Genomic DNA, 72,089 nt, shown 5'->3' with positions numbered 1-72,089 from the left:
GGTTTTTCTGCATTTGCGGTTTATTCGTTAAAAAAACTTCCGGGGTCTGTGTTATTTCTTTTCCGCATTATATTTTGTTATATAATTGAAAATCACAGGTTGTGCGTTTGAACCAATCAATTAGAATATCCAACCTTTGGTTGTTTATTTACATTGATCGATACTTGAAAATTGGTCTTTGGTACTGTTCAAGTGATTTCTCTTGTATTCAATTAGATTCACAGATTTCTATTTGCTTGAGTAATTATTGAATCGAGAAAGATAGAGATGTAACTATTTGATATACTTTATTAAGATTGAGTCTCGTTGATTCTCTTGAAAGTATATTAGAGTTAGTCCATACAGGTTGGTAAGCGAAATATTGGGTGAGGTTGTTGTACCCCCACTTTTTCAATATCAACAACTTGATCTTCAGACTTGCAAAACTTCACTTTAATTTCTCCATTTTTCACCAAGTCACAAATAAAATGTACCTTAATGTCGATGTGCTTGGCCCTCCCATAAAATACATGATTCTTAGTTAAAGCGATGGCTGACTTTTTATAAAAAAAAAATAGTTATTGGAGACTCTTGCATCTGATCTAACTCTTCAAGTAACCGTCGTAACCAAGTAGCTTGACAAGCATTAGAAGCAGCTGCAATATACTCTGCTTCGGCAGTAGAAAGAGCAACAACTTGTTGTTTATTTGACGACCAAGAAAACACACCTGAACCCATATGAAAAACGAATCCAGAAGTACTCTTCCTATCACTGGCATCACATGCCCAGTCACTATCTTTATAACCGACTAAACCATAATTATTAAAAGGTGAATAGAAAATTCCATGATTTTGTGTACCTTTGACATACCGCAAAATCCTTTTTGCTGCCTGCAAATGAACTTGACTAAGAATTCCCATGAACCTACTTATAATTCCAGTTCCATAAACAATATCAGGTCTTATAGAAGCCAAATAACGAAGATTACCTACTAAGATTCGATAATAAGAAGGATTAACAAGTTCACTAAATAGCAGACAAACAAAACCTTGTTTCAACTGGAGTCTTGATTGGGTTTAATGTCATATTTCCTTGGACTCAAATGTTAGAAATCAGAGTACTATTTCTAAGGATCAAAAAGTGAATCAAAGTAGTGAACTAATTATATTACAACTTGTATAATTTTCACATTAACAGTTTAACAAACATTTAAAGCACAAAGAAACTTGAAAAAGCGGGGGTCTAACAACCACACCCAATATTTCGTTCGGCAATCTGTATGGAATAACTCCAATATAATTCCAAGAGAATTAACTAGAAAGTCAGACTCAATCAAGAAAATTACCCAAGAGTTATATCTCAATTTCTCAATACAATCTGCAGTCGAACAGATAGAAATCTGTGAGTCTGATTGATATGAGAAATAACTTGAAAGGTACCAAAGACCAATGTTCAAGTGTCAATCAATTTCAATCAACAACCAAAAGTCGGATTTACCAATTGATTGAACTACACACAACCTATGATATTTCAATTATATAAACGAATATAATGCGGAAAAGAACATAGATACCAGAAGTTTTGTTAACGAGGAAACCGCAAATACATAAATACCCCGGGTAGTCCAGATTTGAACACCACACTGTATTAAGCCGCTACAGACACTATCCTACTACAAGTTAACTTCAGACTGGAATGTAGTTGAGCCCTAACCAAGTCTCACACCGATTAAGGTACAGTCGTGTTCCTTACACCTCTGAATCCCAGCAGGACTCTACGCACTTGATTCCCTTAGTTGATCTCACCCACAACTAAGAGTTGATACGACCCAAAGTTGAAGACTTTATAAACAAATCTTTCTGCCACAGAAGAGTCTATTCTGATAGATAAATCCGTCTCTCGCATAAATACCTACGAAGTTTTTTTTCTGTCTTTTGATAAATCAAGGTGAACAGGAACCAATTGATAATCTGGTCTTATATTCCCGAAGAACAGCCTAGAAATATCAATCACCTCACAATACCTTAACTATATGGTAGTAGAAAAAGTTATTGTGGAATCACAAAGCATGAGACGAAGAGATTTGTGATTACTTTTTATATCTTACCTATCAGAGATAAATCTCGAGCCAATCTTAGAGAGGATAATACTCAATACGATAGAACAAGTAAGATCAAAACACGCAACTACAGAGAAAATAGTTGGGTCTGGCATAAGAATCCCAATGAAGTCTTTAAGTCGTTAACCTATAACGGTTTTAGGAAAAACCTAGGTTAAAGGAGAATCGACTCTAATACGATTAGGTTTCCCAGTTGCTAGAGTTCTCCCTTATATAGTCTTCAAATCAGGGTTTGATAGCTTTGAAACAAAACAATCAATATTCACCGTTAGAATAAAACCTGATTTAAGATTCAAACCAAGTTTGCTTAAAACCAAAGCAATATCTCTCCACCGTTGGATGGTCTTAGCTTGTTACACACAAATGAAATATACCTTCATTTAGATATAGGTAATCGTACCTAAACGTGTATATTGAGTTGGCTCAACAATAGTTACTCGGAGTTAGCCATATGAACACTTTTGTATTAACCACATTCATCTAACACTTCTAGATCAAATGATAATCAAATGAATCTAATTGTGTTACTCATAGAGTTTTTTAATTGTTTATGTTCTCATAGAAGTATACAAGACACAATTGAAACAAAATCGGATTGATTCAAGAGAATCAATTCATGAACATTAAGCTATGGTTTGCAAAGATTGCATTCCTTAATTTATATAAGTATTTGTTCATGAGTATGCAATCGTACTTAACCGATTTTAGAACTTAAACCAACTTAGTTTGCAAACGGTTACGCAAACTTAAGTTCTGAACTTTGGTCTTGTCCAACAGTTCGCAAACCAGTATGCATACTGTCGTCCCGGACCTAACTCAGGTAGAACCGTTCACATACTGGTATCCAAACTTGGTTTCCGGACCTGAGTCATACCACAACAGTTTGCATACTGGTATACATATTGTGTTATATCCAGACAATGGTTAATTGTTCTAAACTCCCATTTTAATCATTGAAACATCTTTAGAAGACGACAATAACTGTCTCACACAAACTATTAGCTTATAAGTAATTTTCAAGTGATCGAATGATCAATACGAAACATTCCGAGTCTGCATCATATGACTGTCTCACACAAATCATGTAAGATGTTTCAAGGCAATTTTCACATGATCATCTTTTGACTTATTATTTAGTTTCCAACAAATAAATTATTTCCAACTAAACTCGTCAAGAATAATTATGAATGTAGCTAAAGCAAAAATCTTCCAACACATATTTCGAGAAAGATATAAGCGAGTTAAACTCGACTCGAAATATCAAATGTGTATAATGTAAAAGTCTATATAGCTATACGACTTAGTCTCAATAGGAGATAAAATATAATAGACTTCTGAGTGATATATAAGTTTTAGTCTCCACATACCTTTTGTTGATGAAGTTCTTCAAAGCTCTCCTCAGTAGATCTTCGTCTTCAATCGATGAATGTCGTGAATTCTAAAGCTCAACTACACATTATATCCTAATCCGAGACATAGCTATAAGTAGACTAGAAATCAAGACTTATAGTTTTGATCCCCTAAACTTGACAAATAAGCTTGAGATAGCAACTCTTGCAAGTTCGACCGAGCAGTGCTGTAACAAAACTGGTGACAAGAGATTTGTTTCAACTACAACTTGTAGAATCACTGAATTCAATTGATTAATAAGAAAAACATATCACCATTATATAGGTGAGCATATGCACATGTTTACAATCCACTAATAACATGAACAATCAAATAAACACGATTAAAACAAACTAACTTACTGACCCATTACTCATTCCCACAGACACAGTTTAGTGGTTTGACCCCCTAACAGATATAAACAACTTTCTACGATTAAGGAACTAATATAATACGTGAAAAGGAATAATTCAATTACTATTAACCTGGAAGTCCTGTTTGAGTTTAAGCTTCTTCGATTAATAGTTTCCTATATAAGGTGATCCCTTATGCATATATTACCAATCGCTTCCACAAGCAATTGTGCAACACATTTATATTTTGGTGATGTCCTTATTGAATATATTATATTGCTTGTGGTTAGTTCTAACAATGTAATGAATTAACAAACTACCTAAAATTAACTAGTTAATTTTTTATCCAATGATCAGTTGGGATCCCCTTTTATAATGAAACTTCGCACAGAGAAAGAAACCTTGGACAAAAATATACTTCTTCGTTAATAATCAGTATAAAACTATGGAATTCTTCCAGGAAAAAAACAACAATTCATCTTCTACCGATGTTGATGTATTGTTACCATTTGGAAGTTTAATGAATGTTATTGTTTGTTTTCCTGGAAATTTTTCCACGACAATTTAGGGTTAATATTTTAATTTTTTTCATGTTTTTTTCCAAATGGTTTATAGAATAACACCAAGATAATCAAATAATGGTTAAAGAGAAAACGACAATCATAAAGGATACATTTCACGAGGTGTTTTTTCCATTTAAAATTTGAAATTATTCGTTTTTTGTAATCTTAGACTTTTCAATATTCATTCACAACAAAAACAAAACCATCAACAATATCCAGATTTATATCATAATTGATCCATACGATATTGCTAATTTTCCTTCTCTTTTCTATTTCCATGGAGTATTTTGTTAATGAACCAGTACTTAATAGGATTCAGGTTATTGACAACATTTGAGTTTGGTTTGCTAACATATAAAGAAGTAATTATCGTAATGCTCGTATTGGTGTTTCATTATCAGTAAGTGGTTATTATTTTGCTACAAGGCCTCAAGATTTAAGAGGGAGTTACGTGAACAATGAATATGGGATGTACTAAGAAGATCCTTTAAATTCCTTTTTTCAGTTCTATTATATATATGAATTATGATAATGATTCTCATCAGTCTAAAATGTGTTATAATATTATTGTACCTACTCAAAAATTTTACCCTGAAGACAGTATAAAGTCTTAGATGAGACAATTTTCGAATGATGTAAATGATTTTGGGAGGAATCACCAGTTGAATAGTTACTGGTAGTAATAATGGTTTTTATAAAAATATTATACCGAAAATTGATGTTAATGTACAATTAGTTAACGTTTCTCTAAATGCTTTTAAGTATAAGAGAAACAAGAGAATTTACACAAGTCAAAGTCGCCTCTACTAAGAAACACAATCTTCCTTATTCCTTATGGACTTACAAACTCTGACAATAGTTTTTCAAATGAAGACCAATGGCGATTCATCCACTTTTTATTTGTATAGGGCCTTACAATCATAACAAACCTCCTTGGATAGTGGAATGTAAGAAAACAACGTTGAAAAACTTCCTAAAACGATCCAAGCGAACCTACAATGATTTAAAAGTTCCATTGTTACAATGGGTGGAAAAAATCAGGTCATTCTACACCGAGCTTGATGAAAAACAGTAAATATGGAAAACATGATATTACCTTCGTTTTAAAAATCTCAAACAAGGCATTACCTTTGTATTATCTCATGTTAAAAGAAAAGTTTTTTATAATGTTGAAAGTTAACATGGAAAAAAAGGTATTACCTTTGTTTTATTCTTGTTGATTTTCATTTCTTTTTATTTTCTTCGGATTCGCCTTTCGCGGAGGTTTTGTGGGATTAAAATGTTTTGAAACTTCAAATTGTCGCTTAATTAGACATTTTTGATTGAAATTTTTTAAGGAGAAGATGGAGAAAGGAATTCCGAAGTGGGGTTAAATGTTTGACGAGTTTCAAGTATTATAGATTTATACCTATTTTCTTTATGTACCATTTAAAATGATACCAACAAAGAAAAGTGTTATAAAAATGTTACTATGATTACTATACCAACAATCTAGAAGTTCATAACTCCTTTTTGAATGCTTCAAGTTTTTATTTTAGTAGGAGAATTTATAAACGAAAATAAAACATAGATCAATTTGGTTAAACCGTTAAACTTCGCGGTCATGAGATGGTTATTTTGTTATTAGTTTTTTACACTCGGATTGGTGATGAATCATATTATCATCATTTACACGAGATATTAATTTTATAATAAACATTATGTTGTATCAGAAATGCATGTATAGGAACACATGTACGTTATAGATGATAGATCTATATATAACTATTCCAATAATTTAATTGATAATATCCATAATTTGTTGGAGTATTTATAACTTCGATAAATGCTTTTAAAGACTTATAACTATTTTGGTACCAAAACAAAAAAAGTGTTCCAATAAAGTTATGATGAAAAAGGAGAATTTACCATTAAAGTAAAACCTCAGTTTGATTTAATCAAAAAATAAAATGTTTTATGAAGGAGCTACAAATATATTAACGAAAATGAACTATACGTGCCCATATAAAACATACATATTTTTTTCTTCAAAATAGTTAACAACAAAATCTGGAAAAATCGAATAATGGTGGGCCTCTAAAAGGGTATAGAAATTATGCGATGAAACGGGGGCCTACAGTAATACCGCAAGTGCACGGTCGTCGGTTGTAGCTCGTGCAAGTACGGGTCGATCCACGGAGATCGGGTGTGTTTTGGAAGTGTTTTAGCTATTTGGGTTCCTAAATTGCTATTGGGCTTTGAAGCCTTTTGGCTTAAATTGGGCTTTGAGTACTAATGGGTTTGTTCACAATAAAATGAACTGAGCTTGGGCTCAATTTAACCCTAACAGTGAAATGGTCTTTCACAGTAATTGGGCTTTGGGCTTCTGGAATGAAATGTATTGGGCTTGGCTATTGAACTAGGCCTTTGGGTTAAACAACTGGGCTTTGGTTAAGCCTGAATTGGATTGGGCTCAGCTTTTGAAATGAGCTGAGCTTTGGGCTCAGTTAGATGGGCCTTTGCTTGGCTGCAGGAAGCAGCAGCAACAACAGCAGCAGCAGCACAAGTGCTGCATAGCAGCAGCAGCAGCTTGGCAGAGGAAGAGAGCAATGCAGCAAGGGTTGCAGCAGCAGCTGCAGCAGCAGCAAGAGTAAGGAAAAGGAAGGCAGCAGCACAAGTGCTGCACAGCAGGTAGTAGCAGCAGGAGCAAGAGCTGCAAGGGAAGTGAAGGCAGCAGGAACTGCAGAAAGGCAGCAGCAGCAGCTGCAAGGGAAGGAAAGGCAATGCAGCAAGGGTTGCAAAGATAATGCAATAAAGAAGATGGCTAACAAAATAAACAAAAGGAAACACAAACAGGGCAACACATGGCAAAAGCAAAGAACAAAACAAGATGAACCAAGGCCTAAGGCCAAGGGCAGGGATGTGGTGAAGCTAACAAAGCAAGGCTAAGCTAAGGCAAGATTACAGGAGGTATACTAAAAGAATGGGAAGAGAATTAGCTTGCTCATTGTCACTAGTGAGCACTAATTTCTCCCAATGCTCAATCAACAGTGCAACCTAAGCATACACAAGGAATGGCAAGAAAATCAGCTTGCTATGAGCACTGATTTCTTCCATTGCACAATTAGTTCATTGCTTCAAATGTATCTAGCCTAGCATTCCATCAATTGTGACAGCAAATTAAACACAACATTACACAAACATTACATGGCAGTGAATTAATCATTAACAGTGAGCATTTAAACTAACATGACAAATTAACAGTGAACTAACATGACAACAACAGTGAACAACATGGTGAACTAACAGTGAGCATTTACAGGAATATCACACATTGAACTAGTCCAAGAACAAGAACAAGTGCAATTTAAAATTAACAGTGCAATTAACAGGAACAATTAACATTAACAGGAACAATTAACAGTGCAATTAACATTGGAATTAACCTAACCCAAATTGGGTGGAAACTTGGCTAGTCCAAGAACAAGTTTTAACATCCTACATCACTTCCCTTTTATACCCAAATTATCAAATTAGGGTTTTGTAAATTAATAAAAATTAACCTACACACTGACCAAAATAGCTTCAACCCATACTTGTACGATGCTTTCTCTGCTTTCCATGTCGCTCCAAGTGAAACCCTAGCTCGAGATTTCTTATCAACTCCATACCTAGGATGCAAAGATATGAGTTTGATAAGAACTCTAGGCTAGGGGGAAAGGACTGATGGGTATGGGTTTCTGTGGTGTTGGGAAGGAGCTCGAGACGAACTGGGATGGTCGGGGAAGATGGTGGCAGGGTAGAGCAGGTGGTGGTGGTTCTGGAAATGGTCGGGTGGAGAAGATGAGATCGATGTTTTGGGAAGAAGGGAGTGTTTGGGTGGTAGTATAGGGTTTGGTCACTATGGTGTGTAGCGGGATCATCTGGTTCGATGTTTGGCGAGCTGATCCGTGGGATGTGACGATGGTAGGTGGATCCAACGATGAGATGGGAGGCTGTGGGTAGCGACCGTCGGATGGAGGAATGCAACGAAAAGGACGGCCCAAGATGGAGATGGGCGTTGCGATGTAAAGCGGAAGCTTCGGAGTTTGATGTGCGATGATGGAGCGACCGTAGGATGCTGAAATGCTTCGATCTGACGGCTGAAATCCGATACGGGCTTGGATAGTGGAAATGGGTTTGAGAAAGGGCTTTGAGCCTTGGGTATGCCAAGCCCATATCTTTTTTAAGGATAATTCTTCTTCTTCAAGCCCATTCCTAGCCTCTTGGTCTTATGCACAACGTTCTTCGCGGCTTCCTTGCGTAACTCCTCCCGGCTTTTCACTACTTTTCTGCTCTATTCCGCTCCGCAATTCATCCAGACTTTATTTATTACCTAAAAATGCAAAATTAAGTAAGAAAAAATATTTATTCTTGAAAACAATGAAAATACAGAATATGGGATAAAATGTAGAATTAATGCACAAAAGATGAGTTAAATGCCAACAAAAAGGGATAAATATATACACTATTTGGCACTCATCAAATACCCCCAAACCTGAATTTTACTTGTCCTCAAGTAAAAACAAACTAAGGAAATCCTACCTATACCACTGTCGCTGGTCTCTCGAATGCATTTAGCGTATGCACTAAGCCTTTTAAACCACTAAGTGTCCCTAGTGGACGAGTTGAAGTCTCGTGAAGGTTTACCATAGGTGTGCCTACAAAACCTAAGGACAAAATATAAGCTCATATTCCATCAAATGTGACATGTGCAAAACAGTTTAAGCTCACAGCAAAATGGAGATGTCAATCTAGCTATCGAAGGCACAATCCTAGCACTGATAACAAAAAAAGACATGTGATAAGAGTGTAAAGTGTATCTACACATGTGTAAAGAAAGATCTAAAGTTATGACTACTAATCACCAAGAGATAGTTTCTCAGGCTAAGAACCAAGGTCGAAATCTAGCTAGTTGTCCGGGCTTTACGAGAATTGTGAATGAGTTGGAGGTATTTCACAATTGCTCGCGTTGTACATCAATGGCATACACCCTCCTTGCTTATTACAATGAAACAACAAAAGATGACTATTTACATGACTCTTATTTACATTGACTATTCTCTTTTTATTTTTGGAACAAAGATGATGGAATTGATAAATACTTGATTTTTTTTTTTTTTTTTTTTTTTTTCTGAATATATACATCTTTTTTTTTTTTTTTTTTTTTTTTTTGCGCAAATGATACTGATTTTTACATAAGGTAGCACTTTTGATACATAACAAAAAGAAACAAAAAATTACATGACACTTTGCAAGAGGTAGCCCTTTTTGATGCACCCAGTTAAATTCGATGGTTGTTTTTCTTAATGTAACCTCCACCTTCTATCCCAACCAACCAAAGAACAAGCTAGTCAAGTTTCGTTCAGTATTCTAAAGTGATTGGCAATCGTAACTTCCTATCAAACACCTTGAAGATCGAGGCCATACATGTATTGGTAGATCGTGCGCGTGCAAATTTCTTATCACTATGTGAATTGTGCTAGAATCAGGGTGCCTAAATATCTAGACTAAGACTCCTAATAAAAATACATATTTGCACAAGAGTCAACATTTCAAGGTAAATGAGCTCCATTTTTATGTTTTTTCATTTTTTTAATTTTTTTGAATTTTGATTTTTCAATTTTTTTGGAATTTTTCAATTTTTTCAAAAAGAAGAAGGAGTTCGTTTTCAATTATAGCATATTATCGTGGCATCTACTCTATACCCCCAAACCTAAACTAAACATTGTCCTCAATGTTTCAAAATATTAAAATGCATCATATGGAAAGGGACATGCTGAGTAGAGTAAAAGGAGAGAGAATACCCGATTTCGGCGAAAGCAGAATTAAAACTCCGTTATTCAAGGCAAAAATCCAACATATTTCAGCCGAGATCATATTGGATTAGCAAAATATATACAAAAGGAACAAAAGGTTTTTTTAAGAAATTTTATCTACTGGATTATATACAAAAAAATTCACCATACACCAAAAGTCTAAAGAGTTGAGGATCAACCCAAAAGACAAAGTGTAGACATTTCAACAGCTTCACACATATATAACAGGAAAGAAACGCAAGTGAAACTGTGAAACAAAATGAGCTACCCCCAAACCTGGATTTTACAGAAGATATAGTTTTGAAAACAAAATCGCGCAGTTTCGGGGGTTCATCATGCAAAAGGTCTAGCTCGAAATGAACTGTGCTAGGGACGGGCAAACATGCAATTTCCAACTGTGGTTCTTCAAATGTATTATATTTGGAAGCAAAATAGTCCAAAAGGACTTGGGAAGCACACAGTTCCAAACCTAGGTTGGGCATTCTCAGAAAAATTGGTTTTACAATGTTGGTACAGACCAAATCTAGGTTGGGTGGAAGGCCAACAGATTGTGATTCATGTAGGAGGATACGCACATCATTATTAATCAAATCAACATCTCCTAAGTCTTCTACAAGTGTCACAACATGCTCACAATCATCAAACAAATTGGCAAGATCACAATCAGAGTCATCAACATCATTAACAGATTCATTCTCATGCATTGGCAAATCAGGAGAAATATCACAATGTGATCTAGGTAGAGAATCAGACACATCAAATATATTTTCATGCATATTAGTGTCTACAGAAGATTCAACTATTCCTATGTCATGTTCATCTTCACAGAATAATTATACGAATCCCATGTCAATATCAAAGTCATATGAATTACAATGAGTATTAGAAAAAACAACATTCATGAAGGTCGAGGGCGAGAAGCCATATGTTATTGAACCAACAGGTTCCACAATATTTTCATGTTCTTCTAACACATCATCATAATCATCATAATCATCATCATGGTAGCATGCATATTGGTCCTCATTAAAAGTGGTGGTGTCATTAGTCGATTCATGTTCCTCTAAATTAGGTTCATATTCAACATCATTTACATGGATGGGACTAGACACTTCATTAGGGACAACATACATTTCCTCATGAATTTCCTCCTTTTGTAGGTGAAGCAAAATCTGATCTAAATATGCCTGAATTCGTGATGTAGATCTATCGAAGTTTTGCTCACTAAGTCTGAAAGCTTCTGTGGTGGAGTCTAAATTCATGGGAGTACAAAATTCTTCATGTTCAAATTGTGGTGATTGGTACATGTGTGCATGGTCATTAGGGTTTATAAAAGATTGATCGCAACCCTCAAAGGATTGATTATGTTCCCAATGACTACCATTCTCACAATTTATGGGCATTTCATACCTTGGATTTTCTCTAGATTGCCTAAAATTATGCAAAATATGACAATTCTCAACAGGGTGGTCTAAACTACCACATGCGGGACATGCATAGATTTTAGGTTGCCTGAGAAAATTAGATGTGACAGATTCCTCATGTGATTGCATTTCTAAAGCTGTGATTCGAGCTTCTATTTGATCCATAAGTGATGATTGTGTGAGTGAGGCACTAGCAAAATGTTCATTTTCACGTTGCGATGAATGATGCATGTATGAATAGGCATTAGGGTTCATGTATTGCGGCTCGGGACTTTGAAAATGTCCATAATAATTCCTATGACTATTGACATCATGGTCCGTGGAAGGTTCATAACGTGGAATATGCCCATAAGCAAGTTCTCTAAGAGTTTTATTTCCATCCCCAGAAGCAGACCAATATCCAGACATGATTGGCTCAAAAGCTAAGTAACTATGTTACAAAGCTCAGAATTTGGTTTTTAAAGGGTTTGGATTTTTGGGAAAAATTTGGTTTTGGTGGGAGACAATTTTTTTGGCAAGTTTGGTTTTAATGGGATAATTTAGAAAAAATTTGGTTGTTAAAATGGGAGCAAGTAAAATTTGGTTTTTGAATGGGAGAAAAGAAAAATTTTGGTGCTTTTTTTTTTTTTTTTTTTTTTAAAAAAAAAAATAAAATTTGGTTTTTTTGAAATGGGAGCAAGCCCACTGTGCAAACCTCTAATGAAATGGAAGGAAGGCTGCGGCCCACAATCGGTTATCAGCTGGGTTTAAACCCAGAATCCAAATACAAGTCCAATGGAAAAATTTAAACAAGCCCACACAAAATAATACAAGCCCACCCACAATTAACAACAAGCCCAAAATAAATTATTACAAACCCAAAAAGAAAAATAAAAAGCCCAAAAAATTGGGTTAATTATTACAAGCCCACAATTAAAAAATTTGGAAGCCCACAGGTTGGGTTCTCTCAATGAATGGGTTTAGGCTTACCTTTTTAGCACAGCCCAGCTGCTCTGATATTGTTGCAAAAACCCAGTTGGGTTTTGGTTCTTTTCCTTGGTGGCGTCCCAGCAGAGGAAAAACAGGTTCAGAACAGCAGGTCCAACAGCAAATGAAGTGAAGCAGATGCAGATGCAAATGCTATGCAATGAAATGCAAAAATAGCTAAGAAAAACACAGATAAAACACAGCACCAATCCCCGGCAGCGGCGCCAAAAACTTGGTGGGCCTCTAAAAGGGTATAGAAATTATGCGATGAAACGGGGGCCTACAGTAATACCGCAAGTGCACGGTCGTCGGTTGTAGCTCGTGCAAGTACGGGTCGATCCACGGAGATCGGGTGTGTTTTGGAAGTGTTTTAGCTATTTGGGTTCCTAAATTGCTATTGGGCTTTGAAGCCTTTTGGCTTAAATTGGGCTTTGAGTACTAATGGGTTTGTTCACAATAAAATGAACTGAGCTTGGGCTCAATTTCACCCTAACAGTGAAATGGTCTTTCACAGTAATTGGGCTTTGGGCTTCTGGAATGAAATGTATTGGGCTTGGCTATTGAACTAGGCCTTTGGGTTAAACAACTGGGCTTTGGTTAAGCCTGAATTGGATTGGGCTCAGCTTTTGAAATGAGCTGAGCTTTGGGCTCAGTTAGATGGGCCTTTGCTTGGCTGCAGGAAGCAGCACAACAGCAGCAGCAGCACAAGTGCTGCAAGCAGCAGCAGCAGCTTGGCAGAGGAAGAGAGCAATGCAGCAAGGGTTGCAGCAGCAGCTGCAGCAGCAGCAAGAGTAAGGAAAAGGAAGGCGCAGCACAAGTGCTGCACAGCAGGTAGTAGCAGCAGGAGCAAGAGCTGCAAGGGAAGTGAAGGCAGCAGGAACTGCAGAAAGGCAGCAGCAGCATCTGCAAGGGAAGGAAAGGCAATGCAGCAAGGGTTGCAAAGATAATGCAATAAAGAAGATGGCTAACAAAATAAACAAAGGAAACACAAACAGGGCAACACATGGAAAAAGCAAAGAACAAAACAAGATGAACCAAGGCCTAAGGCCAAGGGCAGGGATGTGGTGAAGCTAACAAAGCAAGGCTAAGCTAAGGCAAGATTACAGGAGGTATACTAAAAGAATGGGAAGAGAATTAGCTTGCTCATTGTCACTAGTGAGCACTAATTTCTCCCAATGCTCAATCAACAGTGCAACCTAAGCATACACAAGGAATGGCAAGAAATCAGCTTGCTATGAGCACTGATTTCTTCCATTGCACAATTAGTTCATTGCTTCAAATGTATCTAGCCTAGCATTCCATCAATTGTGACAGCAAATTAAACACAACATTACACAAACATTACATGGCAGTGAATTAATCATTAACAGTGAGCATTTAAACTAACATGACAAATTAACAGTGAACTAACATGACAACAACAGTGAACAACATGGTGAACTAACAGTGAGCATTTACAGGAATATCACACATTGAACTAGTCCAAGAACAAGAACAAGTGCATTTAAAATTAACAGTGCAATTAACAGGAACAATTAACATTAACAGGAACAATTAACAGTGCAATTAACATTGGAATTAACCTAACCCAATTGGGTGGAAACTTGGCTAGTCCAAGAACAAGTTTTAACATCCTACATCACTTCCCTTTATACCCAAATTATCAAATTAGGGTTTTGTAAATTAATAAAAAATTAACCTACACACTGACCAAAATAGCTCAACCCATACTTGTACGATGCTTTCGCTGCTTTCCATGTCGCTCCAAGTGAAACCCTAGCTCGAGATTTCTTATCAACTCCATACCTAGGATGCAAAGATATGAGTTTGATAAGAACTCTAGGCTAGGGGAAAGGACTGATGGTATGGGTTTCTGTGGTGTTGGGAAGGAGCTCGAGACGAACTGGGATGGTCGGGGAAGATGGTGGCAGGGTAGAGCAGGTGGTGGTGGTTCTGGAAATGGTCGGGTGGAGAAGATGAGATCGATGTTTTGGGAAGAAGGGAGTGTTTGGGTGGTAGTATAGGGTTTGGTCACTATGGTGTGTAGCGGGAGCATCTGGTTCGATGTTTGGCGAGCTGATCCGTGGGATGTGACGATGGTAGGTGGATCCAACGATGAGATGGGAGGCTGTGGGTAGCGACCGTCGGATGGAGGAATGCAACGAAAAGGACGGCCCAAGATGGAGATGGGCGTTGCGATGTAAAGCGGGAGCTTCGGAGTTTGATGTGCGATGATGGAGCGACCGTAGGATGCTGAAATGCTTCGATCTGACGGCTGAAATCCGATACGGGCTTGGATAGTGGAAATGGGTTTGAGAAAGGGCTTTGAGCCTTGGGTATGCCAAGCCCATATCTTTTTTAAGGATAATTCTTCTTCTTCAAGCCCATTCCTAGCCTCTTGGTCTTATGCACAACGTTCTTCGCGGCTTCCTTGCGTAACTCCTCCCGGCTTTTCACTACTTTTCTGCTCTATTCCGCTCCGCAATTCATCCAGATTTTATTTATTACCTAAAAATGCAAAATTAAGTAAGAAAAAATATTTATTCTTGAAAACAATGAAAATACAGAATATGGGATAAAATGTAGAATTAATGCACAAAAGATGAGTTAAATGCCAACAAAAAGGGATAAATATATACACTATTTGGCACTCATCAAATAATAAAAAATAGTACTAACTTGTCTCAAAAACGGAGAGTATGATGGACTCGTAGACGTAGATAATAAGATGTCAGCAACACCATCGGCGGGACGACCTTGTTAGTTAATTCTCATCATCTCAGGAACTAATAGTATCTCGTGATCTGGGTTATATGCCTACCCAGAGATTAGCTACCAAAGTAAAATTTATCCAAACTTTTTTCGTTTTCCTTTCTTTGGACGAAAGTTATTTCCAATATCTTAGTATGTTTTATTACACAGATCAAGGAATTTTTTTTTTTAAAATAAGATGCATAGAACAAAAGAAATAGATCCTAACATATCAGGGGGTAGGCTCTCCCCAAAAGATCCTCTTTTAAGATGTTACATATATACTATCCAGAATGTTATACCAATCGATTTGTTAGTTAAAATATCGTTTCCTACCTACTTGACCAAAAACTCAGTTACATAGTTAGCTTCCCTATAGTTATGGATAATTATAAAAGATTTAAAGAAAATTTGTTGTTCCTATACGTCAAGAATTAAATACTTCATGTGCCAAATGGCAGTGTCCATACCTTGGCAACATTATAGAGTAAGTTGATAATCACACTCTACTTTAAAATGTTGTATTCTTATTTTTCTAGCCCATAGAAGAACTTGTCGGATTGCATAAACTTTTGCAACGTTATTGAAGTTTTATGAACATGCTCATCATATGTAACCACAAATCGCCCATCTTAATCTTTAAGAGCCCTTTCCATACCCTTAATGTTTCAAATAACGAAAAGTAGTATCAATATTAAGCTTGAAATGAAAACATTGCGGTGACTCCTAATGTAATATGTTGTTTGTTGACGTTTCACCATGATAAGTGTATTTTAGTGTTCATTCCATACTTGATTAGATATAAATCTTGCATGTTATCTTGCTATTACTCTTGTTTTTCTTTATTTCTATTAGGTGAATCATATCAAGAAGAGTGAAAATGGATACACAAGAGGTCGGAAATAGAGTACTCCAAGTATCTAATTGTCCAAGTCAAAGAGAAATGGAAGAAGTGCGATGAAATTGATGCTCAAAAAACATGAGAAAAGTCAATCACCAAGATCAACTCACTAAAATCCAGCAGTTCTTAATACCATTTTTAAGAGAAATAAAATACGAAGTGAACGGCAAAAGAATGAGGTCACGGCAAGAAGTTAAATGGCATCTGGTTCAATGTACACTATCTTGTCTAGTTCAATCAATGGTAGGATTAAAAAGCACTTGATCGACCAATCCCCCTCTTGGCGTCAACCGGAGTTCCCTTCCATGACGAGTCCCCGAGTTTGGACGAAGAAGTTACGGGAAAAACAATCGAGACAAAAAAATGGCGATCTACAACACAAGAATCGGCGACTGGACCACTATTTCGGGCGGAAAATGTGTATTTTTGACCCTTAAGTAAGCACACTTTATAGTAATTCGATTGTGCCGACCAGAGCAAGTTTTGGGGAAAAGAGTTGAGTTATTTTTATCCCTAGATCCGGCATTGCTCGTTGAGAATTATCTATGCCGATCGAGACAAAGTTATCGGGTCTCTTTTGACATATTTTGACTTCCAAATCAAATAAACTTGGTCCCAGATGGATTATAAGACCTAGATCTCATGAATACTACATAAGAGGACTTCCACAATAATTATAATACATCTTTTACATTACTTTGCAAGCTTGGAGAGGATAAAAAACACAACCGAGCAAAAGCTAGGGTTTCAGACCGGCTCTCATCAATCGTAACGATATCTCTTCACTTTTCTTATATGTATAACATGGATTTTACTACCTCCAGGAGTATCTAAAAACCCAAGTGTTGATGGTGGTTTTTAGTTCATGGCTAAAATTGTAAAACCAGTATTTAATGCGCCGTCATTCTGCAAAGAAGATTGAGCCATTTAAAAGTGATGAGTGCCCAAGCCTCTTTACTTACATATGTATTGAGCAATTCAACATATTTATATAAAATTTATTCAGAATGGTGCATGTATCAACAACCCCAAATATTCTGTAAATTTATGAGTATTTATTCTATGCCATGTTCCCCAGTTGAACTCTTAATACTGACATGACATGACGATTAATGCTCGCTCCCAGCCGAGTAGCATGAATCTCCCGAAGTTTCAGGATTAAGATGCGTGTGGAAGTACTCAATCAGAGGCATGCAAAGTTATGATGCCCTTTGATATTAAATTGGGGATTTTTTGTACAAGTATGCAAAATTCACCCAAAATTGATTGATTTTGCGGCAACCCGCAAAATTCAGTTATTTAACCTAATTTATCAATTTGCAAAAAATTAGGTTTTTGCGCCCTGTGCAATATCTCGAACCCTATTGGTCGAGACCAAACAAAGGTAGGCTAGGAAATTAATCCGCCATGGACTAGTAGGAGGAAAATCCTACCAAAAATCAGAAAGCAAGAAATAAAAGAGGAGCTGCGGCAAATAGGAGCAACAACAAGAGGAGGCGTGGCCGCAACACATGGCTAGCCAGTTCGCCCTAGCAAGCACCACCTATAACCGGATGGCCATGCTCCATGTTTCCCTTGCCGTCCCCCTTTTCTTGTTGACCAATCAGGTCGCCCTAAATGCGCCACATGCGTTCAGAATGAGGCCGACCCCATGATGCTTGCCGGGCACCTTTCCATCGACCAATCAGGTCGTTCTAAATGTGCCACATGCATTTAGAATGAGGCCGTCCCCATGCTGCTTGACGGCCCCCATTTCCATCGACAAATTAGGTCGCTCTAAATGCGCCACATGCATTTATAATGAGGCCGACCCCATGCTTCTTGTCGGCCCTCTTTCCATCGACCAATCAGGTCGCTCTAAATGCGCCGCACACACTTAGAATGAGGTCGGCCCCATGCTGCTTGCCGACCCCCTTTCCATCGACCAATCAGGTCGCTCTAAATGCGCCACATGCATTTAGAATGAGGCTGGCCCCATGATGCTTGTCGGACCCCTTTTCCATCGACCAATCAGGTCACTCTAAATGCGCCACATACATTTAGAATGAGGCTTTCCCCATGCTGCTTGTCGGCCCCCTTTTCCATCGACCAATCAGGTCGCTCTAAATGTGCCACATGCATTTATAATGAGGTCGCCCTCTTTCCATCGACCAGTCAGGTCGCTCTAAATGCGCCACGCACACTTAAAATGAGGCCGGCCCCATGCTGCTTGCCGTCCCCCTTTTATCGACCAATCAGGTCGCTCTTGTTAGAGCATTGGTCGGTCGAACTCGCATGCGTTTCTATCTCAAGCATGTGTTGTCAATGTTAGTGATCAAAACTATAAGCCTTGATTTCTAGTCTATTATAGCTAAGTCTCGGACTAGGATAGAAAGTGTAGTTGAGCTCAAGGACTTCATGGTAATTCATCATACAAGTAGAAGAACTACTCAAGGAACCGGTGGAACTTCTCGACAAAAAGGTATGTGAAGACTTGAACTTATCCATCACTCAAAAGTCTATCTACTCTATCTCCTAGTCTTTGAGACAACAAGTCATATGCTATAATATAGACTTAGATTATACACATTTGGTATTTCGAGCCGAGTATACCTCGCCTATCTATATCTCGAAATGTGTGTTGGTAAGCTTTTCGCTTCGATCAAGTTTATCTTTACCATGCGACGAAAGTCATGATATGTTTCAATCATCTTGAAAATTTCTTTAACGAGAAATGGTGTAACAACTATATAACGTCCTCTAAGAATGTTTCAACGATTGAAATGAGAGTTTAGATTACATAAACAATGGTGGACATAAGCATTGTTGTGGAAACACATTTATGTATAAGTCCTATTCCTTGAACCAAAGTTTGCGAACTTTGTTGATCAAGAGAACCGGAAGAATGGCGTGAGCCCAGTCCGCGAACTGCCGAAGTTCTCAAACCCGAGAATTTCTGCTGGAGTTGACAAACTACTTGCGTGAAGCTAAGTCCGCAAACCGGCGAAGTTCTCATACCCGAAAATTTCTGCTGGAGTTTGTAAACTCTGCCCAGTAACTTAAGTCCGCGAACCTAGTCTGCGAACTTGAGAAGGTTATATATCTGAAGATGATTTCTGAACTTAAACTTAAAAAGACTAAGGAATGCAGTTTGCGAACGGTGGCTATTAAAGTTCATGACCGATTCAAATGAATCAAATCATCTTTGCTTCAATTGTGTCTTGTGTAGTACATAAGATTTCATTGCAATTGAACAACTCTCTAACTAGTTCATTTGAAGTCATTTGAACTAGTTATAGTGAAGAAGAATATGGTTGATATGAAATTCTCATATGGCGAACCTTTTGGTTAAATATTATTGAACCAACAAGTGCATATGCTTGAGTACGGTTAATAAACCTAGAAGCGTGCATTGTCAAGTATGTGTAACAAGCTAAGTTTTCGAACTAACGGTTGAGAAATATTAGCTTGAATCTAAATCAGGTTTTCATCTAACGGTGAATATTGAATGCTTCGTTACTAAGCTAACATTGATTGTAAACCCTGATTTGAAAGACTATATAAAGGAGACATCTAGTATTGTGCAAAACTAATCCCCACACCTTAAGTGTGATACTAGTTTGCATACTAGAGTCGATTATCCTTTAACCTTTGGTTTTCTTCTTCTAAAACCAGGTTAACGACTTAAATACTTCATTGGGATTGTGAAGCCATACCGATACTACTTATATCGTAGTTGTGTGATATGATCTTGCATCTTCTATCGTACGAGTACAATCAAATTGAGATTGATATCTCCGATAGGCAAGATATAAAAAGTAATCACAAACATCTTCGTCTCATTGTTTGTGATTCCGCAACATCTTGTTTCACTACCATATGATTAAGATTGTTGTGAGGTAATTGATAAATCTAGGCCGTTCCTCGGGAATATAAAACTGGATTATCAATTGGTTCCTGTTCACCTTGATTATTATCAAAAGATGGAACAAAACCTTTAGGGTTTATCTGTGGGAGACAGATTGATCTTTTGATAAAATTGTCTGTGTGAGACAGATTTGTTTATTGTCAAAGCCTGCGCTTTTGGGTCGTAGCAACTCTTAGTTGCGGGTGAGATCATCTAAGAGAATCAAGTGCGCAGTATCCTGCTGGGATCAGAGGCGTAGGAGCATAACTGTACCTTGGATCAGTGAGAGATTGATTGGGGTTCAACTACAGTCCAGTCCGAAGTTAGCTTCGAGTAGTCTAGTGTCTGTAGCGGCTTAATACAATGTGTGTTCAATCTGGACTAGGTCCCGGGGTTTTCTGCATTTGCGGTTTCCTCGTTAACAAAATTTCTGGTGTCTATGTTATTTCATTTTCCGCATTAAAATGTTTTTATCTTTATAATTGAAATAATACAGGTTGTGCGTTTGAATCAATCAATTGGAAATCCGACCTTTGGTTGTTGATTGATATTGATTGATCCTTGGATATTGGTCTTTGGTACCATCCAAGTTATTCCTTGTATTTGATTAGAAATCGCAGTTCTTGCTTGAGTAAATCAAATCAAGAAGAGAGATATAAACTCATTAATATACTTCTAATTGATTGAGTCTTGTTGATTCTCTTAAAAGTATATTCGAGTTTGTCCATACAAATTTCTAAGCGAAATATTGGGTCGTGTTGTTAGACCCCCGCTTTTTCAATTGGTATCAGAGCATGCAAACATATTTAAGACCTTACAAGTATGTGTTTGTAGCGATTTGACTCTCTGGACAATTCTGTTATCTCAGTAAATGTACCACCAGTCTTTGATGGCTCGAACTACCTATGGTGGAAAATTGCTATGCGCACTTTTCTTCAATCGCGTGATTTCCAATCATGGGTTTATGTTGTCAATGGATATGAAGTTCCCGTCGTTATAGTTGAAAATGCTACCATGCCTAAAAACATCGGTACATATACTGTTGCTGAGTCACTTGCTGCAAAGCAGAACTCCGACGGTTTGAATGCCATCATGCATGCCATTACCCCAGATATTCGACACCATGTGGCTTCATGATCCACGTCTAAAGATGCTTGAGATACTTTAGAAACTGTATTTGAAGGTAACTCCAGCGAAAAGGAAGCTAGGTTTCAAAACCTTAATTCCGAATGGGAAAACCTTCATATGGCAGAAGAAGATTCATTTGATAAATTTTATCACAAAATGTCTGAAATTGTTAATGCATCTTGTGCATTGGGTAAGACTATTCCTGAAAGCGAAATTGTGATGATTCTCAGATCGCTTCCATCTAAATACGAATCTAAAAAACACGCCATCATTGAGGGAAATAACCTTGATACTCTTTCGCAAAATACGCTTGTCGGGAAGCTTAAAATTTTCGATCGCGAACTTAAATCAAGGGATAAACATCACTTGTCTAGTAATCGTGTTACTATTCCTGATGGAAAATCTCACCGTTCTAAATTGATTGATAAGAAAAATGAGAATTGTTTTATTTCTACGTTGTCTCGGTTTGTACAACAGCTTAAGAAAATTCTTAGACAAAGTAAAAGAAAGTCTCAAAAAGAAGTTTGATCAATCAAAAAGGAAGATAAAAAAAACTGTACTAGCGAAACTGGTCTCGTGTGCTGTAAAAGGATTCATACTTCCAAAGGTCCAGATAATGTGGTGAATAAGATAACTAAAGCATGGATGAATACTCTTGATTATTGTCCTGAGGATGAAATCTTTGATTGTTCTCTTAATCTTTTTGCTTAAAATCACAATCGTGATTCTTATACGACATGTCGAATAACTCCGACTGTGTCTCATAAGTGGTGTCAGCAAATGTCACCTGGTAATGTGTCATTCTCCAGTCATCTTTACAACAAGAGTGATACAAGATGCTACCAAAACCCTCGGTTTCCATGTGTAAAAATCAGGATCATCTTAGCACGAATGATCAAAAGCAGTCCTGCTCTACTAAACGCTGTGTGCATAAGAAGGAGAAGAAATATTTTGAGAAATCCTCTTTCCCTCAAAAAGTGATTTCTAGAACGATGCAGGATTTGTGCAAATCAACAATTAAGTTCTTCAAAACTGTTATTAAAAGGGAAAAGAATGATGTGCATAACTCTTCTTTCCTAAAGAATAAACAAAAACTTGGATTAACAAGTTCTTCCTCCCCGAAATATATCCCAGTTCTATATTGGATTGGAATGATTATGATCTTTAATCTTGTTGTTCATGATTCTTTCGCATATCTGGTGTGATGATAAAGATGCACACAATACACTTGCAAGTATACAAGGTCAATATTTGTAGTAAAAGAGTGAATAGGGGTTTGTCCACAGGGAGAGGAGCATATGAGAAGTTTTCCTAACTAAGATGTGTAATAAGCTAAGGGCAGGCAAGGTTTCAGGCAGAGAAATAAGAACACAAGGTAAGGCAATAGAGAAGCAGGCTAAGAACCAAAGCAGGGAAAGATAAGCAAAGAACCAAAAATGCAGGGAAAGGCAATAAAGAAGCAGTTAAGAAAAGCAACAAACAACCAAGGCTTGGCAGCCAAGGGCAAGAGGCAGGATTGTGTTCAGTGCACTGACTTCAGTGCACAATAGTTATAAAATGCAAGAAAATGAAAGGCAAGAAAAGTAACAGGTGATACAAGCATACAAGACTGAAATTAAAAGTGACTGAAATTAAGATTGATTAAAAGAGAAGTGGTGGGCAAGCCAAAGCATATGATCCACCTTGTATCCTAATCAAGTGACATGGTCTAGGTTAAGTTCAATCCTAAGCATACAACTAGAAATGAAAGAACACCAACTTGCTCACTAGTCTACCCCTAGCATTGGCTGTCTTTTGACAGTACAGCCAATCACAGGCTCTATGAGCATTGGCCTCTCTCAATTGCACAATCAAAGCATAGCAACAGGAAGTAACTATCCTAGCTCATTCACACTTGACAGTGCACAAGGCTTCACTGAGCCTTGGCCTGAGGCTGATTAGCTCATGCTAACCATGAAGTGGCAACATACATACACTAACATAGATAATTCATACATAACTAGCAACATATCAGATAACTCAACACATAAGCAACTTGCAACTGTTAACTGAGAAAAACACTGAAATTTGAAGTTCATAAAATTTTAGCAAATTCTCTACTGGCTAGTCCAGAGAGGTAAATAGTGTCTCTCTAATGCTTCCCCCAACACCAATTTATACCCATTACACAAAATTAGGTTTTCCCCCAATTTTCCCCAAAGTCAGTAAAATTAGGTTTTGCCAATTACCTACTGTTGATGAAATTCTCGCTCCATCTCGTCGACCCATCCTTCTATTTCTCTTCCTGAGTCATCTCCCGCTCCAATTGCTGCTCTAACATCAACTTATATCTTCAATTTCTCACCTAGGGTTTCAGTCGGCAGAGATGAGAAATTGAGGAGATTAGTTGATGTAAAACGTGATAGTGATGATGGGTATAGGTAGAGTGATTTGGGGAGAAAATAGTGGAGTGATTTGGGGTGAGGTGGTGGTGATGGAGACGGACATGGTGGTGGTACAGAGTATGGTGGTTCTGCAGAGGGGGTTGATGGAGGAGATGGTTCGATGGAGAAAGGGAAGGGTGCGTTTGTTTGAGGTGTAGGTGCTCGGTCGCTAGGGTGTGAGGCGAGTGTATCGAGTTTGATGATCTGCGACGCTGAGCCGTGGGATAGGGAGATGAAAGATCAATCGGACGGTGAGATGAAGTGAAGCTTGTAGCGACCGCTGAATTATATAATACAACAAAATCAACGACGCCAGATGGAGTTAAGTGTTGTAGTGTAACGCGGAGATATCAAACGTTGATGAACAGCAAGGGAGCGACCGTTGGATTCAACTACCATCTAATCTGAAGGCTTGGAATTTCAGCGCTGTGGTGCTTGGCAGAGACTTCAGATTTTGATGCTCTATGAAGGAGCGACCATCGGATGCTTCTGGTAACTGATCTGACGGCTGAGAACGGAGGCGCTTTTGTGTGTAGAAAATGAGGTTGTGCGCACCATTCTTCGCGGCTTCCTTGCGTAATTTCTCCCGGCTTTTCACTACTTTTCTGCTCTTTTCGCTCCGCGACTCATCCGAACTTTATTTATTACCTAAAAATGCAGAATTAATTAATAAAAATATTTATTCTTGAAAACAATGAAAATACAGAATATGGGATAAAATGTAGAATTAATGATCAAAAGATGAGTTAAAATGCCAACAAAAAGGGAAATATATAAATATTTGGCACTCATCAAATACCCCCAAACCTGAATTTTACTTGTCCTCAAGTAAAACAAAACTAAGGAAATCCTAACTATACCACTGTCGCTGGTCTCTCGAATGCATTTAGCGTATGCACTAAGCCTTTTAAACCACTAAGTGTCCCTAGTGGACGAGTTGAAGTCTCGTGAAGGTTTGCTTAGAACGTACCTACAAAGTTCTAGGTCAAAATATAAGCTCAGATCCATCAAATGTGACATGTGCAAAACAGTTTAAGCTCACAGCAAAATGGAGATGTCAATCTAGCTATCGAAGGCACAATCCTAGCACTGATAACAAAAAGACATGTGATAAGAGTGTAAAGTGTATCTACACATGTGTAAAGAAAGATCTGAAGTTATGACTACTAATCACCAAGAGATAGTTTCTCAGGCTAAGAACTGAGGTCGAAATCTAGCTAGCTGTCCGGACTTTACGAGAATTGTGAATGAGTTGGAGGTATTTCACAATTACTCGCGTTGTACATCAATGGCATACACCCTCCTTGCTTAACAAAAACAACAAAATGACTTTACATGACTCTTATTTACATTGACTACTCTTTTTATTTTTGGAACAAGAGATGATGGAATTGATAAATACTTGATTTTTTTGTATTTTTTTTTTTTTTTTTTGATTTTTTTTTTTTTTCTGAATATATACATCTTTTTTTTTTTTTTTTTTTTTTTTTTTTTTTAAGGAAACACTTTTGATACATATACAAAAGGAAACAAAAGATACATGACACATTGCAAGAGGTAGCCCTTTTTGATGCACCCAGTTAAATTCGATGGTTGTCTTTCTTAATGTAACCTCCACCTTCTATCCCAACCAACCAAAGAACAAGCTAGTCAAGTTTCGTTCAGTATTCTAAAGTGATTGGCAATCGTAACTTCCTATCAAACACCTTGAAGATCGAGGCCATACATGTATTGGTAGATCGTGCGCGTGCAAATTTCTTATCACTATGTGAATTGTGCTAGAATCAGGGTGCCTAAATATCTAGACTAAGACTCCTAATAATACATATTTGCACAAGAGTCAACATTTCAAGGTAAATGAGCTCCATTTTTATGATTTTTCATTTTTTAATTTTTTTTGAATTTTTAATTTTTTTTTTTTTTTTTTTTTTTTTCAAAAGAAGAAGGAGTTTGTTTTCAATTATGGCATATTATCGTGGTATCTACTCTATACCCCCAAACCTAAACTAAACATTGTCCTCAATGTTTCAAAATATGGAAAGAATAAAACAATATATGAAGAGGAACATGCTGAGTAGAGTAAAAGGAGAGAGAATACCCGATTGTACGGCGGCGCTCGATTAAAACTCCGTTATTCAAGGCAAAAATCCATCATATTAGGAGTCACAATGGATGAGCACAAAATAATACAAAAGGAAATTTAACTAACACATTATCTACAAGAAAATTTGGTTTTTATGGGAACGAAAAATTTGGTTTTTGGGAAACATTTGGAAAACTTTTTGGTTATTTAGGGAAAGAGTGGACCAGTTTAGTCCACATAGACTGGGTCCTCCAGGTTGGTTGTTTCAATGTCGGGTGGAAATGGCTCAAGGAATGGCTTTAATCTCTGCCCGTTGACTTTGAAAACGTTCTTGTTGGAGACATCCTCCAGCTCTACAGCTCCATGAGGAAAAACTGTGCGTACTAGGTACGGACCCTTCCATCTGGAACGCAGTTTTCCTGGAAAAAGATGTAATCGGGAGTCATACAGCAAGACTTTCTGACCAGGAGTGAAGGATTTGCGGAATACGCTTGTCATGAAACATCTTCATCTTCTGCTTGTACAGCTTGGCACTGTCATAAGCCTCATTTCTCAATTCTTCCAACTCGTTGAGTTGAAGTTTCCGTTGAATTCCAGCTTCGTCCAGAGAAAAGTTCAGCTCTTTGATTGCCCAGTAGGCACGATGTTCTAATTCCACAGGTAGATGGCACGGCTTTCCATACACTAGACGATAGGGGGACATGCCAATTGGTGTCTTATAAGCTGTTCTATAGGCCCACAAAGCATCATTCAATCTCAATGACCAATCTTTCCTGGACGGGTTGACCGTCTTCTCCAGAATGTGCTTAATTTCCCTATTAGACACTTCCACTTGTCCACTAGTCTGAGGGTGGTACGGAGTAAACCTTGTGAGTTATGCCATACTTGCGTACTAAAGACTCAAAGTACTTGTTACGAAAATGTGAACCGCCGTCACTGATGATAGCTCTAGGGGTACCAAAACGTGAAAATATGTTTTCCTTTAGAAATGAAAGTACCACCTTGTGGTCATTTGTTCTGGTTGCTATGGCTTCTACCCACTTAGAAACGTAATCAACTGCGACTAGGATGTACAACTTGCTGTCAGACATGGGAAATGGACCCATGAAGTCTATCCCCCAAACATCAAAAATCTCCACAATCAAAATGGGGTTCAATGGCATCATGTTTCTCCTCGAAATGCTTCCTAGCTTTTGACAGCGTTCACAAGCAACACAATAATCATGGCAATCCTTGAACAATGATGGCCAATAGAATCCACACTGCAAGATCTTTGCAGCGGTTTTCTTGGCACTGAAATGGCCTCCACATGCTTGGTCATGACAGAAAGATATCACATCTTTCTGTTCAGTGTTGGGGACACATCTCCTAATGATTTGGTCTGGGCAGTACTTAAACAAATATGGGTCATCCCAAAGGAAATGTTTGACTTCAGCCAGGAATTTAGAGCGGTCTTGTCTCGACCAACGTGAGGGCATCCTACCTGTAGCGAGGTAGTTAACAATATCAGCAAACCAAGGAAGGTCTGAGATAGACATCAGCTGTTCATCTGGGAATGATTCTCTAATCAGCTCAATTCATCAATAGACTCTAAAGTTAATCTAGACAAATGATCAGCAACCACATTCTCACAACCTTTCTTATCACGGATTTCGAGATCGAATTCCTGTAATAAGAGTATCCATCGAATAAGGCGAGCTTTAGCATCCTTCTTGGAAAGAAGATACTTCAAAGCCGCATGGTCTGTGTATATGATGATCTTAGACCCTATCAGATAAGATCTAAACTTGTCTAATGCGAAAACGACGGCAAGCAATTCCTTCTCGGTAGTTGAATAATTGAGTTGGGCATCATTAAGGGTTTTGCTAGCATAGTATATCACATATGGTAGTCTATCAACTCGCTGTCCTAAAACAGCACCAACAGCATAATCAGAGGCATCACACATAAGTTCGAACGGAAGCTTCCAATCGGGTGGTCGGACTATAGGAGCGGTGGTGAGAAGGGTTTTTAATTCCTCCCATGCCTTCACACAAGCAGCATCGAAATTGAAGGCAACATCTTTGGAGAGAAGACTGCACAGAGGTCTGGAGATTTTGCTGAAATCTTTGATGAATCGCCGGTAAAAACCAGCATGACCTAGAAATGATCTGATCTCCTTCACAGAGCAAGGTTGTGGTAGATGTTGAATGAGGTCAACTTTAGCTTTATCCACTTCAATTCCTTTCTGAGATGATGTGTCCTAGAACTATTCCTGAATTCACCATAAAATGGCATTTTTCCCAATTTAGAACAAGGTTCTTTTCTTTACATCTGGATATCACGAGGGCAAGATGCTTCAAACATTCGTCAAACGAGGAACCAAAAACAGAGAAATCATCCATAAAGATCTCGAGAAAACTATCTATCATGTCAGAAAAAATGCTCATCATGCAACGCTGAAAAGTAGCAGGTGCATTACACAACCCGAAGGGCATACGTCTATAAGCAAACGTCCCAAATGGACACGTGAATGTAGTTTTTTCCTGATCTTCCGGAGCAATGTGAATTTGGTTATAACCGGAAAAGCCATCTAGAAAACAGTAGTGACTGTGTCCAGACACACGTTCTAGCATTTGGTCAATGAAAGGGAGCGGGAAGTGATCCTTCCTTGTTACTGTGTTCAACTTCCTGTAGTCGATGCATACTCGCCATCCTGTGGTTGTACGAGTAGGGACTAATTCATTCTTGTCGTTCTGAACTACAGTAATGCCTGACTTCTTAGGCACAACTTGAATGGGACTAACCCATTTGCTATCGGGAATTGGGTATATGATACCCGCATCAAGTAGTTTCAGGATCTCTCCTTTGACTACATCTCTCATGTTAGGATTAAGTCTCCTTTGCATTTCCCTCGATGGTTTGGCATTCTCTTCAAGGTTAATGTGGTGCATGCAAATGGTGGGACTAATTCCTTTGAGATCTGAGATGGTCCATCCTAAGGCCTCTTTGTGTTCCTTAAGTACTTCTAAAAGCTTACTTTCCTGTTCCGTGTCTAAACATGATGAAATAATGACAGGTAAAGTATCAGAAGAACCTAGGAATGCGTACTTCAACGTACTAGGCAATGTTTTCAATTCAAGCTTGGGTGGCTCAACAATGGATGGAATAAGCTTGGAATCAGAGAATAGGGTGTTCCACTTCATATTTCCTTTCAGTGACGTCCATTTGAGGTACAGATTCGAGCAGAGATAGGACGTCACTACAGTATGCATCATCATAGGAATCAGGGTTAAAGTTCTCCATACATGCTTGAAAGGGGTACGGATAGAATGTTAGTCAACGAATCTTGCATTAATCCTTCAATCATATTAACTTCATGCACATCATCACATCAAGATTCACAGGTTGTTGACTAATATCGAACACATTCAATTCTACCGTCATGTTACCAAAAGACAGTTTCAACACTCCATTACGACAATTATGATCGCGTTGGACGTAGCCAAGAAAGGACGTCCTAAGATGACAGGAATGTGACAGTCTGGGTTTTGTACAGGTTGAGTGTCTAAGACAATGAAGTCTACGGGAAAATAGAATTTGTCAACCTTGATCAAAACGTCTTCGACCACTCCACGAGGAATCTTGACAGATCGGTCTGCCAGTTGTAGAGTGATAGATGTTGGTTTCAACTCCCCAAGACCTAACTGCTCATAAACAGAATATGGCAGTAGGTTAACACTTGCACCTAGGTCTAATAACGCTTTATTGACCGTGTGTTCTCCTATAGTGCAAGAAATTGTTGGACATCCTGGATCCCTAAACTTGGGTGGAGTTTTGTTCAGAATGATGGAACTCACCTGCTCAGCTAAGAAAGCACGTTTTGCACATTGAGCTTGCGCTTTTGAGTACACAAGTCTTTGAGGAATTTGGCATAAGCAGGGATTTGCTTGATTGCTTCAAGAAAAGGAATGTTGATGTTGACTCTCTTGAACAGATCTAACATCTCATTGTAATGGGTACTTTTCTGTTGATAGATCAATCTTTGAGGAAATGGAGCAACAGGAAGATGAGTTGGCAAAGGGACATTCACAGCAGTAGAATTGTCAGATTTTCCAACTTGCTCAGATTCTTTGGTTTTCTGGGGTTGTGGAGACAGTGGAATTTGTATCAGATTCATTAGGTTCGCCCACGTTGTTCTCGATGACTTTACCACTTCGGAGGGTGGTAATGGCATGGATTTGATCAGGTGAGGTTTCAGTGCAGGATGTTGTGCCTGTTTGAAATATCCTCTTTGGATTTTGTTGGGGTTGGCTCGGAAGTTTACCCTTTTCTCTCTCATATTTGATCCATCTTTTGATCTAGATTTTTCTGACTTTGCATCAAACTCTGGAACATTTCCTCTAGGTGGACAATCTCTTGTCGGTATTTTTGAGGATAATTGTTGTTGAGAGTTTGATTGTTGTGAGGGTTTCTCGGGTTGATAACCTTGATTGTTCTGATATCCCTGATTGTTTTGATAGCTCTGATTGGGTTGAGATGGTCCTCCTTGAGTGGGCCCTTTTGACCATGAAAAGTTAGGGTGGTTTCTCCATCCTGGATTGTAGGTCTGAATAAGGGTTATGCTCTGGTTTCTGAAACATGGCATGTGCCTGTTCAAGCCTAGACTCCTGGACTGCAAGCAAATCTGGACAATTTTGGAATTGATGGTTGGGGTCGTTACAAGCAGCACAAATAGATGAAGCGACATGTTCTCGGAGAGTAGTGGTGGAAGGTTTTGAATTTTTATGTAGTTCTAACTCTTCTAATCTCCTAACTATTGATGCCATGTTTGCTCTTCCTCAAAATCCGCTTCAATCCTAAAAGCCTTTGCTTCGGATGTAGTCTTTCTGGTTTCACGGATGGATTCCCACTGTTGCGTCTTTTCAGCTACTTCAATCAAGAAGTCCCAAGACGCGTCAGCAGTTTTATCTACGAATAGACCATTACACATCGACTCAACCGTTGTTCGGGTGGACACATCTAGACCTTCATACAAAATTTGCACAAGTCTCCATTTTTCAAAACCATGATGGGGACATTGGAGCAATAATTCATTGAATCTCTCCAGGTATCTAGCTAAGGTCTCACCTTCTAATTGCACAAAGCTATTCAGACTTTGACGAATTGTCGCAGTCTTGTGGTTCGGGAAAAACTTTTTGAAAAACTCCTTTGTGAGGTCATCCCATGTCATGATGGATTGAGGCTGTAAAGCATAGAGCCAGGCCTTTGCCTTATCTTTCAGGGAAAAAGGAAAAAGCCTTAACTTCAGGGTTTCGTCGGTCATTTGAGTGAAACGCAGAGTTCCACAAATTTCCTCGAATTCTCTCACGTGGTGGTAAGGGTTTTCATTCTCAACACCTCTAAAAATAGGAAGCATCTGTATTGTGCTAGATTTCAGCTCATAATGGCCATTAGCCTCGGGCAGCAAAATACAGGACGGTTGACTGGCTCTAGTTGGGTACATATAATCCTTGAGGGTACGTGGTTCTCCCATTGTTTCTGGTTGATCTGGACTGTCTCCCTCAGAACTTAGAATTTCGATAGGTTCGTCTGGGTTAATTCTAACAAGTCTGTTTGTCTGGTCTCTGTAGGTCACAATCATGTCCTAGTAGGTACCTAACATTGGTCAGACAATCGGAAACAATTTGGCCCAAGGGTTATGAAGATTTGGTTTTGAATGGGTTTTGGTTTAAAGAAGGGGTTTTGTTTTTGTTTAAAAAATTTTGGGTTTTTGAAAAAAATTTTTTTGAACTAAACCTAGCATAAATTAGCACAACTCATAAAAGAAAATAAAAACAATAATAATAATTAAACAAGCCCATAAAAGAAAAAAGAAAAAAAAAAAAATAAAGAAAAACAAAAAAATAATTACAGTCCCAAATAAAAAAAAAAAGAAGAAAATAAAAATTATTACAATCCCAAATAAATAATTAAATTAATTATTACAAGCCCAAATTTGAATTTAAATGAGGCCCAAGTGGGTTAACTCATGGGTTAGGCTTACTTGTTTTTGGAGGGAAGCCCAAAAATAGGCTTTTAGTCCCCTTTTAGTTGCACAGCCCAGTTGGGCTTTATGATCGTCCTAGCAGCTCACGTCCAAGCCCAGCAGCAACAGGTGGAGCAGAGCCCAGCAGCAGCAGCAACGGAGCCCAGCTGAAGTTGCAAGCCCAAGAGCAGAAGTTGCAAGCCCAGCAGAAGTTGAGGTTACTGAGCCCAGCTCAGTTGGTTCAAGCCCAGTTCAGAGATTGTTGCACAAGCCCAGCAGAAGAGGTTGGCAGCAGGCCTGGCAGCATCAGTTGGCAGCAAGTTGGCAGCAAGTTGGATCAGAAGCAACAGCAGCAGAAAAGTAACAGGTGATACAAGCATACAAGACTGAAATTAAAAGTGACTGAAATTAAGATTGATTAAAAGAGAAGTGGTGGGCAAGCCAAAGCATATGATCCACCTTGTATCCTAATCAAGTGACATGGTCTAGGTTAAGTTCAATCCTAAGCATACAACTAGAAATGAAAGAACACCAACTTGCTCACTAGTCTACCCCTAGCATTGGCTGTCTTTTGACAGTACAGCCAATCACAGGCTCTATGAGCATTGGCCTCTCTCAATTGCACAATCAAAGCATAGCAACAGGAAGTAACTATCCTAGCTCATTCACACTTGACAGTGCACAAGGCTTCACTGAGCCTTGGCCTGAGGCTGATTAGCTCATGCTAACCATGAAGTGGCAACATACATACACTAACATAGATAATTCATACATAACTAGCAACATATCAGATAACTCAACACATAAGCAACTTGCAACTGTTAACTGAGAAAAACACTGAAATTTGAAGTTCATAAAATTTTAGCAAATTCTCTACTGGCTAGTCCAGAGAGGTAAATAGTGTCTCTCTAATGCTTCCCCCAACACCAATTTATACCCATTACACAAAATTAGGTTTTCCCCCAATTTTCCCCAAAGTCAGTAAAATTAGGTTTTGCCAATTACCTACTGTTGATGAAATTCTCGCTCCATCTCGTCGACCCATCCTTCTATTTCTCTTCCTGAGTCATCTCCCGCTCCAATTGCTGCTCTAACATCAACTTATATCTTCAATTTCTCACCTAGGGTTTCAGTCGGCAGAGATGAGAAATTGAGGAGATTAGTTGATGTAAAACGTGATAGTGATGATGGGTATAGGTAGAGTGATTTGGGGAGAAAATAGTGGAGTGATTTGGGGTGAGGTGGTGGTGATGGAGACGGACATGGTGGTGGTACAGAGTATGGTGGTTCTGCAGAGGGGGTTGATGGAGGAGATGGTTCGATGGAGAAAGGGAAGGGTGCGTTTGTTTGAGGTGTAGGTGCTCGGTCGCTAGGGTGTGAGGCGAGTGTATCGAGTTTGATGATCTGCGACGCTGAGCCGTGGGATAGGGAGATGAAAGATCAATCGGACGGTGAGATGAAGTGAATCTTGTAGCGACCGCTGGATTATATAATACAACAAAATCAACGACGCCAGATGGAGTTAAGTGTTGTAGTGTAACGCGGAGATATCAAACGTTGATGAACAGCAAGGGAGCGACCGTTGGATTCAACTACCATCTAATCTGAAGGCTTGGAATTTCAGCGCTGTGGTGCTTGGCAGAGACTTCAGATTTTGATGCTCTATGAAGGAGCGACCATCGGATGCTTCTGGTAACTGATCTGACGGCTGAGAACGGAGGCGCTTTTGTGTGTAGAAAATGAGGTTGTGCGCACCATTCTTCGCGGCTTCCTTGCGTAATTTCTCCCGGCTTTTCACTACTTTTCTGCTCTTTTCGCTCCGCGACTCATCCGAACTTTATTTATTACCTAAAAATGCAGAATTAATTAATAAAAATATTTATTCTTGAAAACAATGAAAATACAAAATATGGGATAAAATGTAGAATTAATGCATAAAAGATGAGTTAAAATGCCAACAAAAAGGGATAAATATATACAATATTTGGCACTCATCAATATCCCTCTTAGGCAAGAATCATGATTATCGAGAGGGTTGTGTTGGTATGTGTATGTTAATTCGGTTTATGTATCGTTATTGTCCATGTACGGTTTCTGACTCTTTAAAAGACTTTTTCTGGAGATAACCAAATTCTATTAGGGTTTGGTAAAAGGTAATTTTTGGAAAATTCTTCATCTTCATTCCTTTAAAATCAAGTTTCTCCTCTTCGGGATGATCATTTCATATATCTTCTCTATCATGTCCTCCTCTAGTCTTTCAAGCAAAGAAAGTGATGTATGGACTGTTTTGTTTCCCTCTAAGAAGATTCGTTTTGATTCCTATGACAATGAGATGTGTTATGACAAGCGTATCTCCTCTTCTGATGAGAATTCTTCTGTCTCACAGTTTGATAAGCTCTCGTTAACCATGAATATTGTCTTAGAACAAGTACGTGCCCTGAAAAATGAACTCGAAGCCTCTTCCAAAAGACTTGAAGAAAAGATGGATAGTTTTGAATCTTGGATTGATCTAATCGAAGATGAGCTTGAAGAATACAGGGAATATGAGAAGAATATTCAAAGTAAGTGAAATGTTTCATAGAGGTTTAGTTTCCTAGTATGTCTTCTTTTTGGTTTAGTTGGAAGAATAACTAGTGCTTGAATAGCAATGACTGTAACTACATGTAGCTATTATGTTTCATCTTCTTGTTTTTTTTAGGTTTATTTGGTATTAAAATCTAAAAATATTTGGAGGATGATGTTTTGCAGTATTAATCTTTATGATTTGATATATTGCAACTTGTTATGGGATATGTATGTTTGCATCAGTGAACTTGAAGGTCCCATATTCTGTCAAAAGTAAAGTCGTTTGTGATCGGTATTCACGTATTGGTAAAAGAATGAATAGACTTTTGACAAATACAAAAGTTAAGCCTATATTGTTAAACATTTGATGGAAGATAGGTTAAAATCTTTTGTTCTCAAGGATTATATCTATTAATTGTCGTTGCGCAAATAGTGATTGAAGATAGAATGAATCCTTGTGTATCCCGCAGTATTGATCATCCCTGATCCATATTCTTATGTATTACTGTGAGGCTCCGTAATGCACCTTATGTTGATCACTATACAACCAAGTTGATTTATTAGCTTAGTTGGTGTTCCATGAGATCTGTTATGTCGAGTATATTGAACTAAATTAATCATCTTGTTTGGTTATTTAGTTATTGCTCCGTAAGTTTTCTTATGTCAAGCAAAAAAAATTGATTACTTTTGTAATTAGTTTGGTTGTGTATTCCAATTAGATTAATTATGGGTTCTCTTGTAATTATTCTAGTTGATATCTTCGTGTCTCCATAAGTTCTCTTATGTTGAGCACAATCAATTGAATTGATCACCTTTTGTGTTTAATTCGATTGCGTATTCCGATTAAATTAATCATGGGTTTACTTGTGATTAATTTGATTGAGTTTTTGGATACAGAAAATCATTCTGGTTTTTGGTGTCCAATAAAATCCTTCTTTTCTCTTGAAATTAAGGTCGCTCTTGTTGTTCTTTCGGGAATGACATCAAATGGGGGAGAGTTCTTTTGAACTTGTGCTTAATGGTAATATCTTGAGGGGAGTGCGGCTGTGGAATATTAGAGGGGTTATCTTGTATCTTTAAACTTCTTTATGAATGCATTTAGCTTCGGCTTTATGATTGCATCTAAATTAGTTGGTATGTATTTTTCCTTTTGTCATGAAATGTCTCTCTCGGAAAATTCATTATGATCTCGTTCTTGTACCTTTGCCAATTTTATTGACAAAAATGGGGAAAATTAATATGTAGTTCATACTACAAATACATATGGTTTTCGGATCATTATGTAAGGGGGAGTGGTTTCCATGTGAGATGGAGTATTGAATAAGGGGGAGTGATACATATAACCATAGTAATATTGTTGAAGTTGTGATACAATTGAACTTTGATGTTATGTAATAATACTATGACACTGTATAACAATGATCGGAAACTATGTTTTCTCATCGTTATAGCTACGGATCTTCAACAACGGTGATGCTAAACTTACAACCTTTGGGATCATTGGAGTGCTTGGAAGTGACGAAGATTTCGAGGAATGTTGAAGATTAGACATGTGGAATAGGAGCTACTAAAGTTTCTTTATCTTTTTTATATTCCATATGTATTGATAGTTTTGTCACTAAAATTGACAAAGGGGGAGATTGTTAAAAAATTGCTCGGTCGAACTCGCATGCGTTGCTATCTCAAGCATGTTTGTCAATGTTAGTGATCAAAACTATAAGTCTTGATTTCTAGTCTATTATAGCTAAGTCTCGGACTAGGATAGAAAGTGTAGTTGAGCTCAAGGACTTCATGGCGATTCATCATACAAGTAGAAGAACTACTCAAGGAACCGGTGGAACTTCTCGACAAAAAGGTATGTGAAGACTTGAACTTATCTATTACTCAAAAGTCTATCTACGTTATCTCCTACTCTTTGAGACAAGAAGTCGTATGCTATATATATATAGACTTAGATTATACACATTTGGAATTTCGAGCCGAGTATACCTCGCCTATCTATATCTAGAAATATGTGTTGGTAAGCTTTTCGCTCCGATCAAGTTTATCTTTACCATGTGACGAAAGTCATGATATTTTTCAATCATCTTGAAAATTGATTTGACAAGAAATGGTGTAACAACTATATAACGTCCTCTAAGAATGTTTCAATGATTGAAATGAGAGTTTAGATTACATAACCAATGGTGGACATAAGTATTGTTGTGGAAACACATTTATGTATAAATCCTAATCCTTGAACCAAAGTTTGCGAACTTTGTTGATCAAGAGAACCGGAGAATGGCGTGAGCCAAGTCCGCGAACCTAGTCCGCGAACTGCCGAAGTTCTCAAACCCGAGAATTTCTGCTGGAGTTGACAAACTACTTGCGTGAAACTAAGTCCGCGAACCGGCGAATTTCTCATACTCGAGAATTTCTGCTGGAGTTTGTAAACTCTGCCCGGTAACTTAAGTTCGCGAACCTAGTCTGCGAACTTGAGAAGGTTATATATCTGAAGATGATTTCTGAACTTAAACTTAAAAAGACTAAGGAATGAAATTTGCAAACCGTGGCTATAAAAGTTCATGAACCGATTCAAGTGAATCAAATCATCTTTGCTTCAATTTTGTCTTGTGTAGTACATAAGATTTCCTTGCAATTGAACAACTCTCTAACCAGTTCATTTGAAGTCATTTGAACTATTTATGGTGAAGAATAACATGGTTGATATGAAATGCTCATATGACTAACCTTTTGGTTAACTATTATTGAACCAACAAGTGCATACATTTGGGTACGGTTAACAAACCTAAAAGCGTGCATTATCAAGTGTGTGTAACAAGCTAAGTTTTCAATCTAACGATTGAGAAATATTAGCTTGAATATAAATCATGTTTTCATCTAACGGTGAATATTGAATGCTTTGTTACTAAGCTAACATTGATTGCAAACCCTGATTTGAAAGACTATATAAAGAAGACATCTAGTATTAGGCAAAACTAATCCCCACACCTTACATGTGATACTAGTTTGCATACTAGAGTCGATTCTCCTTTAACCTTTGGTTTTCTTCTTCTAAAACCAGGTTAACGACTTAAAGACTTCATTTGTATTGTGAAGCCAGACCGATACCACTTTTATCGTAGTTGTGTGATCTGATCTTGCATATTCTATCATACGAGTACAATCAGATTGATTGTATTGAGATTGATATCTCCGATAGGCAAGATATAAAAAGTAATCACAAACATCTTCGTCTCATTGTTTGTGATTCTGCAACATCTTGTTTCGCTACCATACGATTAAGATTGTTGCGAGGTGATTTATAACTCTAGGCTGTTCTTCGGGAATATGAGACCGGATTATCAATTGGTTCCTGTTCACCTTGATTATTATCAAAAGATGGAACAAAACCTTTAGGGTTTATCTGTGGGAGAAAGATTGATCCTTTGATAGACTTGTCTGTGTGAGACAGATTTGTTTATTATCAAAGCCTGCAATTTTGGGTCGTAGAAACTCTTAGTTGTGGGTGAGATCAGCTAATGGAATCAAGTGCGCAGTATCCTGCTGGGATCAGAGGCGTGGGAGCATAACTGTACCTTGGATCAGTGGGAGATTGATTGGGGTTCAACTACAGTCCATTCTGAAGTTAGCTTGGAGTAGGCTAGTGTCAGTAGCGGCTTAATATAGTGTGTGTTCAATATGGACTAGAACCCGGGGTTTTTCTGCATTTGCGGTTTCCTCGTTAACAAAATATCTGGTGTCTGTGTTATTTCATTTTCCACATTATATTATTTTATTTTTATAATTGAAATAATATAGCTTGTGCGTTTGAATCAATCAATTGGAAATCCTACCTTTGGTTGTTGATTGATATTGATTGATCCTTGGATATTGGTCTTTGGTACCATCCAAGTTATTCCTTGTATTTGATTAGAACTCGCAGTTCTTGCTTGAGTAAATCAAATCAAGAAGAGAGATATAAACTCGTTGATATACTTTTAATTGATTGAGTCCTACTGATTCTCTTAAAAGTATATTTGAGTTTGTCCATACAGATTTCTAAGCGAAATATTAGGTGGTGTTGTTAGACCCCCGCTTTTTCAGCGCTAAATGCGCCACACGCGCTTAAAATGAGGCCGGGCCCATGCCGCTTGCCGGCCCCCTTTCCATCGACCAATCAGGTCTCTCTAAACCCGCCACACGCATCAAGTAAATCCAAACCGTGCCAACACCTAGTGGTCGTCGCATCAACATAGCCGTACACACTAATTAAGGCTTTTACATGCCAAACCCTAATTTGGTTAAGACCGCTATGCCGTCCCATGCCAAATAATGCCACCTAAGGCATTAAGTTTGATACGTCAACTAGAGCCAATATTGTTGGGTCATATTTGGATCTAACACCAACATGCCAAGATATAGTGGTCGCGTCATTACGCCACTATGCCAATGGCAGGCGCTAACGAGGTGTGGCCATAATCAACGGCCACCCTCTTCCATAAATTACAATCTCGGCCTTCCAACTTCGCCGGCCGAATTGACGGACCTAGATCAAATATCAGGCGACCAACCAAGACTAACTTAATAGCGTCACATGCTATTTCTTGCAGAAAGTCTCATGACTTAGCTCGCCACACATGATCACCCGCCGCCTAGTTTGCCCGCGATTGGTCAGAATAACTAGGTCTTGCACACAAGACCCACTCAGCAATCTGCTGTATATTTTTCACGAAAATATTTGAGACATCAAACATGTCACAAACTATTGGATGCTCACTGGGGTATTGGTTTGGCGGTTTACAGCGTTGGGCATGCAACACGCCCATTACGAGAAAGTGTCAGGAAAAGGCGGACGGTTAATGAGTAGTAAGTGAGTAGTGGGTGTAAGGCTGACCAGTCTTCCCTCATGATGGAAACATGATGGTCACCACTTTTTACACGACTCCACTTCTCCACTACTTAACTGTCTCCACTTCCTACCAGATCAGGTGTGCTCAATCATGACTTGTATAAATAGGTTTTCGACCTATTTCGACAATAGTGACAAGTGTTATCAACATAAGTGTCCAGAAAAACACAAAAGAACCGATGGCTTACATTCCGCAAGCCAGTTACAAATTTTTATACAAGTCATAAAACAACCACACCTTCAAAATCCAATATTTTGATCTCAACACCTTCTTTGCTTCCCTCCCTAAGATCAACCCTTCTCCTTCACTTTGTGACCGAAGTAAGTCAGGAACGACTATTTCTTGGTTTAAGCCAGAATTGTATAGATTGATCTCTCGAATCCAAAGTACTCCCGTGCAGTGCATTTGTTTATGGTTTAGATTCGTTTCTCGGCGGCACATCCAAATTTACCATTTTCAGAAGACTCAGTTTTTACCCCAAAACAACTGGCCACTGCAGTGGGAGATTAATCTCTCGGTTGCAAAATCAAGTTTCAATTTCATTTTCAATTTCCTAAATTTCTCAAGATGGTTGATCGTAGGAATGGTTCAGAAACCCTCAATCCCAACTTTACTTCCCCTAGCACTGACAATACTTCACATGTTATTCCTGAAACCGTTCTTCCATTTAAAACCCTTGTCGAGGCTATGAAGTCTCAATATTTAACAACTATTCCCGGTTTGATGAAAATCCTGAATGATATTGTCAGGGATCAAGCTATTATTTTCAAAACGCAAGACGAAGTATGTACGCTTTTGAAAGACCCCACGGATCAACTATCGAAGGGACCAAAACGTATTCATTCTGGAGGAAACGCCATCAATAATTCATTTTGGACCAATACTGATGATCAAGAGATGTTTTCTCAAGCTCGGAAAGAAGACTCGTGGGATTTGTCACGTTCACATCAGAGTCCTTGCAATGAAAAGATGATTTCATTATGTGCGTCCTTGCTGGAAAATATCAATTCCCATATTGCATCAGAAGTTGCTAAGAAATCCGTTGTTGCTTTACTCAGTCGATCCGTACTGTCCCAGAATGAGGAAGCTCGTAAAGATGTTCAGGAAAGCAGGCGTCCTTCCAATAAAAGATCCAACCTCCAGTCAATCGCTAGTGAAAGAGGAAAGAGAAAATCTCTAGCAGCAGAACAACAACTCAAACGTGTGGCACCAGCGCAACAACAAGAAACTGGAGATGCTGCTCAAAACTTCCCGTTCCCGATCGAGGAAGTAATTGAACTCCTGGAAATATGGATTCAAGATGATGCCATCAAACTACCTCCTATCAGGCGCCCACCAACTGAGGAAGAAATGGCAAATCCTAAATATTGCCATTACCACAGGTTCGTCAGTCATCCAACCAATTAATACATAAAATTAAAGGGAGTTTTCAAAGAAAAGGTAGATGCAGGGGAACTTCAATTACGCACTGAAGGAGTTCGCATAGACCATATTCCCGTCAGGAGCTGCATGATTTCTGGGGACTCCGTCCACAAAATCGTACAGTCTATGATGGAACACTTATGTGAAATTCTGTATTTCTTTAAGGCGCAGATTCAAGACATATTTGCAGCCCTCAACCGTATTGTATCAGGCAAGCGTCTGTTTCCAGTCAGGGAAGCCGCTCCCAAACCCCAATCTTTCTTGGAAAGCGCGACCAATAGATGTAACTGGGGACTCCTAACCACCGCTCACTAAAGGATATCGAGTTTGACATCACATTGATTGACGCGGCCTATGATTTCAATATTGTCACCATCAATATGCTGAGAGTTGCAAAGATTTCAAAACATGAAGCTGTCCATCGCCCAACCATAATCAAAAACTCAGAAGGAGAACCCAGAGACGTTTACGGGTACATCAATCTCTAAATCAAGGTCGGAGATGCTATAACACACGCCAAATTTCATGTGGTTAAAGAGTACCTGAATTATGATATGATCCTGGGGTGATCATGGATACACGATAACAAAGCAAAGCTAGGAGTATGCCATTTTCCAGTGTCTATACCTGAAAGGGTCTCCAAGAGGTCGTTCAATCCTGAAAACTCTATGTTGTTGTATCAACAACTTGCGAATGTGACACAGCTGCCTAGAGAGAGCGTATCAGCATTTTTTCGCAGACTCCGGACACAAGTAAGTCTTATTGAACAACCCTTTTGCAACCAGTCACTCCTCCTTCCGCCAAGGCTTGGGGACTCGATCCGACTATCAACCCAGCCGTCATTAGGAGATGTGAATGGGATGTTGGTCCTTTCAAGTATTTTATCAAGAGTTTAGAAGTTGTCACAGTTAAAGATAAGGAATCTAGGAAAGTAATGACGCAACGCCCAAACCCATTCCAAGTTGGAGATATGGTAGTTGTGGCTCAGCCTGCTCCGTCCGATCCCACAAGAAGGAAAGACGAGGAGGAAATTATTTTTGGAGGTTACTGCAGGCTCATCAATATTAACAAGATAAAAGGTGTAGTAATACACTCCCGGTGGCTCAAACCCTTCAATACCTAAGATGTCGCGCCGCCCTCTCCTCCAAGATTCCTTTTAGTGTTTCCTTTAGCAATTTCCCTTTTCATGCAATATTTGTAATTCTTCCAAAATGATTGCACTACTTGCATTCATAATTTGGGTTTCAATTTGTCAGTTAATCAAGTATCAGTTCCCTTTTAGAAATCTCTTTACTCCTGAATCATCTCAAGAAAATCGAGTAAACCCAAACTCTCACAAAATCATTACCATTAATTCGAAACCAGAAAAAATCAAACCATGCAAGAGATGTCTCATATCTTTCAAAATACCGAAGAGGGGAATATGTAAAGGAAAAGAAATCACAAGATCATCAAGCAGAGGCACATTATTTCTGGAGGAAACATCTTTCGCATCCCAAGAGCAACCTGCTTCAACCTTCGCCTGACGAGATTCCTATAAGAAGTTTTGTTGTCTGCAGTTTTCCGGATTTTGGGAATCCCCTTCACGGAACCAAGAAGCAATGAGTTTGAAGTCAGCACACATAACACTCCCGGGTTGCAACTACTTCAGAAACGACGCATCGAATCACATTACACGCGCCATTAATGGGATATGAAGCTTCATCACCAAGCATGGATTTCAGATTTCTTAGTCTGTGGCAATGCGTCCATGCTTCTACACACCTGGTTTTTAGATTTCTTAATTCGTAACAATGCGTCCATGCTTCTACATGCCTAGCTGGCACGCCAAAAATATTCAAGAAGCATGTAGTCTGCACCGGGGATTATCAAACAGAAGAGTGGGATGAACTCGTTTTTTGAAATCAAGGGTTAATGGCGCCCTCACTAGATTTCTCTCCAGAAGCTTCTTCGATGTTCTCTCCAGAAGATGCTTCGATGTTCTCTCCAGAAGCTGCTTCAATGTTCTCTCCAGAAGTCGCTTCAACGTTCTCTCCAAAAGCCGCTTGAACATTATCTCCAGAAGTCGCTTCAACGTTCACCCAGATGCCGCTTCAATGTCCTCAACAGAACGCCTCTCATCCCGTTTACTTGACTCAAAGACTCCGGAATTTTTTTCCCATATAAGCATTCCAAGCATTTCATCATCGCAATCAGAAGGGAAAGAATGAGCCGATGAGATAAAGAGTCAGGATGAAATCAATTCCATTCCAGTCAATGCTCAGGAGTTTAAAAAACATTTTAGTTGCGACTCAGCAGTCCAGACTCCAAGCAACTTAAAGTCAAGGCCTCTTACAATCGAGCGCAATGAAGTTTAGCAAATTTCGAAATCTACCTGGAGGAAATTGACGTATGATAGGAGGACGATCTCTGCGTGTTTTGATACTTCGTTAAATATGTATTGCTCAAAGATCTAGCCGTATTTTATCCTGGTAACATCTATATATCTTGCCTCATAAGTTTTATCTTTATTTGTCACCATCTAGTGCTTATCCCGCAACAATGTCATTGTTACGTACTAATCAGGGGACTTAATGTTGATGGTGGTTTTTAGTTCAGGGATAAAATTTTAAAACCCTGTATTTAAGGCGCTGTCATTCTGCAAAGAAGATTGAGCCATTTAAAAGTGATGAGTGCCCAAGCCTCGTTACTTACATATGTATTGAGCAATTCAGTATATTTATATGAAATTTATTCAGAATGGTGCGTGTAGCAACAATCCCAAATATTCTGTAAATTTCTGAGTATTTATTTTATGCCATGTTCCCTAATTGAACTCTTAATACTGACATGACATGACGACTAATACTCGCTCTCAGCCGAGTAGCATGAATCTCCCGAAGTGTCAGGATTAAGATGCGTGTGGAAGTACTCAATCAGAGGCACGCAAATTTATGCTGCCCTTTGATATTAAATTAGTGATTTTTTGTATAAGTATGCAAAATTCACCCAAAATTGATTGATTTTGCGGCAACCCGTAAAATTCAGTTCTTTAACCTAATTTATCGATTTGCAAAAAATTAGGTTTTTGCGCGTTGCGCAATATCTCGAACCCTATTGGTCGATACCAAACCTAGGTAACGTAGGAAATTAATCCGCCATGAACTAGTAGGAGCAAAATCCTACCAAAAATCAGAACGCAATAAATAAAAGAGGAGCTGCGGAAAATAGGAGCAACAACAAGAGGAGGCGTGTCCACGACACATGGCCGGCCAATTCGCCCTAGCAAGCACCATCTGTAGCCGGATGGCCACGCTCCATGTTTCCCTTGCCGGCCCCTTTTCCCGTCGACCAAACAGATCGCTCTAAATGCGCCACATGCATTTAGAATGAGTTCTGCCCCATGCTGCTTGCCGCCCCCTTTACATCGACCAATCAGGTCGCCCTAAATGCGCCACATGCATTTAGAATGAGGCCGGCCCCATGATGCTTGCCGGCCCCCTTTTCTATCAACTAATCAGGTCGCTCCAAATGCGCCACATGCATTTAGAATGAAGTCGGCCCTATGCTGCTTGCCGACCCTCTTTCCATCAACCAATCAGGTCGTTCTAAATGCGCCACACGCATTTAGAATGAGGCCGACCCCATGCTGCTTGCCGGAACCCTTTACATCGACCAATCAGGTCGTTCTAAATACGCCACACGCACTTAGAATGAGGCCGGCCCCATGCCGCTTGCCGGACCCCTTCCCATCGACCAATCGGGTCGCTCTAAACCCGCCACACGCAGTAAATAAATCCAAGCCGCGCCAACACCTAGTGATCGTCGCGTCAACATAGTCTCACACACTAATTAAGTATTTTACATGGCAAACCGTAATTTGGTTAAGACCGCTATGCCGTCCCATGCCAAATAATGCCACCTAAGGCATTAAGGTTGATACGGCAACTAGAGCCAATATTGTTGGGTCATATTTGGATCTAACACAAACACGCCAAGATATAGTGGTCGCGCCATTACGCCAATATTCCACTGGCAGGTGCTAACGAGATGTGGCCATAATCAACGGCCACCCTCTTCCATAAATTACAATCCCGGACGTCCAATTTCGCCATCCGAATTGACGAACCTAGATTAAATCTCAGGCGACCAACCAAGACTAACTTAATAGCGTCACACGCTATTTCTCGCAGCAAGTCTCATGACTTAGCTCGCCACACATGGTCACCCGCCGCCTAGTTTGCGCGCGATTGGTTAGAATAACTAGGTCTTGCACACAAGACACACTCAGCAATCTGCTGCATATTTTCCACGAAAATATTCGAGACATCAAACACGTCACAAACTGGGGGACGCTCACTGGGTTATTGGTCTGGCGGTTTACAGTGTGCGGTGTGCAACGCGACCATTACAAGAAAGTGTCAGGAAAAGGCGGACGGTTAATGAGTAGTAAGTGAGTAGTGGGTGTAAGGATGACCACTCTTCCCTCGTGACGAAAACATGATGGTTACCACTTTTTACACGACTCCACTTCTCCACTACTTAACTGTCTCCACTTCCTATGAGATCAGGTGTGCTCAATCATGACTTGTATAAATAGGTGTTCGACCTATTTCAACAACAGGGACAAGTGTTATCAACACAAGTATTCAGAAAAATACAAAAGAACTGATGGCTTACATTCCACAAGCCAGTTCCAAATTCTGATACAAGTCATAAAACAACCACACCTCCAATATTTTGATCTCAACACCTTCTTTGCTTCCTTCCCTAAGATCAACCCCTCTCCTTCACTTTGTGACCGAAGCAAGTCTGGAACGACCATTTCTTGGTTTAGTCCAGAATTGTACAGATTGATCTCTCGAATCTAAAGTACTCCAGTGCAGTGCATTTGTTTAGGGTTTAGATTCGTTTCTCGGCGGCACACCCAAATTTACCATTTCCAGCAGAATCAGTTTTTACCCCAAAACACCAAGGATGAGTTCTAAGTTCTAGACAAGATTTGAGTTATTATATTAATCTATTTTGAAGTTCTTCATTTGATTATCGCTTGTTTATACGTTTATGAATATAGATGATTGATTGATAGATTGTTTAGGTGGCCAATTCAATTGATTTATTGATTTAATCTAATGCTAGTATTGAATTAGGATATAAGTAATCGTCGAATAACTTGTACACAAGTAAAGAACCCGGGATCTCGTAAAAGGATTTTGTGGAGCAATTGTGTGTTTAAGCAACACTAAAAAGTGGACCTTGATCTAAGAGTCTAACTAACAGGATCAACCTATAAATTCATAAATCATAAAGCATTCAACCAAATTACACCTTGAGTGGTCTACTACTAGGTGGTTTAGACTAATAAAATCTGGTAGTCGAGAACTTCTGTCCCCAGTGACATAAGGGATTTTGGGGATAACATTGATCTAGCTACTATCCTACGGTTGGTGATAATCTATGATTAACAACGAATAGATAAGTATAGTAACGAAGAAGGATTCCTCGATCATCTTCCTCTTTATTGCTTACAACTTAATATCTTTAATTTATTTGCTTATTTGCTTTAAAATCCAAAATAAACCTCCTTTGTAACACTTTGACAACTACAACTCCCTGCTCTTCGTGGGAATGAACTTGATTTTCATTATATAAACTATAAATGAGTGGAAATAAGATCACTAACTTGATTGCAAATGCAACACGCAACACTCTACATGAACTTTATCCTGCAAAATAGATTATGCTATGGTATCTTCGATAGAAAAATTAATAGTCCACTGCCAGTTAATCTTAATTTTCTAAAGACATCCATTTTTAGAAATCTGGATATGCCAGAATAAGTATGAGAACAAACTATCCAATTTCATATAATCAATAGTCTTTTGAATAGAACAAACTTCATTGAACCATGTTACCCGAAGGATTTTAGAGGGATTTGAGTATCCCACATATTTTTACCTCCTGCTTCTCAAGATATAGGTAAGAGTACAATTAAAAAAAACACAAAAAATAATTAGCGGCTAGTAGAGTCAGCAATTTTCCTTATATAAAGAGATTCTCTAACCATAAGTTTGTTAAGAAAAACTTGCTAAATAAAAGGGATTGGGGTTCTCCAAATGAAATACCAATCATAATTGTGATGTTCATGATTCAAAAGTTTTCTAGCAAGATGTCGGTAGACACTTTTAATAGTACTTCAGATATGATGTCTCTAAATCCTTTGATCGACAACGATAGTAAATAAATGAATTGAGATATAACAGATGTTTTGAAAAATATCATGGATAAAATATCTTGAATAACAACTAAGTTTCAACAAGAAGTGAATCTATAATAATACATCCGAGCTCAGAATAATAACATCCTTAATTGTAAGCTCAGAATTATCAATCAAGTGATGACAAAAACATCATTCAAAAATCTGATGATGTTACCATATTCAAGTTTCCATCTAAAACTGCTGACAATGATGTTTCTACATATATAATACTGCTCAAACTTCTTCAACAATTGTTTTTAATATTGCAAGACTAAATATTAGAGCCTTTGAAGTACGTAGCCTTGAGAAGGATACAAACCATTGGTTCTAATTTGAAGAGATTCTCCAAGCTTTTTATTGCGTAAAAAAGCTAAATTATGGCTATATAATTCTCTCTGTCTAAGCCTCCAGGGAAAACATGCTTACACAAGCTAATCCAAACCAGTAAAATTAACCTTTTGCATACTATCACAGTCCCGATAAACAAAGTGCTTTCTATGTTTATAAACAATCGTACCAATACCTTTAGGAATATACAGTGGAGACATAAGGTGAATGTAAAGAGGACAAATAGTTAATTTAAGAAGAGCACTTATGCATCAAAATTAAAAGATGACTTTTCCAACCTTGCAATCTTGAGGAAATTCTCTATAGAAAACCATTGTTGGTTGATTTATTAACTATGTCCCATTGGATAGGCATCCCCAAGTATTTACCTGGATCATGGTCTTTTATATTTTTTTTTGAAATTGATGATACCATCCAAAGAAAAACCTTATTTCTTACCTATGTTGATAGAGATTATGATAATGTATTTCTGAGAATTGCAAATACACATAGATCAACATCAGATCTGAGTCTAAAATAGATTTAAACTTAATAGCATTTTTGTGAGTATCTTTTTAAAAAATATCGTTTTGTCATCAACAAAGAATTTATGAGAAATACAAGAAGCTCATTTCAAAAAACCCCTAAAGATTCATTTGCTCAATGTTAACAGAGACCAGCCTACAAAGGACTTCAAGACCAATAATGAAAAGGTAGGTGGAAGAAGATCCCTCTACCTAAAATCTAAGGGGAAAAAAATATCATCTGGAGATCCATATACACGAACTTAAAAAATTAAAAATCTAATACAAGTATTAATATTAACCTAGATTTGCTCCTGGTAGACACGAACTGAAAAAAAAATATCATCTGGCTTCTACAGTACTAAATAGCTCCAGTCAAAGCGTACAAGCTCCCATAATCCTCATATTGAAAGACCTTCAGCTGAAAAATGGTCTTGGCCCATGGATGACCTGAGTTCGCATCGTTCAAATGTGGCACGAGCTGGCCTTCATGAGAACTAATGCTGTTACCATCCTAGATTTACTCCTGCTAGACGACGAAGTGAGTTTTTACACACTCCGCAATCATGCCTACTTATTTTTGTGTGTGTTTTATGGCTAATTATTACCTGCTAGATGACACATGATAGATTTTACACCCTCGGCAATCATGCCTTCTTTTTCTTTTTTGTATGTTTTATGGCTATTTAATACCTTATTCTCACCGTGATATGATTCACGCAATTGTTCTAGAAAAAATACATCTGGAAATTTGAACCACTGTATGCCTTCTTATTTTTTCCATGTGTTTTATGGCTAATTACTACCTTTTAGACTACATGTGATGGATTTTACACCCTCCGAAATCATGCCTTTTTATTTTTTCGGTGTGTTTTATGGCTAATTATTACCTTATCGTATCTCAGGGTGATCTTATGAATGCAATTGTTCAGAAAAAATATATTTGAAAATTTGAACTGCTAGAAGAGGGGGCACTACTGAGTCTTACCAATTTGACATTTGAACAAAAAAAAAAATGTTCCAGCCACCCAGAATGACTACCTGGCGTACTTTAACTGGAATACTGATGTTATTCCTCTTGAATCCACCACCGCGCCTATTCCTCGCCACAAGTTCTATTTCACAGAGTTTGAAGCACTTGCAGCTGCAACCACTAATACTTACCTTTCTGGTAACTATAGCGGAAATTATACGTGTTGCTTCTCATCAACGTAAATCCCTCGACTAGTATTTCCTCGTTGTTATATGAGCAGATGTAATATGTGTGTTAACCAGCCACACAAAAAACATAAGGTAACATCAAGTTAAGTTAAGATAAATCCTGTAATGTTACACATTTATTTTAGACTTGGGTGATGACGCCTGACTCACCGATTTCATGTCTCATCTGAAAAAAATGGTATGAAACTTACGGTCATACTATGGGGTAACTCAACTTCGGATTTAACCAGAAACCTTGAAGCCCATGAAATGAATCCACAACCTATTGTGGCTGTTATTGTCGGTGTCTATGTCAAGCAATATCTAGGTACCTAAAGTTTGTTTATCAATTTAGCGCAATATGTAAACAAAGTTATCGTTATTCCCTCCGTACATATTGAATTATCCCATTTGAATTTCCAGGCAGGGCCTCTCTTTCCTAAACCAATGCGGCTAAAATTTACTTCGATCTGGACATTCCAGAGGTCTTTCATGTTACAGAAAGGTATAACTTTTCAACGCTACCATGGTATCTAATGTTTACATACAAACAAAATAGAGTGGTCTAGCTTACGATTTCATACAGGTCTTCACACCGAACACCGCCACGTGAAATCACCCTCCTGGCTCGAGTTGGGTACTATCAGGCAAACCAATCCATTGCTGACACTAAAAAGATAATTTCCGAATTGCAGGAAACAAAGTGGTCAGATGGGTCCAATGTATTGTCACATCCGCTATTTTCCTTTTTCACGGTCCCAAAAATGTTGCAGAGTTATGTTTATACTAACTCTGACTTAACTGTGTTACCGTCATCCAGGTACTAAACAGAAAACATCTGCAGCGCCAAGGCTATTGGTATTTCCACCGAGAAAGTATGGTACTACCTAGGGTAACACAATTGCACAACTAAATTTATGGGAAACACAGGGAACCATTGGTGCCCTAGCTGCAATGTCCAAGTCGACGAACCAATACCCAGGTTTTATTTATTTTACAGTTCTAAATTATTACCTCTTCCTTCACTTGGAAATGACATCCCACTAACAACGGTTTGCTCCATTGGTTATGCAGATACCTTTTGCGATTGGAAGTTCAAGACCCTACAAGTACCGCATATTTTATACCCATGGACACTGAAGTCCAAAACATTGTCCAGGCACCAGCCTTGGATGTTGTGGCTAAGGGCGAGGTAAACGATTTACAATTACAATGCCACCATGAATCTATTATATTACTTAACTCATTGTGCATCTAACTGAAGAATTTATTTCCCAACCAGGTTGAGGGATTTGCATTAATGGTGCATGGCGCCTTTGAACCACTCGGTAGATGGTGTATTTTCAATAAAGGTCAAAACCGTAAAATCATCATACATGTTTCTGACGCGGCTTTCAGGCATGTGACGATTCATATTTTACGAAGTCATGATGATTATGCATTTCGAAGGCCTCCACTAGCTAAGCGTTCGATACCTCGCATTTCATCATGCCCACTATGTAGAATAACATAATTGAGCGGTTCTCCGTAAGATTGAGAGCAATAACGCCTTCAGGACGTCGGTGACACTCACTGTTATCTGACTACATGAGAGAGACCCCCCTCTACATAGAAGAACGATTGGGCGGTTCTCCATAAGATTGAGAGAAATAACGCCTTCAGGACGTCGACACTCACTGATAGACGCATTTATGTGTCTATTTTGCTCTCAATGTTCTGTATTGTTAGACTCGATTAAATACTTATTGTGTTATTTTATGTTTTTGTAGATGTTTTTGGAAAAATAAGTCCTTGCATCGAAATGGGCTCGAAAAGTAGTGTTTTACACCCCAGGACAAAGTACTAAAGGCACCGCAGAAATGCACCGGAAGCACCACAGAAATGCACTTGAGGAACCCAGGAAAATTACTATTTCCAACCCAATTGCTATTCGCACCCCAGCTTTGGTTAAGGGGCACCCTTCTTCTCAAATTCAAAAATAAATTTTGGCGGGAAATTTTCTTTATACACTGGTAGATTTTCCAATCGATTTTTGAAGGTGTTATAAGGAGATTAAATCTTTGAAACTTAATGGGTATATGTGATATGGATATAAGAAGATATTGTGGTGGTTGGGATCGATCAAATTTGGCCAGATAATCGATTCTCGATTAAAGCAGGAAAGAAGAGATATCGGTTAAACTTGGAAAGAAAATTACGTAAAGATGCTGCATGGGTTGTGGAATTTAAGTGCAGATATTCTCCTAGGTTGCATACCAACAGATTGTGGAAATTATCAAGACAATTAACGCATGCAGAGAAAGAAAATAAGAAATTATTCCCAAGAATAACTTTCCTTTACTGTGAAGATTTTGAGGAATTAACGGCGAGATTTGATGCGCCTGGAATGTATAAATAGGAGATACATGAGTCCTAGAAGGGGTGTCGAGAGTTTGGGGTCGATAGGAGAGCTCAGGAGGCGTGAATCAAGAGTTTTCAGAACTCTGTTGTTGCTGCTCCTGCTGCTCGTGAAGAACAGGGAAACGGCGACGGTTTATTCATCCGTCGTAACAGTTTCTTCAACTGGATTGCAACGTTTCTCTTCATTTTAACAGTTCTTCATCCTCGTTTGCAACATTTATCTTCAGATTTGTAACGATTATCTTCAGCATAATAGTTGAGACTTGAAACAGTCGGTCTGTAACGCATATGCGCTGTTGCAGATTTCCTGTCTCATTGTTTTCTCTTCTTGTAAATACCAATTGAGCTTAATAAAATATTTTGAGAGGTATTTCACCATGATGAGCTAAACCCAACATTGGGACAACGGAGGAGGCGATTTTCGTCATTCTGGTAAATTTAATTTATTCTTTTTATGACTTTTGCATTGATTTAAAATTGAAAAAATGATTTTGATTAATTAGTTATCATTTTATTTGATGCGGAATGCTTGCTTAAATGTTTGATGTCTCATGCTTATGATTTATAACTAATATTCTGAGAATCTATATTGGCAAAATAAGAGTCCGTACATTTTATGTTTTGAGTGATAATTGTTAAGGATAAATAAAATGTACCATATGCATGAGAATTGGCCAAGTCCTTAGTCCCAGTAACCCTCTACCAATTTGTTAATATTTTTGTATATATATTTTTATCAAATCTAAAAAATTATCCTTCACAAGTCCGAGAGTTTGAACCTCATTACTACAACCCCACGAAAAATCATAAATCATTTTGGCGCCGCCGACGCGGAATTGTGTTTAGGTAGAATTTTTTTTTTTTAGATTTATTTTTCTTTGTTCTTTTTTACGTTCTTTGGGTATCTGTCTATGTGATACAGGTTTTGAGGCTTGGATCGAAAAGAAAAAAAAAAGAAGAAGAAGTTGTCAAAGATTTTTGGCGATTTCCTAAAGACTGTGAGCAAAGCTTAAAGCAAAAAGAACGGAAAGAAGACGAAGGACTTTTTATTATTATTATTATTTTTTAGATATTTTTTTTATTATTAAATTTTTTTTAGAAACTGTAATTAAGGTTTTATTTTTGTAATCTTTTATTTTTGGACATTTTTTTTCCGGACATTAAACATTGGACATTTTTTTAAACCCTACGAAAGGGTTATATTATTAAAAAAAAAAATTTAAATACAAACTGTTTGCAGAGAAGGACGACGATTACTATATCGTCTCGGCCCCTCGGGTTCGCACACGGCATAGGAGTCGTGGGCCGAGTCGACGACAACGGTTCATCGCCCGTCTGGTACGGGAGGTAAGTCCAATCGAAACACCCGCGAATCTCCTGCAAGCGGGTTACTGTCTGCCTTAAGGTGATAATTGTTTGAGGACGAACCGGACTGTCTTTATTTTCCTAGTAAAGGGCAAGGCCTGGCCTGGCCTAAACAAGATAAGGGTTCGGATTTCATCACCGTTCCCTTCTTGCCCGTTTTAGGAAAACAAAACCTAACGCGAACCCAAGCTTTAAAATCTGATTAGAAAGAGACCTATAGGGTATCGAGCTTGTTAGGAAAAAATTTCGAAAAATATTGGTTGCTCTTTAAGCACACTTCAAAGTTCATGATGGTTTCTGTGAGTTGAATGCGTGACTGCGCCGCCTTCTAATGCGGTGAGGCCTTGGGTATCAAAGCTCTACTAAGCTTCCCTCGCCTCTATTCAACTTACTTTGACTCGGATTGATTCCAGAGGGGTTTGCTCAAATTGAAACGAATTCCCTTTCGAAAGATAGAAGTTGGTCTAGAAACAATCTAAGTCGAGCCATCATGCTTTTTGTTTGCTAGATTTTATAGGTTTGATTTGGTCGAGTCAGCCTTGTTTGTGATTGTGTAGAATTCCTCTGTAGTTTGTGTTTCTTCGGTGATGAATCCTTTTCAGGAGACGCCACCTAAAATGACGTTACGAGAATATATGAGTAGAAATTCTCGTTATCAAGAGACGTCTTCGAAAATGACTCTTGGTGAATATATGCAAGGGAAACGACATTGGAATGTTCCAACGGTTAGCGATGAATCACCTCTAACGATCTACGAGAAGTATTATAAAAATAGACCGCCTAGTTTGGAACAAAGATTGAGAATTATTAGATATCAAAAATTATATTATGATGAAGAATCGGAAATGTGTGGGAATAGTGATCAGGAATTTGTTACCCCGGTTGAGCCTTATAATGATTATATTATTTCTGGTTCAGATCCTAATAATTTTAAAAATTATTCACCTATTCAAAAGGACGAGAATTTGACTAGAGATACCCCCGTTTCAGACGATGTAGTATGTCCTGTTTACGAAACCAAGAAAGGTTTAGAGGAACCGGTTTATCCTGAGAATACTGTTTTAGAGTCATACGATTTAGAAACAATAGTCTTAGATGAACTCGTAGAGGTGAGTGAGGATGCACCGCAAGATTACAACTTAGAAGAATCAATTTCCCATTTTCAAGAATCTGATGACCTACAAATTAGGGAAGTTGTGACTAGTCTATCTAGAGACACTGAAAACTCTAAGTTTGGGGGTGAGTGTCATCCTCCATGTGCTTTAACTCTTAGTAAGGTCCCTCACTTGGGACTTGACATCAATTCCTCAACCATCTTACAAGATTATCTTCATACTCGTTTTCCAGAGCCTAATGATATCCAATAAGAGTCTGAACTGTTAGAAACCCATCCTCTGGTTGATGTGGTTAACCCAGACAATAATACCAAGATTGATTTTGTTTTCCCACCAAATAGTTTTCTTCCAAATGTGAGAACATATAGATTTCAAATGTGTCGAATATTAAGTTTTGAGACTAAACCTAAATGCCTTAGGAAATTAGAATCGACATATTTGCTTAAGAATGACCACTACTCTCACTTTGGTCAATTATTTAAGTCAAACCTGATTGACTTAGAGGATCCTCAGTTATTTAGGTTATTATTATTTTGTGATTCTAAGTTCTTATCTGAGTTTTTCCAGACTCTAGGACCTAATATTTTGGATCCAACCTATGAGGAAATGCATCCGAGGAAAATATTTTATTTAGACCCTTTCATAGAACCTGAACCACAATTAGATATAAATATCTTAATCAGGAAACTAGATAAGGGCATGCTATCCTTATTCACTTTCTTGGGTTATTGTAGTTTCCTTTGGTCAGCTCTATTTCGTTTTGAAGACCCACAGTTATTTCGACTGTTATTTTATGGTTCGAGTTGACTAATCCTTTCCTAAGTCTGGCTGAAGACTTTAAACTTAGCACTTCTTGGGAGGTATCCCATGCTCATGGGACACGGTAATATCTTTCCTTATCTCTTTTGCTTCATTGGTAACAGTTTCTCCTTGTTCATGCTTTTAATTTCATTTTTAGAACATTGAGGACAATGTTAGATTTAAGTTTGGGGGTGGGGAAGAACTTTTAGTTGCACTTTTAAAACTTCTAGCGTCACATGGTATCCGGTTAGCTAAGTTTACATACTGTTTCTCACCGAAAAGATAGAAATTGGAATGCTAAGGATAACAACCTTTTGAGACATTAGAGAAAAAGACATTGAGATCCTTGAAATTCAGGAGAGAACTTGTTCCTTTTAGTGGGTAACCGTGATGGACCTAACCATCCATGATGGAAAGGCAAGTAGGTCAGGAAATGCCAGAAAGACAAAGCAACCTCACAATGTAATCATAGTTACTGGATTACGACTCTCTCTCAGTATAAACTTATCATCATCAACAAGCGGAGCGACATCAAAATCTATGAAGAAAGTTGAAGATGTTTTAGGTTTAGAAGCAACAATAGAAGAGAATAATTCAAAAATCAAAGTTGAAGTTATAAGAGCAAATGATATAAGTTGTTAGAATCCATGATACCAAGACATCACAAGTTGCGAAGATCCAAGTTTTGAAAGTCCTTCTCTCATGGCCATGTAAATTTTTGTCTTGTAATTTTTTGTTTTCAAAAAAAAAAAAAAAAAAAAAAAAAAATAAAAAAAAATGAAACATCATTACGTTCTTTTTGATTCAATAAGGCCATAGGGAAGAAGAAATTTATAAGTCAAGCAAGAAATCGAAGAGAAGAGTTAATTGTCAAGGTTCTATGAGGTTCGAGAGTTTATCATCAACAGTTAAAGACCGAAGAAGGCGTTGTTTATACTGAGCACTGTGAGAGAGTCGAAGAAAGATGCATTTTGGTTGCTTTGTTAGTCTGCTTTCAATCTGGCACAAGATCTTTCTAGCACTGGTTTAACTCATCACACGTAATTAGTCCAGCTATGTAGCAGATGTCCCTCTCATTTTTATCTCTTTCCTAATCTTATCCAGCTGTAAAGCAGCGGACGCATCTTACAATGTTTATCTAGCTGTGTAGCGGATATCTCTTTATCTAGCAGTCGTGTGGATGTGTCTCCCCTTTTCTTCAGTTAGCTTTAGAGCTGACACCTTTAATTTCTCTGGCATTCTAGTTACTTGGAGATAGGTTGAGAATATGTATGTCCTCATAGCTCTTTGGATACTTGTGACTAATTAGGAGTAAATGGTTTTTGTGGGTACACCTCTGATAAACCCACCCGAGATTAACTCGGTTTTATTTTTAGTTTTGCTCGAGGACTAGCAAATAATAAGTTTGGGGGTATTTGATAGACGCATTTATGTGTCTATTTGTTCTCAATGTTCTGTATTGTTAGACTCGATTAAATACTTATTGTGTTATTTTATGTTTTTGTAGATGTTTTTGGAAAAAAAGTCCTAGCATCGAAATGGGCTCGAAAAGTAGTGTTTTACACCCCAGGACAAAGTACTAAAGGCACCGCAGAAATGCACCGGAAGCACCCCAGAAATGCACTTGAGGAACCCAGGAAAATTACTATTTCCACCCCAATTGCTATTCGCACCCTAGCTATGGTTAAGGGGCACCCTTCTTCTCAAATTCAAAAATAAATTTTGGCGGGAAATTTTCTTTATACACTGGTAGATTTTCCAATCGATTTTTGAAGGTGTTATAAGGAGATTAAATCGTTGAAACTCAATGGGTATATGTGATATGGATATAAGAAGATATTGTGGTGGTTGGGATCGATCAAATTTGGCCAGATAATCGATTCTCAATTAAAGCAGGAAAGAAGAGATATCGGTTAAACTTGGAAAGAAAATTACGTAAAGATGCTGCATGGGTTGTGGAATTTAAGTGCAGATATTCTCCTAGGTTGCATATCAACAGATTGTGGAAATTATCAAGACAATTAACGCATGCAGAGAAAGAAAATAAGAAATTATTCCCAAGAATAACTTTCCTTTACTGTGAAGATTTTGAGGAATTAACGGCGAGATTTGATGCGCCTGGAATGTATAAATAGGAGATACATGAGTCCTAGAAGGGGTGTCGAGAGTTTGGGGTCGAGAGGAGAGCTCAGGAGGCGTGAATCAAGAGTTTTCAGAATTCTGTTGCTGCTGCTCCTGCTGCTCGTGAAGAACAGGGAAACGGCGACGGTTATTCATCTGTCGTAAAAGTTTCTTCAACCGTATTGCAACGTTTATCTTCATTGTAACAGTTCTTCATCCTCGTTTGCAACATTTATCTTCAGATTTGTAACAATTATCTTCAGCATAACAGTTGAGACTTGGAACAGTCGGTCTGTAACGCATATGCGCTGTTGCAGATTTCCTGTTTCATTGTTTTCTCTTCTTGTAAATACCAATTGAGCTTAATAAAATATTTTGAGAGGTATTTCACCATGATGAGCTAAACCCAACATTGGGACAACGGAGGAGGCGATTTTCGTCATTCTGGTAAATTTAATTTATTCTTTTTATGACTTTTGCATTGATTTAAAATTGAAAAAATGATTTTGATTAATTAGTTATCATTTTATTTGATGCGGCATGCTTGCTTAAATATTTGATGTCCCATGCTTACGATTTATAACTAATATTCTGAGAATCTATATTGGCAAAATAAGAGTCCGTACATTTTATGTTTTGAGCGATAATTGTTAAGGATAAATAAAATGTACCATATGCATGAGAATTGGCCAAGTCCTTAGTCCCAGTAACTCTCTACCAATTTTTTAATATTTTTGTATATATATTTTTATCAAATCTAAAAAATTATCCTTCACAAGTCCGAGAGTTTGAACCTCATTACTACAACCCCACGAAAAATCATAAATCACTCACTGTTCCCTGACTATGTAGAGAGACGTGTATAGACCCAAGCGGTTCTCCGTAAGATTGAGAGCAATAACGTCTTCAGGATATCGGCAACATTCGCTGATTCACAGACTATACACAAGAGATTAAATTCTACAATGACACTCACCACTGAATTCCTAGAAGATAATCTATCTTATCTCATTACTCATATTTCACTATCGAAATGGTAATAGATGAATGTATTACTCCGATTTCATGATCGAATCCACGGCTGATCTCATGAAATAGTAATAGATATTACTCCGATTTCATGGTCGAACCCACGGCTGGTCTCATGAAATGGTAATATCACCACTTATTTTATTACTCTGATTTCATGGTCGAATCCACTATCCCATGGAATGGTAATACCTATTTTATTATTCCGAATTCATGGTCGAATACACGACTGATCCTATGAATTGATAATAAAAAACTACTCACTTTTATTACTCAGTTTCATGAATCATTCTCCACTGAATTTCATAAATTAGTGATAAATACTCAACAATCGGGCATCTAGACTACCACTGAGTAAGCACCATAAAATAGTGCAAGTGTACTCGACAATGATGCACGAACGAGCACCCAAATGCGCGAACGCACATCCAAAATATGGACAAATGAGGAATCCCGCACAAAACAGGAGAGAGAAAATAACAATATTAAAATAATGGAGAAGTGCCCATGGGCCGGGCCCATTGTACGGACGGCCGTGCCCTAGCCGTGACCGGTCCCATGCTTCCTCCATTATTTTTCCTTATTTTTGTTGTTTTCATAAACTCATGAAGACTCCTCCATCTCAGCAACTTTCCTTGTTTGAGCAAAACTCATGGTTTCTCCATATTTTGTGGTTTTCCCAATTTTGTGTAGTTTCACAAAAAATAATAATAAAAAATAGGGAAAGGTGTTGCGGGACCGGGAAACTTAGCCGGTCGGCCATGCCTTAGCCGGTCCCACACCTTGCAATCCCTAATTTTTCATAAATTGTTATTTTTCTCATCTTGTGAAACTTCCCTGTTTGCAAAAATCATGGTTTCTCCATATTTTCTCAAATATTGCGCAAACCATGAAAATGTCAAAAGTCAACATTGTCACACGAACGACTAGGCTACTCACGAAAAATATTTTAAAATATTATTATTTTAATATTCACAAAATATTGATCAAACGAGCATACTTGCTCATTCGAGCAAAATCGAGGATTTCAGTCATAGATCGAACTCTTCTGAAAACCTGAAATATTGCTCAAACGCACATCAGAAAATGCTGAAACTCTCATAACTGAGACATGGGAATTATGGAGACACGAGTATGCTCCCTTGACCTACCAAGGGCGGCCCCAAGGCTTGCAATAAGCCGGTCCCATACATTTTCACACTTATGACCTAATTTGCGCAATCGCTCATATTGGGTCCAAACTCTTCACAATAACTCAGAGTTTGTGAAAACGCCCATCAGCAATCCCACGACCACCAAGGGCCGGTCTCATGCCACCTTGGTCGGTCCCTCACTTTTCTATAATTAGGTTTTATCACCTAATGCTCAATCGAGCATTATTTCAGTAAATGATGAAACCACATTTAATCGTCATTCCTTCACCAACCGGTCGACTCAGAACCCAGGTGTACGCTCACTCGAGCAATTGGGCATCACATGGACGTCCATAGTCTCACGTGGTCGGTCCCTCCTTCGCTCATGACCCATTTTCAGCAATTCGTCAATTAATGAGCAATCGATCAAAAATTAGGGTTTTGAACAAACGCTCAACAAATCATCATTCTGGGCAGTTCAAACACTAAATAAATTCATATTGATCCAGCAAACAACACATGGATTAATTATATAATATTTGGTAATCCACCAATATTTTGATTGATATTTTATTGGGTCATGGCACCAATAAATAATCCGTCGAATTGAGCAATCACTCAATTGCTCTAATATTGACCCAACTATCAATATTCAGTAATTCATCGAATTGAGCAATACTTGCTCAATTGCCCAACTATCAATATTCAGCGATTTATCAGTAATCCGTCGAATTGAGCAATCGCTCAATTGCTCGAACGTTAATCCAACTAACAATATTCAGTAATTCGTTGAATTGAGCAATACTTGCTCAATTGCCCAACCATCAATATTCAGTAATTCGTAATACTTGCTCAATTGCTCAAATATTGATCCAACCATCAACACCCGGTAATTCGTCGAGCAATACTTTCTCAGTTACTCGAATGTTCCACTGAGCAATTCGTCATTCATGCTCAATTCAACAAAACCTAGACTCATTGTCTAAATCAGTCAACGTGACTAATTAAATGCACGTCTGTAATGCAGACTCCATGATTTGTGAGACATCGATCACGTCACAAATGGGGGATATCACTTAGGGTTTTGGTCTGGCGGCCTACAACACGTGGATTCATCCACAACGAGAAAAGTGAGTAAGTCGTGTCAACGGTTGAAGAAGTTAGCAAAGTAGTGGGCGAGTGATCAACCAAGTCTCCGAACGACATGGAACTGGTTTCAATATGATCTCCCACTTTCCCACTCTTTCACTCAAGAAACCGTCACACTTACAGGGATCAGGGTGTTCATCATTCTTGCAATATAAATAAGTCCAAAATCGAGGACAACGGGCAAGATTATCATCATCGATATTCGTCTACAAAAACTCGATTAAAAACTTATTCACAAAACTCAACTTCAGCAGTTCACCAAAAATTACAGAAACCTTCAACACATCCACAATCCTTGATCATCACTGATCCACACAGTTCTTAGCTTCCCTCCTACAGATCAACCCATCTCCCTCTTTGCGACCGAATTGACTCTGGAACGGCCATTGACTTGGTTTAGGCCGGAGTCCTACAGAATGATCTCTCGAATCTAAGCACTCCTTTGCAGTGCATCTGTGTGAGGTTGAACAGTTGGTTGGTTCCAGGAATCTCCATCGCACGGTGATTCCCTCATTTCCTAAAAAATCAGCAAACCGTTTTCCCCCATCCACACACTCATTGGTGTCTTACATGATTACCTCATAATGATAAATCCGTATAACATGAAATATCTTGATACCCCAAGCTTCACTGTAGCAAAGCTACCTTCGCTCCCTGCAGCACCAACTCCAACCATATCTGCGCAGAATACCGAAATCATCCGTGCTGAAAAATGAGACCGTGGCAGATAATGATCCACCTAGCAAGAAACCCTGCCTTCAGAAGATACCCGAAGGTTCCTCGGAATCTACCATTGCCGAAGATTAAGCACTATGAAGACTTGTAACAAATAAAACAATACCTGGGAATCGTAGATCATCTTTCTTTGTGTGTCTGCATTTTTTTGGTGAGTTTACCTTTCTGCATTTTGTTCTGGTGTATTTCCCTTACTGCATTTTGTTGACGTGTAAATTATTTTTTTTTAATTTTATTTCAATATTAGTCTCTTTGGTCATGATCCACACTGGCATTGGTGGATCTGATATATCCCCTATGTAACGGACTTGATATGAATCCCAAAGTTGGAATGTCAATATTGTTATAGTGGTTTTGAAGGAAATTTTCTGACTCTGGCATCACCAAGCTAACGTATTTCAACTTCCTAAGCAGATGATTTTACTTTTGGCAAAAAATAAATAAATAAGATTGCACTTTTGGAAAAAAAAAATCAAAGATGCCAGTAAATGTTATGGTTTTGGATAATGCACTCTGACTTTTTTGTTTCACTCTAAAATTATTCGGTTTTCTTGAACAGGTTATAGCGTCTCCGTGTTTTACTCTTCTTATTGATAGCAATTCTCGGGATTGATATGCGGCAAGAGGTAGTAGAAATTAAAAGAAGCAAGACCGCACCAATTGGTCACCAGACTGCTTCACATTGAAAAGATAGAAGATTGTTATGCCATACGCCTACCAAAGAGGTTGACGATTCTAAAGGAGACAATGGGAACTTATTGTCAGGTGTAAGAGATGACTGGATTGTATGAGCGACTTTGCAAGGTAAGTATACGGTCTTACAAATCAGCTCAGTAGCAAAAAAGTTGTACTCGATCATTGAAAGATGCCGGATATTAAGGGAACTTCAATCTTGCCTCCCCAATTACATATTAGTTGGTTTTGAAATTTCTTTCTCTCCAAAAGAAATACATATTGCGATTGATCCGCATACTCATCGACCATAAAAACCCATGCAATGGTTACAACAAACGGCTGCCAAAGAGGCTGACGATTCTAGAGACCATATCCACTTATCTGCAAAAGAGACTTCGCAAGAGTATATATAGTCAAGAGATATATCTCCAGAAGTAAAATTCCAATAACATATATTTCAATAAGTACAAAAAAATGTCATGCACATATTTTGGGAAGGAAATAAAGAATCACGAAGGTGAACTCATTTTCTTAATTTAAGATTACAAACTCCCTTTAAAATTAGTTGTAGTATTTTTTTTGTGAATTTTATATTGCGACAACGCGTATAATTTTAGAAAACATTTTTTATTTAATGGAGTATGTTAACAAACATTAGTTGCTTACCCGGTAGAATAGAGAAAACAAATAGGGGATATCCCTACGATATCTATGACCAAAGCAGATTTAACATACATCGGACCAGAAGCAGTTGATAAGTATTCGCGACACATTTTATATGATATTAAAAATGAACCAACATCAAGGCCCGTGTCGTGGGCTAGTTTCCCACATAAAGGGTGTGATCAACAAGCAACATCGAGATGAGTGAAGCAAACAAAAGGGTGTGTAATTGACAATGTGATTAAATTAATAACGTAAACGAAGTAAAATATCGTATATTCAAATATTATTCAATCGAATTTCTCTTGTCAATTTAGGCTTAGTCGTATGGGTGCTAATCTAGCAGCTAGATTAGCAGTCCATGTCAGTTAGGGCAACCTCCTAAGTCCTCTGGCAGTGCTAATCTAGCAGCTAGTCGCTGAATAGAACAACGTTGAACGCTGAATAGTGCAGCACCCAGATGAACGTTGCACAGAACAACGCTTGACTCAGTCAACTGAGTTGACAATGCCGCACCATTCAGCCGTAAAAAAATCGATATCTTCACAGAAGATCGATATTCTTTCCCATTTTCACTTCTCACTCATTTCTTTACCATTTTTCCCGAAAATGCATGTCCAAATTCAAGAGTTCTAGAAATTGTTTTTCAAATTCCTTTCATGGGTTTGTTCTACATCGAATTTGCAATCGATTGAAGATGGTTTTGTGCGATTCCATCCAAGAAATCATTCGAGGTAAGAAATTTAAGTTTTAGATTTAAAGTTTTATGATTTTTGATTTTTGGTGCGACTCAAATTGATGATTGATATTTCGTATTTAGATGATGCAGATGTTATGTGTATGGTTTAATTTGATTATTTGTGATGAATTTTTTGGGGATTTAATTTGATTATTTGCGATGAACAAAAAATGAAATTTTTGGTTTTTGTGATGAAAATGAATGATAATTTGTAGGTAAAATTTGTAGGTGAATTTATATGATAATTTGATTATTTTTGATTATTTGTATGATAAAAATGAATGATAATGAATTATAATGATAATTTGATTATGATTAGTTTGTATGATTATTTGTGATGAAAATCTGTATGAAATTTAGTTTGTACGATTGGTATTTTTTCATGTTTGTTATTGATTGTAGTATGAATATGGATGAATTGCTAGATCGTTTGGATATAGTATCGTCAAAGACTATTGATAAACATGTATGTAAAAATACGAAAGATCTTCGCAAAGTAAACTTTAGAAGTAGTTTGAAAGAGGTTGAAGTGTAGTATAAAATTGTAGTGGAAAATAATCCGGAAGCACAACGATATATTGTGACAATTGTGGCTTTTCTTCTGTTTTTGAGTTTGATTTCGCCAATGGGGATAGAGGCTTAGTTGAAGCCATAGCTGAGACATTGTAACACCCCGTGTTTTTAGCATGACGCATGCTAAAGGATGTGCCATGGACCGAGACGAAGCTTCATCTAAAGATTCCTTTGCATAGTAAGATGCATTTGGCCAGAGGCTATATTTGGTGCCAAGTAAGGCACATCGCGTAGCCATATTGGCTAAGGACAATATGGCAATAGTTGGAAATTATATTGGCCAAGAGTCAATCTCGCATAAACTGGTGCATTAGGCCAGTTGGGTTGATGGCCCTGGTAATGTACAGCCACCATGGCTGGACATCGGGTTGGCAGCGGACAGCCAACATGGCTGGACATCGAGTTGGCAGCGGACAGCCGTCATGGTCGGGTATATGGCAACGACCATGAATAATAAAAGTGAGAGTTGATGAATGATTTTTCCTCCCCCAATCAAAGTTGTAAAAATGTCAAGTTAACATATATAGGGAAGGGTACTTGGTTGAAGGTGCATATACGGACCATGCACCAAGTGAGATAACCTTAGAGATGTACAACCATCACGGCTGGACATTGGAGTGACCTATGGTCCAAAGCCGTAAGTACAGCCATCACGGATCTTCACGGGACCTGTTTCAGGAAATGTTCATCCATCATGGCCGGACATTGAAACTGGCTTGTGAGCCAGAACTGAATGTACATCCATTACGGCCGTACATCGCAGTTGGCCAGAATAGTAAGGTGCAACCATCATGGCCTGGGGAGTTGATGAATGATTTTTGCTCCCCCAATTTGAGTTGTAAAAATGTCAAATTAACATATATAGGGAGGGGTAGTTGGTTGATGGTGCATATGCGGACTATACACCAAGTAAGCTTTATAGCTTAGCCGGAAGAGTATAAATGATGCCTAAGGCTCATTTATAGATACGTAGCGTCGCGAAGAGGACATTTAATGCTTAGGCATCATTATGCCATATTATGGACCAAACCTGCATCACTTACTTGGATGCATATTGACAGACCTATACGGACTAGGCCATTACCTTTATTGCTTGGCCACGGCATCGCAAACGAGTTGGTTTAAGTTTTTGTCCTTTCGAGGATGAAATACGTTCTGTGCTTGATCCCTTTAGTGTAGGGAAGGGTACGTAGGCAGACGCAATGAGTTGCAGCATTTTCTGTCCAACACTTTGTCGGTCATATCATATATTTGGGAGATGATTGCGGCACATTGGCCTCTCATATCATCTAAGCTCGGTGATACGATGCAAGAGATGATTGTGGCCAAACTTGATAAGGAAAGTTTCATTCCATTCACTGATGCCCATACTTTTTATCAAGGCATTCGACATAGGCTAAAAACCCGAGTGTCGTAATTTAGCTCAACATGAGTCCATTTTGATGGGAAACGGACCAAAGATCAAGACATGTGATCTATAGATCCACATAGTCACCAGAATTTAGCCAAATTCCATCGTTTAGGGCCTCAAAAGGCCGTTTTTGCCGTTTTAGAAAGTTTTTGGTTTACTTAATAAACCCTTCGTAGAATAAGGGTAAGTTGAAACGGTGTGGAACCTAAGTTAGCTACATCATGCTCGTCGAGCATGCCTGCGAGGAAAAATGAGCGTGCATTTGCCTAGCTTTGAGGCCCGTATCGGAGCTTCATCATGGCGCATCGGGGAAGTTACGGCTTGCGGCGCAACGCGCCAAAGGCGTAATTTTCCGGTCCGTCACAGACATGGTGGGAAAAAACAAAGAGTTTTCATTTTCAAGAGCTTGAAATTGGCCTCCTTCCTGTAGATTGGTACATGTTAACGAGAATTCCCACTGGTGACCCTAATAAACGACCAGTGGTATGCCGCAGTTGGGTAGTGATCTAACATATCCTGCTTTGGATGATTTATATTTCTTGGATATCAAAAACTTTCATGTTGGATGGGACCTTAAGAAAAATTCATTATCCTTGGCTGTCTTGAACTATATTAACAGTAGAAAAAACCAGGACAATACTGGATGTGCAGAGACATTGACACGAGCATTCTTTATGTGGTGTTTTGATCATTTTCTTCTTGCGGATTCTAGCGGAAGAGTAGACAAGCATTGGGTTTTATTGTTGGCTGATTTAGATAGAGTTGGGGAATATCCTTGGGGTATAGCTTAATCAGGTAATACCTATAGATTTCTTGATGAATGGTCAACCAAAAGTAAAGATTTTTCTGGCATGGTTATGGTAGTTGAGTATTAGTACTATTATTACTTCCGCAACATGCAACCCTTGCTTTGTCAGACACCGGGAGGACATTATAATGTTTTTCCAAAGATTTGTCTCTTCAAGAATATTAACATTATATCAAGGAAGAGAGGACATAGAGGAGGCCAAAAGGATACTAGGAAACACTAAGTCACAGGCGCAAGAACACAGATTGACACTAGAACAAGTGCATCATGTATTTGGAAACCATGGTTAGATAGTGAGTATGCTGTGGGAGAACAATATGAATACGGATTACAAGTATCCAAAATAAGAGTTGTGTTTTTTTAGTTCATGTGTTGAGTTTATATAGAGAGAATAAATGATTTGAGTTTGGGCTGGAAATGTAGCCGTTAGACAAGCTCTGAACCAAACAGCGCCCAACTCTGAACAGAACAACGCTTTGCCCAACAGCCGCAAGATAAAAAAATAGCCGTTATTTTCAACGGCTGGTAAGGAAGCGATGTTTAATTTTATACATCAGATCAAGATGACTGTTAAATCTCAACGGCTCAGATTTAATGACCGTTTGAAATCTCCACAACTATATTTCCAGGATACCCTGTGAATAAAGAACTACTTCTCCTTCATCCCTCACACCAAAATCCATTGATTCTCGTTTTCATTGATTTCCTTCTTCTTCTTATTCACATGATTTTTTTCATACAAATTAGGGCACACTTTAGTACAAAAGAGGATGAGGCACTAATTTATGGTTGGGTTATAGCAAGCAACGATCCGATTATAGGAAAAGATCAAAAAGGTCCAATATTTTGGAAGAAGATTATTGAAGAGTATCTTAAAAGATTTTATAGTGGTACCGAAAGGGATAAAAAGTCATTGCAATCAAGGTGTAACACATTGAGATCCGACGTGAGAAGATATATTTCACACGTTAGGCCCTACTACCGAAACAGACCTACGTGATTGACAATCCAGGATTATGTAAGTACTTGAAAAAAAAATGATGTTTTTTTCTTCTATTTTGATCTCTTTCTTTTTTTTATATAAATTTTTTCTTTCATTCTTTCTCTAATACTTTTTTTTCCTAGTATTATCATGGAATTTTTTTTTATGAAGCAGAATTTAAGAGGCTTTGGAAACATGAATCGGTTTTCCAGATTTTGAAGACCTATCAACCCGACTACAATCCTGAGGTGAATAATGATGATGGAGTTGGTACTTCCGCCCAACCTACTCAAGACAATCAACATACGCAAGACAATGAAGCTGAAACTTCCGCTCCAGTATCTATGGATGAATATTTGGAGGATATGAAAGTGTTTGGTAGCTCATCATCTACTCATAATTCTGAAACCTTAGACATATCTCGTAGAAGACGTTTTTTTCAAACAAACATATGATGTTAGAAGTGCAGGAAGAGATAATGCACAGAAAAGGGGTTGTGAGGCTAAATCATCGCAGAGAGCAGATGACAAAATGGATAAGCTCATCGAACTTCTTGAAAAATCACAAGAACAAAAGGTTGCCAAGTATGAAACAGAGGAAGAGTACCTCAAGAAGCACATGAAAAACTCTATAATCTTAGCACAAACAAAACAAAGAGAAGCCGACTTGAAGATCCTACGCCAAAACATGAATGAAGTAGAGGATTGGGAGAAACCCCTCTACAAACTATGAAAGAATGATTTTGATCCGTCATGGATTACCACCTCTCCCCTAAGTTATTTAGAAGTTCATTTTCAAGTTTTAATTAGAAGTATAATTTTAATTTCAATTTACTTTTTAAAATTTTTAGAAGTGTTTTTTTTTTTTAGAAGTAGAATTTTAAATTCAATGTACGTTTTTAATTTTTAATTTTTAAAAGTAGAATTTTAATTTTAATGTAGCTTTTTAAGTTCTTAAAATAATATTGTAACCTTGTTTTGCAACGTAATGAAAGAATTTCAAACGTTTCATAATTCCAAATTTGAAAATATAGCCGTTGGTGGTGTAAAATAGGTGTGGGAAAGAAAGGAAACATTTAAAAACTCAAAAATTGAACAAAAACAGCCGTTGCTGATGTAAAGGAGGACTCGGAAAAAATAGGGAAAAAAAGGTCAAGCGTTGTATAGTTCCGCGCCAGAGGGTAGCGCTGAACAAAACAACGCAAGCACTCAGCGTTGAATGGTTCAACTGCGAACAAATGTTAGGAGAGAGAACTAGTGTTAACAAATAGACAACACTTTTTTTTTTGAACTGCAACACTTAACTGTTAATCTAACCCCTTACACTTTTTAGCTAGTGAGAACACACAGATATATCAACTTGAGTTATCGACTCTTCAAAAATTTGAAACCTTGGTCATTTACGGGTTTACTTTGTTTCTATTTACTAATCTCTTCAAAATGATACTGAATCACTGATGATAGTGAAATGTTCAAGAGTATAAAGATTATGGTGCCCACAGATTTCACTAGCTATTCAAATATTCTAGCCCCACACATATAGTAAACAATTCTGGAAAATTCTATGCACTGCAGTACCTCTATGGCTATGGGAGCGGGAGCATCCCTCTTATTCGAACTTTATACAGTATATTCTTTTAAATCGATAGATAGTTTTTAATCATTTCACATTCAGGGTATACGTTTCTTAGGCCTTTCCTGTACACTCTCGTTCCCAAGAGCCTAGTCTTGGTTAATTTTCTTTATAGAAGTTTTCTAGGAAAGAGTGGTGGAACCGTGGGAACATGCATAGAAAAAATCATCATGTCTTTAAGTGAGATCAGTTTTTATGACTCAATCTGCTTTGCTTCTTTGATCAAGAAACTAAAAATGTGTTTGTTTTTTACTGACTCGGAGATTGAATCTGACTCGGTCCCTGATTTGGTTCGAGGGGACATATAAGGGTTACTAGATGAATACCCTTAAAAAACATTAACATCATTCATAGTCGGACCATTTCTCCAACCAAAATTAGGATGATTTTGCTAATTAGGATTATATGTTTCTGAATAAGGTGATCTAAAAGGTCTTTTGTATGTATTCATGACATTTTCTTGGTCATGTAACACTTCTTGAAATGTTGGGATTGTAGGACAATCCTGGGTGTAGTATTCCAGACTTTCGCAAATACCACAAGCATGTTCTACCAACTCAGCTACCTTAACTACATTTGGTTTCTGAATAGCATCAACTTTCCTATGCAAACCAGCAATTTTAGCATTTAAATCATCTTCCTCACTCAGCACATACATTCCAGGCCTAGAGATAGCTAAGATTTTGGACTTATCTATCCGCTGTGCCTGAAGTTTTTCAATTTTGGGCATTTTCTGTTAGCGAATCGAAATAAGTCCAAGCATCATCAGGTGACTTATTCAAAAATTCTCCAATACACATCATTTCAACAAACTGACGCATACCTGAACTTAAACCTTCATAAAAGAAGTTAACAACTCTCCAAATTTCATACCCACGGTGAGGGTAGCTAGAAAGCAAGTCTTTAAATCTCTCCCAACACTCAAAAAAAGACTCATGTTCCTTTTGAGAAAAATTAATAACATTTTTTCGAAGAGTGATGGTTTTGTGAACCGGAAAAAACTTTTCCAGAAACTCTCTGGTCATTTCATTTTATGTCCTAATGGTATTTGGTCGCAAAGAATGCAGCCAAGTCTTGGTTTTCTCCTTTAGAGAAAATGGAAACAATTTCAGTTTTACGACATCTTGAGTCGCAGCAACAAAAGGCATAGTAGCACAGACCTCATAAAATTCTTTCAAATATATATATGGACTCTCAGAGTCCAATCCATGAAACTTAGGCAGTGCTTGTATCTGCCTATATTCTATTGACACATTGCTAGCATTAGCCGGAAGAACTATACAGGAAGGTGTATAAGTCATTTCTGGTTGCAAATAATCCCTAAGGGTTCTATGTCCATTAGCATTGGTTGCGGCTTCAGCAGCTATTCTAGCCGCTTCAGCCTTAGCCGTTAGTCTCGCAGCTTCATCTTCCATTGGATGACTAGGTGACTCTCTGATACCCTACGAGCAAAACGGTGATATCTAACTAATCGATTGATATGATCAGACCTAGAATATTGCATGCACAAAAGAAACAAGAAGAAGATACAATGTTACCCAAATGGCTATGATTTCGGCTAGATTTCAACCTAGTCACAACTGAAACGACAACACCTATTCCCTGCACCTGTAGCATCTCCTAATGTCGCTAAGTCTTTAGGCCTATCTTACTTCTGTAATGAAGACAAAAGAAATTAGCAAACACTAAAATAACAGAACTAACACTAGATATAAACCGAACTGAATTCTAAAGAACACTAAACAATCCCCGACCCAGCGACGCCAAAATTTGATATCTCTTTTCAAAGTATCAAGGATAAATAAGTGTAATATAGTCGAGTTCGAACCACATAGACTATTGGTGTTCAAAAGAGTTCTCAAACCAATATAAGTTGAGTTGTAATGGAGTTGTAAAATGAAGCAGATAATGTTTGTAAATAAAATGAATAATTGATGTAAATTCACCAAGACTCAAGGCTCCACCTAATGGCATTCTAGTTCTTATATCATCAAATGATAACTCGAATAGAGACAGATAGTAATCTGCTCAGCCCGGAAGATACAACATATATAATTCTAACTGCAACTAAAAATCCCATTACATAAAGATTGATATTATGTTTTAAATATAAAGCTCACTTGAGAAATGTCACAGGGATTTCATAGCATTCAATACATATTAAATCTAAGAAGTTTGTAGACATGCTCAACACAAAATTGCAAAGATGAAATGGATTAAGCATTAAAAACAATATGTTGATAATCAATTTAAGAAACTTGAATCCATTAAGCTTTTAAGACGCCCCATAAACAACATTACCGGGTGTTAGTCAATTGAGATTTGTAGAGTTACTGAAAGAATGTTAGAGACTTTTGAAATCTCTTGTTAGTCAATAGAGAGTTTTTCAAATTCTCAAGCAATCTCTGTTATTGGATCGTGACTTTCTAAAAGTCTTCAGAACTCTTTGTTATGGATTTGGAATTTGAAATCGATGACTTATGGTGTTAAGAGACTTCTGGAGACTTTCATTACAAAATATATCATAAAAGGCTAAAAAAAAGTCTCTTCTATTTTGAGAGACATTTTGCTTCTTTTTTTTTCTTTTTTTCTTTAAGGATTAAAATATCAAATTTTTTAAAATTATAACTAAATAAGCTACAATTAAACCCTTAAAAAATGAAAAAAACATGTTGTCTTAAAAAACTCAATAAGTTTACTAGAGATTCAAATCGCTTATGTTCGTCTCGCTTTGATTTTCTATGGTTACAATTTTTATTAGCCATGCATGGACTAAATATTTTCATTGAATTATTTATAGATTCATTTTGTTAAAAAATAAATATACTGCTTGTTTCACGTGTGTAAGGTGAAATTCATATATGTTTTGTTATCTCTATAAATCACCGTTATTCCTTGAAAATCAGTCAGAAAGAGTCTCCAAGAATCTTTAAACTCACAGAGAATCGTCTAAAATCTCTTTCATAAAATATCTCTGAAGGTCTCTACTAATCCCAGTTAGAATAATGGGTGAAGGCCCTCTTGGATTCAACAGCCGTTTCCAAAAAAAATAAAAACAGATCTAAAATCTCTTTCATAAAATAAAGGGAAAATTAGGCGCAGACCCAAAAAAAAAATATTTTCATTGTCAGGCCCACAATTAATTTTAGGTACCGTGACACCCATAATTATTTCCGCAACACCCATATTTATATAAAATTTTGAAAAACGTCTCCATAACAGGTTATGCATCAGGGGTATAATTGACAACGCAACTTGGATATAACATATCTAAAAAACCGCGCCTTGGAATTTTACAAATTTTATATCGTTGTAAATCTTTTTAAGAGAGCTACACAACGAGTACAAACAACAATATCAAAATTTTGTTTTTCACGAAAAAATCGGAAATTGATCATCATTTTAGGCAAATTTTTTGAAAACTTGATACATAACCATTATGCAGCCACTAAAAAGGATGCATAACGCATTATGCAGACGCATAACGAATTATGCAACCATTTTCTCCACTGCATAACAAATTATGCATTTGCATAACAAAGTTATGCATCTATAACAAGTTATGTAAATCTTTTATATCAAAATTTATATCGTTGTAAATCTTTTTAAGAGAGCTACACAACGAGTACAAACAACAATATCAAAAAAAAAAATTTCACGAAAAAATCGGAAGTTGATCATCATTTTAGGCAAAATTTTCGAAAACTTGATACATAACCATTATGCAACCACTAAAAAGGATGCATAACGCATTATGCAGACGCATAACGAATTATGCAA

This window comes from Papaver somniferum, chromosome 6 (assembly GCF_003573695.1).
Source record: "Papaver somniferum cultivar HN1 chromosome 6, ASM357369v1, whole genome shotgun sequence".
NCBI lineage: Eukaryota > Viridiplantae > Streptophyta > Magnoliopsida > Ranunculales > Papaveraceae > Papaver > Papaver somniferum.
Note: the sequence above shows the minus strand (reverse complement) of the source record.